Source organism: Silurus meridionalis, chromosome 2 (assembly GCF_014805685.1).
Source record: "Silurus meridionalis isolate SWU-2019-XX chromosome 2, ASM1480568v1, whole genome shotgun sequence".
Classification (NCBI taxonomy): Eukaryota; Metazoa; Chordata; class Actinopteri; order Siluriformes; family Siluridae; genus Silurus; species Silurus meridionalis.
Window position 1 is genome coordinate 29,980,598 of NC_060885.1, and position 72,089 is coordinate 30,052,686.

The 72,089-nt window shown below is 37.7% G+C and overlaps 2 protein-coding genes, 1 long non-coding RNA gene and 1 other non-coding gene across 5 annotated transcripts; 3 read left to right on the top strand and 1 right to left on the bottom strand.

Annotated features, from left to right (window-relative positions):
- Window positions 1–8,850: 8,850 nt before the first annotated feature.
- Window positions 8,851–11,862, bottom strand: LOC124402977. Of its 2 annotated transcripts, XR_006928814.1 has the most exons (4): window positions 11,667–11,862; window positions 11,526–11,578; window positions 10,800–11,283; window positions 8,851–9,272 (listed from the first exon to the last, which is right to left on the bottom strand). It is a non-coding gene; the product is annotated as an uncharacterized LOC124402977 (long non-coding RNA). The 2 variants fall into 2 exon arrangements; XR_006928813.1 differs by lacking the exon at window positions 8,851–9,272 and having other exon boundaries at window positions 10,534–11,283; window positions 11,667–11,858.
- Window positions 11,863–12,621: 759 nt separating this feature from the next.
- Window positions 12,622–12,692, top strand: trnag-gcc. The gene has a single exon. It is a non-coding gene; the product is annotated as a tRNA-Gly (tRNA).
- A 1,329-nt stretch (window positions 12,693–14,021) lies between these two features.
- Window positions 14,022–21,561, top strand: LOC124401038 (hyaluronan-binding protein 2-like). The gene is made up of 14 exons (XM_046872947.1): window positions 14,022–14,025; window positions 14,371–14,591; window positions 14,688–14,793; window positions 15,152–15,244; window positions 15,533–15,640; window positions 15,743–15,859; window positions 16,395–16,532; window positions 16,631–16,802; window positions 16,906–16,997; window positions 17,427–18,282; window positions 18,782–18,924; window positions 19,112–19,246; window positions 19,363–19,508; window positions 21,176–21,561. Exons 2-14 carry the CDS (start codon window positions 14,529–14,531, stop codon window positions 21,341–21,343), a joined length of 2,337 nt encoding a protein of 778 aa, XP_046728903.1. The 5' UTR covers window positions 14,022–14,025; window positions 14,371–14,528; the 3' UTR covers window positions 21,344–21,561.
- A 28,022-nt stretch (window positions 21,562–49,583) lies between these two features.
- Window positions 49,584–65,947, top strand: fam204a (family with sequence similarity 204 member A). The gene is made up of 7 exons (XM_046836053.1): window positions 49,584–50,003; window positions 51,223–51,310; window positions 53,882–53,921; window positions 54,557–54,659; window positions 55,250–55,339; window positions 65,303–65,412; window positions 65,697–65,947. Exons 1-7 carry the CDS (start codon window positions 49,788–49,790, stop codon window positions 65,746–65,748), a joined length of 699 nt encoding a protein of 232 aa, XP_046692009.1. The 5' UTR covers window positions 49,584–49,787; the 3' UTR covers window positions 65,749–65,947.
- The last annotated feature ends 6,142 nt before the right edge of the window (window positions 65,948–72,089 follow it).

The following is a 72,089-nucleotide window of genomic DNA, read 5'->3' on the forward strand; positions in this document are numbered from 1 at the left end:
TTACAAATGTCTTTAAATATATTTAAATACGAATCAATGTGAATGTAATGTACAGTTTAAAACAGTAGAAGAGGTTTGGGTTATTTGGGTTCAGGGATAAAGCTTTACATTAAGTCATTCATTTACATGAATGTACAGTATAATCACTATATAGACAAAAGTAAATCTTAATTATGAAACTTGTGTTTAATCAGGACAATTGCCACAGGTGTAAATTCAATTTATTTTATTTGTATATCACTTTTAACAATGAACATTGTCTCAAAGCAGCTTTACACAGATAATGTGGTGATTAAAAGTGAATATGTTCTTTATGAGTAAGTTTGTCCCTGATGAGTGAGCCGGTGGCGACTGTGGCAAGAAAAAACTCCTCGAGACGGCATAAGGAAGAAACCTTGAGAAGAACCAGACTCAAGAGGGAACCCATCCTCATCTGGGTTGCACAGAATGTCCATTTGTAGCAGATATACAATGTTGCGGGGTACAGTGATGATGATCAGAAGCGAAAAGTAGTCCTAAGTCAGTGTAGGAGACTGTTGACATTAACTACAGTCTAATCCATCCTCAAAGCGCCCGTTCTTACTCCGGAATTTTATGGAACCACCCAAGGCGTTGATGAGAAACCGTCCCATGCTGCACAGAGTGACCTCCAGTCGAAGAGAACACAAATTCAAGCCATGCAGTTTACATTCCAGTCTGCAGTCAATGAAGTCAAGTGTGGTACTGTTAAAGATGCCAAGTCAGTTTGTGAAATTTCATCACTGCTAGATATTCCGTGGTCAACTGTAAGTGATATTACTGGAAAGTGGAAGCGTTTGTAAAAAAGCAGCAACTCAAAACACACAAAGCAGAAGACCATGTAAAGCACAATGCAGGGTTACCATGCTGGGATGCTACCAAGACACCAGCACGCTCCTTCTAAAGGAGATTGTTCTAAATGTCCACTTGCATTAATTCCAGCACAAAAATTACATAACGGAAGCTTCATGGAAAGCTTGCAACTAAAGTGGTGAAAACATCTTCTGTGGTGTGACAAATGATGTTTGTCAGTCTGGGTTTGAACAACATTACTTTTCTGACTGTATTGTGCCAGCTATAAGGTTTGGTAAAAAAAAAAAAAAAAAGAGAGAGATGATAATACTGGGCTGAATATTCAGAGTTGTTTTAGGCCTCTTACTTTAGGATGACTGAAAACCTTCAACACACCGAGACATGGATAATACTATGGTTCAAACTTTATGTTTTTGGGAAGGCCATTCAAGCATGACTGTGCCCCAGTGTGCAAAAATAGGCAAATAAGCGCATGGTTGGATTGTTATGGAAGAACTTCACTGGCCTGCACGGAGCTTGACCTCAACCCCTTCAAACACTTTTGGGATGAACTGGAACAGAGATTGAGAGCCAGACTTTCTTGGCCTGACCTCATGAATGCTCTATGAATAGGCAGAAAATCCAACAGAAACACTCCAGAACGTTGTGGAAAACCTTCAAAGAAGAACTGAAGCTGCTATAGCTGTAAAGGAGGGGGGGACCAACTGCTATATTATTGTTTATGTATTTAGGATATGATGTCAGTACAGACCCTGTTAGGGTAAATCCCAATAACTCTTTTTACAAAATCTTTTGTAAATATAATGTATATTAATAAAAATTGTTCATGTTGGTCATTGCAAGATTTTTTGCTAATTTATGGTATAAGCTGCATAATACATGTTTTTATTCTCACTTGGCTTATTTCGTAAACTAAAAAGAAAAACACCAATTAATACACCTCTATTTGAATGTTATTGGTGATGTATTCATGCTGAAATCAAGTTAAAAGTTTGTCCACAGGCTCATAATTGCACACCTTTCCTATTAGTAACAGTATATTTACCGATAAATTCATCATGTTACTAAATAAATTGCTTGAAGAGGATTTAATTAATATGTCAGCAGGTTAAGGCTAATAAATCCTCGTACCGGAAATCCGAACTGTACTGAAAAAAATGTCTAATGTGAAGAAAATAATCCACCCTAGGCTTTAAGCAGGTGCTTGTATAAATGAGCAGAGCTGAAAGTTAACTGTGGCAATAAAACTGTAATTGCACTCTACAATGGTGCAATACGAAGTTTTCGTCATGCTACAGCGCACCACCGGCCTTTCTAATGAGGTGCAAGGTACCAATTAATAGAGTTGCATGGTAAGCCTTGCTTTTATATATCAAATCACAGTGAGTGTTTTTCGAAGGTTTAACCTGGATTACGGGTCTGCACTCAGATATTCTGGGGGACTGTGACTATAAAAGCGCAATTCACAAACGCCACTGCGAAGTACACAATGTAAATTACCTCCTTTACCTTCAATGTAGTTAATTTTCCGAGGCATGTTCAGCGTTTATAATTGTTATGAGCAAATGACAATATTTTATCCATACATCTTACCAGTAGTTAATAGTATATATGAGGTGGTATTAAGAACTTTTGAGATCTGTAACACACCAACAGATGGCAGCACGAAGCTGCTTGCACAGTCACAGGGAGCACCTACCTTCATAAGTCAGTGTGCTAAAAGACATCAGTGCAACTGGCGCTATTCTATCCTGTCATCTCGCTCTCCACACGTGAGTTTCTCGCCGGAAACAACATGATCTCACTTCCACAGACACCCTACTTGCCGGATTTGGCTCCTGCGGACTTTGCGCTCCTCCCGAACATGAAGATCCGGCTCGTCGTTTTTGACACATTAAGGAGATCCAGCGCGAAGAGCAGAAGGCTTTCAGGACAAACCAAAACCCTGAGAGCGCTGTATTGCTGTAAAAGGGGATTATTTTGAAGGCAATAGGTTCCCTAGTGGTCTAGTGGTTAGGATGCGGCGCTCTCAACACTGCGGCCCGGGTTCGATCCCCGGTCAGCGAACCGACCCCAGCCATTAAGGTTGCACAAGCCTTAGTGCCGGTCCGAAGCCCAGATAATTGGGGAGGGTTGCGTAAGGAAGGGCATCCAGCGTAAAAACGTGCCAAATCAAACATGCAGATGATCCGCTGTGGCGACCCCTAATGGGAGAAGCTGAAAGAAAGTTAGTTTTTTAATTAGTGTGCAAACGCAGATAAATAAAGTGCTTTCTTGTAAGCAGAGCTAGTCTTAAAACTTTTCGATACCACATCCTATCGTTTACACGATCTGACCCATTAGATGAGCTTATAGGGGCGGCGGGGGATTTAGGTTTTGGCGTGTCTTAGTTGGCTAAGCTGCATAACTGGGTACCTGATTAAGAGCAATATCCAGGTCGTATAAAACAATCTTTTTAAGTAACGGTTTGATTCAGCCGATAACAATATCTATCCAATATTTTTTTCTTTACCAAGCGCTCAGCTTTAAAGCGATTTTAAACTGACAGTCAGGGAAAAATATATATAAAGCACATAAAACACGATTTATACCAAAATGCAGCTTTTACACAAAAAATAAAGCAGAAAGAATAAAAATCGATCCCGACAAAGACATTCTAGTAAGCTCTTTATTTGTAAGCGCAACAAAAAATATTTCCGGATCCAATCTGCTACGAGATAGAATCGTGCTTTTTCCACTCGGATGTCTGAAAAATGGTGTGTAATTTTAGACTAGAGACAGCTTTTTTTTTTTTTTTTAAGGACAAACACAAATCAGTGTGTACTCAGACGTGTAATGACTGTTTTATACGGGTCGCTGTGGTCGGGCTGAATATTAACGAGACCGTTGTCGAACTTTTCAACAAACAAATATTTAGAGCTTTGAAGTTTATGATCACATTTTCACAGTAATGAGGACTTCAGTTTTATGGCGTTTAAACGTTCTGTGGGCACATTCTGTGATTTCAGTGTGTACACTTGACACATTTCCACCTTTAATGGCTTGAAAAATGCTCTCAGGTAAAGAACTAACGGCGCTATTTCGAGCTCTGCGTTCATTTCTACAGATCACACAGCGAGTTCAGAGCGAGTAGTGATATATATATAAAGCAGCTCTCTGTTCCTACACTGCGAATCACGCTGTGACAGGCGGAAAACGCGAAAACACGCCTGACTTTGCCGCGTGCTTTTTTCTTCCTTTGAAAGCATTTTTAGACACAATAAGAAGGCAAAGTTGGGGAATGAGAAAGAGAGAGCAGGAAGAAAGAGTGCTGGGGATGAGAGCAGGGGTTTTTTATGTTTAAGCGCAAAGCTAAGACACGCCAAAGAACAAGGCGTGTGTGCGACTCACAGAGAGAAGAAGAATGAGATAAAGAGGAAGGGAAACAGAAAGGAGTCGCAGATCATTATCGACAAAGGTTTAGAGCATCTCGGCTTTAGGAGCGCCATTTTGAAATCTGATCCTGTAGTACACAGAGATTAGAGTCTAAGCTTCTTTAAGCTGGAGCAAACGATTGTGTCGGAGAGCTGATTACTGCGCGAGCTATCAAATCAATGTATTACATTTGTTTTAGTTTAAATCAAATCAAATTTTACTTGTCACATACACATTCACACAGTAGTGAAATGCTTTTGAAAAACAACATGTAAATAGAGAAAGAAAAGAAAATATGACTCCCTGGTGGTCTAGTGGTTAGGATGCGGCGCTCTCACCTCTGCGGCCCGGGTTCGATCCCCGGTCAGGGAACCAACCCCAGCCACTCTCAGTGTCGGTCCCAAGCCAGGATAAATGTGGAGGGTTACGTTAGGAAGGGCATCCAGCGTAAAAACATGTGCCAAATCAAACATGCAGAGGATCCGCTGTGGCGACCCCTAACGGGAGAAGCCGAAAGACAGTTTATTCAATAAAAAATTATGAAGTACAAGTACAAATAAATATAAGGATAAAAATAATATATATATATATATATACACCATTATTTATTAATATATATATATATATATATATACACACACACATACAAGAATAAGACAAAAGGTTATGACCGAGATACTGACAGTAGTCCAGATTTAATGTGTCCCTGTGTGATTGTGCTTTTAGGCGTCTACTCTTATAGAGCTTGGACAAGAAAGTTTGAACTTTTCAAAGCTCACGGTAATATTTTTCCTAGCGATTTTTATTTCATATCCTGTTCCCAGAGACATATCCAATTGCTCGGATACTAATAAACCTCTGTTCATTTGTTAATGGTAGTAATCTTTGGTGAATAATGTGTTTTAAATGTGTTTTTAAAGTGAAGGGTCAGAAAAGTGGGCTGCTGTCAGGTAGAGCTGCTGTCGTGTGTGTGTGTGTGCGTGTGCAAGAAGATACTTCTAGATTTGAACCCACGTGAACCATAACAGGAAATAGCTTAATTACTAACTCCTGTTGTATTAATGTTCATTCATTTCCAATAGCCAATGACACACACACACACACACACACACACACACACACACACACGCGCAAGCATACACACGTTGACCCTGTCTGTGACATTACCTCTAAACACACATCACACAGTATACATGCAAGAACAACTTCTTACATGAAAGAAAGAAAGAAGAAAGAAAGAAAGAAAGAAAGAAAGAAAGAAAGAAAGAAAGATTGACAAGAGTATATTGTAATATTATTGACTGGTAGAAAGAGAATTAGGAACACCTGAGGGACAGAGAAAAAGAGAAGAAGGAGTGAATATACAAAGAATGAAGAGAATGGTAAATTAAATGAGGGACTATTATTGGAAAACGAGAAAAGGAAAGGAAAGGGGGAAGATGGAGAGAATGACAAGACAAAAGAGACCGAGAGTGAGAGAGTAAAATACGGTGGTAAAATAAGGTTTAAAAGTATAAAGAATGTGAGAAAAAAAAAAAAACGAGAAAGAAAGGAAAGGAGAAAGCAAGGAGAAATGAAAACTGAGTAACGGGAAGTGAGGGTGATGTAAGAAGCAGAAAGGCAGAGAGAAAGAGGGAGAAAAGACGATTTTCAGAGTAAGGGAGCAAAAGAGAGAGAAACATAGAAAAAGAAACCCAGGGAAAGAAGGGGGGACACACAGTAAATCATAAATCATAGCTTTAGCCCCACTGCATTGTTTTTTTTTTTTTATTGTCACATCTTTTTAACGACCACAAAGACAGAGAGTGTGTGTGTGTGTGTGTGTTTACAGGAAGGAGAGCTCAAAAAGTAAGATCAGAAAGTAAAAAAAATATGAATCAATCCTGTAAAAGCAGGTGAGCAAACCATTGGGTCTGGCTGAAAAGAGCAGAGCTGCTGGAATGTGATCCTGCAGTGCCATCTACTGCTCCGCGCACACACACTGCACACACACACACACACACACACACACACACACACACGCACATTTCTTTTCACTGAAATCAGTGTTTATTGCTTGACGCATGAAGTATTACTAGTTATTGATCTTTTCTAGGAAATTAACAACTGCCTCCCCATCCCGCTTGTCCCCCTAGTGGATTATTTCGCTATAACAGCCTTACCCAATGTGTTCTATTAGTCCAATTCCTACAATACCACATACATTTGCCAATAACTAAATCTGGAGTTATTTATTAGACAATAATAAATCAAAACAATAAATATTATACCACATATTGTATCAATCTGTAATTTGCCCATTTGCAGCAAATCTTATTTTTATGATACATTAATTTTGTTAAGCAGGATGTACGATTCTTTTCTTTTGTTCATATATTGGATAAATGTGATGCTTCTAGTGGTCCAAAAAATATTCACCGATCAGGTATAACATTTTGACCACCTGGCTATATTGTGTTGGTTCTGACCCATCAAGCATTATCAGCATTAACAACTTCAGCAGTTTGAGCTACAGGAGCTCGTCTGTTGGATAGAACCACATGGACCAGCTTTCGATCCACACGACCCTGTCGCCGGTTCACCACTGTTCCTTCCTTGGAGCACTTTTGATAGATACTGACCACTGCAGACCAGGAACATTCCTAAAGAGCTACAGTTTAGGAGATGCTCTGATCCAGTCGTCTAGCCATCATAATTTGCTTCTTGTCAAACTCGAACAGATCCTTACGCCTGTTTTTCTAACACATTGACTTTGAAGAATGTGTTAGAGGTCAAAGGAAATTCTCCCCTATGTTCACCAGGTTTCCTTCAGTCCTTCAGTTTAATCACACTCCCCAAATACATTTTTGAAGATGAACGGTTCCTAGGTATAAACGAGTGTGGGAATATGTCCCTGTATTGCCCTGTGATGCATCGGCACCCAATACGGGTTGCATTCTCACCTCACACAGAACCTTCTCCAGATCTACCACGGCCTTGACCAAGATAAAGAGGTCGCTAAAGCCAAATGAATGAGTCACAATATAAATTGCCTGAACCACTCACCCAAAACTAGATCCGTTCTCAAAGCAATTTCTACACGAGGGTTCGTCAATAGTGTTATTACGGGAAAACAAGACAACATATTGATGTGGACGTTCCCACACAGTGTCCCATCACTACTCCCGAGCGCTTCGATTCGATTCGGCCGAGTATAGATTAATTATTTATTGGCGTTCGAGCAATATGCAAGTGCACAGCAGGACAAAATTGGTTTGTTCCCAGCCTTATCATTTATCCCCCAGACAAGCCACTTCACTTCTTAAACTCATATACTGGAAATCAAATTCATGTGCAATGTATTTTAAAGCATTCAGGTGCAATCAGCTGATTACTTGCCCATATTCTGTATATCACATCTGTATCACCTCACTTTTTGATTGGCATCATTACTGTAAATTGTGTATATATCTTTATTTCTTCCATTTCATTTATATTCATTGTACCGAGAAATCTCAGAAACTCATGTGAGAGCAATAACTTTCTGATTCTATATGACAATATTATAGTGCTAACATTCAAACACATACTGGTCCATTTACAGCTCTTTTTTTAATGCACCTAATACATATACCCTCGGCCTGTCATATACCCCCAGCAGATATACCCCTAGCCTGTCATATAAATTCAGGAAATATATCACCCCAGCCTGTCATATACACCCAGCCTGGCATATAACCCCAGCACATATACCCCCACCCTGACACATAACCCCAGCACATATACCCCAAACCTGTCATATACCCCCAGCTTGATAAAAACACCCAGCACATATACCCCCCAGCCTGAAATATAAACCTAGCACATATACCCCCAGCCTGTCATATAACCCCAGCACATATACCCCAGAACATATAACCCCAGCACATATACCCCACCCTGACACATAATCCCAGCACATATACCCCAACCTGTCAAATAAACGCAGCACATATACCCCAAACCTGTCATATACCCCAGCTTGATAAAACACCCAGCACATATACCCCAGAACATATAACCCCAGCACATATACCCCAAGCCTTTCATATACCCCCAGCCTGTCATATAACCCCAGCACATATACCCCCAGCCTGAAATATAAACCTAGCACATATACCCCCAGCCTGTCATATAACCCCAGCACATATAACCCCAGCACATATACCCCCAGCCTGTCATATAACCCCAGCACATATAACCCCAGCACATATAACCCCAGCCTGTCATATAACCCCAGCACATATAACCCCACCCTGACACATAACCCCAGCACATATACCCCAACCTGTCAAATAAACGCAGCACATATACCCCCAGCCTGGCAGAAAGAATAAGTAAACCATATTTACCTTAAAGGTGGAACTCATGAAAGAAACGCTGATGCTGAACTTTGTCAAACAATGGGGAAAGGAACTTGTGTTAAGCAACCAAATTTTATTATATTTATTAAAATAAAATGTTGCAAGAAAAGAGTTATTGTTTTGACATGCTGTTTTTTCTCTTTATGTTTGAACCACAAATAAACTAACTTTGCTGGTCTCATTGACCTCACTGTAGAGACTCACTGCAAGATGTTTATAGATTTGTCTCTAAAAAAATCCCCCAAATTTTAGATTTTTATTCTACAGATATATTATTATTATTAATAATACAATTATATTATCTTTTTTTTAAATAGGTTTAATCATTTTTAATTCTTGGCAGTAGACCTTAATTCATCTTTACAATGATAGATGCATGCATATAAACATATAAATCGAGAGATGCAAGTAAAAAACAAACATGAAGAAAGAATCATTGTCCCCCTCCAAAGCAAACTCCTCTGCTGCACTCCACTTTGTCCTTTGACACTGCTGACAGTTTGTGCAATGCTATCAGCATCTTAATTTCTCTGTCCTTCAGCTCATTACGATGTGTACAGAAAAATCTACCTTCTCCGTACGTGCTCTCATTTACATGCTAATTAAGGCAGTGTTCATTGAGCATGCACCACTGACAGATTCCACCTTTACACAAAGTGACACATGGAGGAAAAGAAAAAGAAATAAATCAATACATGTACAATGCTTAACATACACACATATACATACATATATATATATATATATATATATATATATATATATATATATATATACACACATACATATACACACACTACATACATACACACACATATATATATATATATATATATATATATAGTGCGTGCGTGCTTTGGAAGGTAAGCCCTGGTATTGCCAAGCTTCTTGGGCCAATCCAAAGCCCTTAAATCAAACAGATATGCAAGTAATGTATATAAAACAAGCCAGTGGTGTCATAGTTGATGGTACACACACACACACACACACACACACACACATATATATATATATATATATCCCGAATTATGGCTATAGTAACCTTCAATATTATACAGAAACAAAGTATAGCATTGCGTAGCATCACAGACAGCCGTTTCAGGCAGTGAGATTGATATGCAAACACAATGCAATTAGAATTCAATTCTAATGCATCAATATTAACCTTAATAAAAGGACATAAAAAAATAAGATTAATCTTGGCCATCGAAAGCCTAGGGTTACGGAAATTAAAACTAATTTTATGTTTTCGTGCAAAATCTACAGGAAATAAAATTCTAAATTGTACTGTAATTGGTTAATAAAAAAAGCTTAAAGCTTATTAACTTTTTGGCTGAACTCTTGCTTTCCAGCTTTTCTTGAAAAGCTCATCTTGAAAATGGCCTTGTAAGGGTATCTGCATCCAAATCAATTCTTTCTTCTCTGGCAGCCATTGTGGAATAAAAAAAAAACAGCTATTAAAACTACACGAATTTGTAATAAGTGTAAGAGTGTTGTTAGAACAGAAGACGCCTCTAGAACAGATTCAATGCAAGTCTGTTGAAGTGTAGATTAATGGATCATGTTAATGTTTTAATGGTGCTTGAAAGTACTATTTAATACATCAATCTTACACGTTTAATATGTGCACCTTTGGGCCACCTATGGGCTTTGAGTTTCAGTGTAACAAACTATTTTAGGTAATGGACATAGAGGAGTTGAGTGATACAAACAGTGAAATGTACCACTTCTTTTACACTGAATATAATTGTCAGTTTTGTGGACTGGAACACTTTTATGAAGATTTATCATCATTTAATATATAGTGTAAATTTATTAAAATCATTAAACCGAAGAGCAGCACAAGCTCAGTCTACCCTGAACATTTATAATATTGTAAAAAAGAAAATCTGTAGCAACATGGAGATCCCTCTCACTCTTTAATTGGCTTATAATAATTTAATATATGCATAACACCATCACTAAAATGACATTTAACATTTTTAGAATGAAATATGCACATGTAGCAACTACCACCCCTTCGAAACGAATTTGAAGGAGAAAGAAGCCTGTTTAGAGCACGGGCCCCAAAAACGAAACCCTTCAGATGGCTAAAGGTACAAAAATGTATTGCAATAATAACATAACAGAAAATAATAACAAACAAACACCTAAACATAAAATAATTGATACCAGTAGCTCATCCAGAATTAGTCCCAGCTCTCAAAGAGGTTAACAGCCAGCTCAACTCTCTCGCTATGATAACTGCTTTCGTTGCGTGCGGCAAACCTTTAGGCATAGGGGGGACATCCCTCTTACATTAAACACCTCAAAAGGCAATAACCACAATTCAAATAATAATACACAACTTACAACATAATCCTTCACTCATAACTACAAAAGAAACCACAGCAAACTTAAATCCCATAGACAACGGGATGCACACACGCACACAAAAGACAAGCACCATGAGTTAACCTGGGGACATAAGGCTGAGAAGATATCAATACAAATAAAAAAAGAATACAAAAAAAAAAAAAAAAAAAAAAAAGAAAGACCAGACTCATACACAAACAATTCACACAATACACGTGCTGCCACCATGCAGCACACTCCTGAGACCGGCCAACCGGGGGACCAAACAAAAACAACACGGGAGAAACAGCTATTGACAAACCTAAAACAGAAAAACAAAAATTAACAATACATCATATGCTTTAAAACAACATTTAAAACCATGGTTACCATTTTTATTATTTTATTAAATAAATTTACCTTCATTGACAGATAGCAGATATAATCAGTTGATGTTCAAGCATTTATCCAGATCCGAATCAAAACAAATTCCCAAAGAGAGATACAAATAAAACCTTTCATGCCATCTTATTTAAACAAATAAGACAAAGCCCATATACTTACCTACACCAGCAGCTGTCAACATACACAGTCAGCATTGCTCAATTTATCTGCATCTAAATAAATAAAAAATTTTCCATGCAATAAAAATAAATCCCTTTAAATAAACAAATTAAACAAATTAAAGTAACAAACCTGGCCTACCTCCTCTGGGGCGACTTCAAACTCAACCAAACAAAGCAGCACTATATCCCATGTGCTTTTAAAACAGGGCCCACAGTTCAAGGCCTCTTGCCCAGTACCTGCTTAAAAAGTCTTGGGATAATTAGCCAACCACACCCCTACTAGTAGGTGCTTGCCTGGCTACACACACATTGTTAGCCACACATCAAACCAATTTTCAACTTCTTCAGTATCAAACACCAACTTGCATAAAATGGATTTTGCAGTTTTACTACACTTTATAATGCTAAATAATATTCAATAATATCTAAGAATCTGAGTTGTCTTTTAAAATAAACAATGCACATATCTTGCACTAATAATCTAAACTTTTAGGATGTGTATAATTCATAATTGTAAACTGCATGTATTTATTTTTGACCCTTTTGGCTATCCATAGCTTTAGCTACACTTCTACACTGTCACTAAGGACAGCCAAAAAGGTAATTTAAAAAGATTTACTTTTCGATTTCGAGACGCAGATTATGACAACAATTATGATGACAGCGCAAGGTTGGAAAGAAAGACCGAGTTTGTCAAAGTATCGAAAATCACTGTTTATTTTAAATGTTTTATGGTTCGAATATGATTCGTGAAGGAATTTGGGGGTTATAGCTCTGGTGTGCCATCTAGCGGATGTCGCTTTATGTGTAGATTTCAATAATACAGTGCTAATTCTTAATAATTCTGGTAATTGTTTTTTTTTTTATTCTTATTAAATACACGCAATTGATTATTCTATTGCGTAAGCTATATTCACTGTTTATAGATTAATAATGCATTAATGCAAGCATTAATACCTATATTACAAATCACAAGTCTTATGCTACTTGCTTATAAAGTGTAAAAACATGTATAACGTACATTTTATTAAATTTACATCCTGTGAACAATCCTTATGAAAAAACTCTGTGGAAGCGCGGCCTCTATCAGTACAGCATTGGTGGTTCAGTGGTAGAATTCTCGCCTGCCACGCGGGAGGCCCGGGTTCGATTCCCGGCCAATGCAGTAACATTTTTATTCTTCTTCTTCTTTCAGCATCTTCCATTAGGGGTCGCCACAGCGGATCATCCATCTTCATACCCTCTGTCCTCTACATCTCTTTTAAACCAACCCCTTGCACTACCTGCTTCCCTCACCACATCTCTAAACCTCCTCCTTGACCTTCCTCTTTCCCTCCATCCTGGTAGCTCCATCCTCAGCATTCTCCTACCGATATACATTAATTATTTGTAAAATAATTGTATTCATTTATATTATTGTAAATGTTCTGCCACCTTTTCAAAATGTCTCTCTTTTAGTAAAGCCTGGTTAAACCATACCAAGGTACCTGATGTGCTATTATTCCTATAGCTCTCTATAACAGCTTTTTAGGCATTAACACACATTCTATTTTACATATTCTATATACATATATTACTCAATTATATTGATGGTTTCTATAGCAGTGGCATCATAATGATGGTATGGTACACACACACATATGTGTGTATGTATATATATATATATATATATATATATATATATATATATATATATATATATATATATATATATATATGTGTGTGTGTGTGTGTGTGTGTGTGTGTGTGTGTGTGTGTGTGTGTGTGTGTGTGTGTGTGTCTGTGTGTACAGTACATGTGTCTTTTGGTGTATTTCTCTTTTGACATATAACCAATCTACCTCTTAATACCATCATTATGATGCCACTGCTATAAAACATCTCTCTCTCTCTCTCTCTCTCTCTCTCTCTCTCTCTCTCTCTATATATATATATATATATATATATATATATATATATATATATATATATACCAAAAGAACACTCAAAAGACACAAGTGGTTCAACAACATGCACTTGAAGGCTGCACTGACATACAGAAACTTCAACTTGCAGTTCACGGGTTCAACTTGAGAGTTAACCTAATCCACCATCTAGTTGTCATCAGGAATGTATTGCAAGTCTGAAAATCTGAATTGTTCTATTTCACACTGTCCTGATCACATCAGCTGAAAAAAACCTCCTCTTTAGGGTAAAACAATTCACAGTATACTAAAATCCAGCACTGTGTTAATGATAGTAGTCCAGGCATTAAAGACCACTTCAAATTCTGATTTACTAAAATAAGGTGTCTGATTTTAACAGTGTAAATTCCTCCAGGATTCTACACCACCACACCACTGCTGTAAACACATTACAGAGCAGATGGTCTGTGTAGAAATCATGGCACTATCCTTGGACATCCTTGATACATGTGGAAACCTAGTAGCGCGGTGGCATGCAGACAACATCTGTGCAATTCCGCAGCGTGACAGATGTTGCCAGCTGTTCTCCAATATGGTAACGATGACTTAGATCAAATTCAGGGAAGCACGGTGTGAAATAATGTCACATTCACAGTACAAGCTGATGGAGTCAACACATTATATGTCTTAGTTTACACTTAATTGAATTAAGTGAACATCTTTCATCATGTGACTTCATCAAAAACCTAATGTCATGGTAACTGATCTTATAATAAGGTTCCATAAACAATCAGAAACTGCAAAAAGCAAACAAACAAAAAAACAAGCAAATTAGGAATAACTCTTTTTGTTAAAAACTGTTCAACATTTGTATCTTTTTTCATTGCATATGCATTTTAATTGTATACTTTTAACATTTTGAATTTCAATCGTCACACAGGCTTTACTTTAGGTACATTCAGGGGGCAAAGTGTGGACCAGAACAAACACTGTCCTGCTTTGTCAGCATGGCCCACACACACAAACATTCTGAGGACCCTGACCTTACTCAGATTCAGCGACAGAGCATTGCTCAAAACACTCAGACCAGCAGCCACCATGAAGCTCACACTGCTACTGCTGCTCCTGGTCTTCCTTTGTACCTTCATTGTACCTGCACAGGTGAGCTTTAAACCATTTACAGGCCTTTATATACAGTAGGATGCTTTTTTTATGCAACACTTGAATGAATTAATGAATTTTCATATATTAAATTAGTTGTCAAAACATGAGCACCATTCAAAGCATGACAAAAAGGATCACAAGGAGAAACCAGGAGACAGACATGGAAATAAACATGGAAGGCGACGAGGCAGAGTGGAGGGTAGGGTGCTTAAAGTCTTTTTATGCTGTGTTGATGGAAAACTGCACGAAAACTCATGCGGTTTTATGTAAAAAAATATTGGAATTATGGAAACATTTATCGTGTAAAAAATATTTGAATCATTATATGTGACTAAAATAACAAAAAAGTGGAAAAAAAATACATGTGCAATTGTTAATTAAGATATAGAAATCAATAAAATCACACATGAACTTAAAGACATTTTTTTAAATAAAGCAAAAATCACCTATAAAAACACTTGCATTCAAGTATTGTCAGTATTGTCCTTTGGAGAAAAAGATGCTTCATCCTTGGCATTAAAAAAGCATTTATGAGATAATTAACTACATATTCATAGATCTGATGGCTGAATACGATGATGACAGCAGTGATGATGATGATGATGATGAAGAGAGAGGAGAATGGCTGTTTCAGCTGCAAGATGTCAGAGGTACGAGCCAGTTCTCGGGGGCCATTTTCTTCAGCATGACTCGGAGGGACTGTAATAGGTGTCTCAGTTATTGCAAGAGCTACAAAGTGCAAATCAGTGTTTTAGTATGTTGTGAAATATTTGGGCTTTCTCAGGGTAAAACTTACAATTCTTTTGCTTATAACTGCAGCATTGAGATACAACAAGAAATACTCCTAGTACAGTAATTGATTGTGACTTGTATTCAGTACGTTTCAAGAAATTTGGGTATATATTTTAGTAAATATTTATGCATCCCGTCACTTTTAGGGAGTTGCAAACCAAATCCATGCCTCAACAACGGAGTGTGTGAAGAAAAGCGAGGCAAATTTAAGTGCAAGTGCCCCAAAGCTTTCAAAGGCAGGAAATGTGAAAAAGGTAACAGATCAGGTGACATGACCCCCAACATAAAAGTTGAAAAAATAAGCACAAGTAAAATATGTAATTCATTTTTTGTAATTGAGGATATTTATTTTCCAGGTAAAAGGGCCTGCAGGAGAGATACATGTGGATATGGTCAGTGTGTTCTAACATCAAGTCCTCCTTTCTTTGAGTGCAAGTGTATAGCACCTTTCAAACCCCCCAACTGCAAAAAAAGTAAGATTTTTCCCAGCACTGGTTTTCCTTGCACAAGTTACACATTAATTCACAACATCGGTGTAAACCTTAATTAAAAACATTATCGATCCTCTACAAGGTCTTTTAGATAATATAAATAATTCTTATAATTAAGAACAACTTTTAATCCAATTATAGTCCGATTTAATGATGTAGAACATCCAGGAGACAAGTTCTTGCTTCCAAATCAATTATAAACTTTTGACATATGTTCTTATATTTTCACTTTTTTGTCTCATAATTTCTTTTATTGTTCTTATATTTTCTCTTATTTTCTTTTATTTGCTGATATTTCCTCTTATGTTACATTTATACTGTAGTTCTTTTTATGCAATGCACAATTTTATGAGCAACCGATCAGGTTTACATTTTAATGCAAGTTGAATTCTGTATAACTATGTTTGTGACCAATAAAAATAATCTTGAATCGTATTTTTTTCTCTCTCTGAACATTAATGCACTTATATTTGAAGACACAATTTGACTACTGTTTCATTTTATATAAACTAAATAGTTTCAACTGTGCTTTTGTTTTACGCTAGTTGCCCGTGTGAATTGAACCCATGTGTAAATGGAGGTACCTGTGAGAAAGATGGTCAAGACTTTGATTGTATTTGCAAAACAGGGTTTTCAGGAAAATTCTGTCAGGTAGGTAAGTACTTCAATAATATTTAGATTTTTCAACCTTCAGATTCTGGCGTACACTGCAACAATCAGTCAATGTGTGAACTGGTTACTGTTTTTGTTGAGGGCCAAATGACTGCTATGTGGGAAACGGGGAGTCCTACAGAGGGAAGGTGTCAGAGACAGAGGAGGGAATTGAATGCCTTTTCTGGAATTCCTACTTCCTACTGGGAAAGGGAATAAACCCTTTCCGTACAATCAATGACCTTCAGGGTCTGGGTCCCCACAACTACTGCAGGTATTCAGCTATAAATGTCTTTTAAGGTTTTTAGTCTTTAATCATGAGAGGCAGATCAACAGATTGCATCGTTTGGGGCTAAAATGTATCCCTTAAATAACAGAAATCCAGATGGTGATTCAAAGCCATGGTGCTTTATACGATCAGGAAAGAAGATTAGATGGGATCACTGCAATGTGAGAAAATGTCCCACTGGTAATTATGTTCTTCCATTCACACACTTTCGTGCTACTAGACACTTGTGTAACAATACTAAATGAAGGTTCAGTCAAGGTTCATGAAGGTCTTGCCTTCTTAAGATCCCTTCTACTATTGTGTTAAGCACTTGGACAGTAGCCTTTTTGAACTTTGAGGCACACCAATCGCATTGTTTAGTTTAATTCATCTTTATTTGTATATCACGTTTTAAAATGGGCATTGTCTCAAAGCAGTTGTGTTATGGCAAAACATCTGGTTTTAGTGCCCACATTATGAAAGCCTAGGGATCTATCATGGTTTACTGACTGTAGTTGAGACTTTAACAATTGTAATTGAAACCTTATGTCCTACTTTACTGTTTAAATGACTTTAGAGAAATCAGAAACCATCCTTTTGTTGCTTTTTTACAACTGACATTTTTTTTAGATGCCAAGCCTACTGCCCATCCAGTACCAATGCAAACTACAGCACATCCTGCTGTCATTCACCCAACCATAAGACCTACCACATCAGGAACTTTAGAAAGTCAGATACCTGGTAGCACCACACATGAAAGTGACACTGCTGGACACCCCATACCAGGAAGTGACGCTGCTGGACACCCTATTCCAGGTACCGACACTGCTGGACACCCCATTCCAGGTACCGACACTGCTGGACACCCCATACCAGGAAGTGACGCTGCTGGACACCCCATTCCAGGTACCGACACTGCTGGACACCTCATACCAGGAAGTGACGCTGCTGGACACCCCATTCCAGGTACCGACACTGCTGGACACCTCATACCAGGAATTGACGCTGCTGGACACCCCATTCCAGGTACCGACACTGCTGGACACCCCATACCAGGAAGTGACGCTGCTGGACACCCTATTCCAGGTACCGACACTGCTGGACAACCCATACCAGGAAGTGACACTGCTGGACACCCCATTCCAGGTACCGACACTGCTGGGCATCCCACACCAGACAGTGACACTACTGAAGCTACCACATCAGGAAGTGCTGTGTCAGAAACCCACAGCCCAGAAATACTTAAACCAGGAGTTCCAGTCATACCCACGATCCTGCCTGTGGAGAGAGAGTTTGCAACTTGTGGCAAACCCCAACCGATAAGACCAATGAATCGAATTTATGGGGGTATAAAGGCACTCCCTGGTGGCCACCCATGGCAGGCTTCTATTCAGATTAGACCCAAAGGTACATTTCTGCCCTTCAGACATGTATGTGGAGGCACCCTCATTAAATCATGCTGGGTTTTGACTGCAGGACATTGTATGTGAGTACTCTTTACTCTGTACTGACACCAAGTTTATTTTTAGAGATTTAGGAGTATAATATGCCATTATTACAAGACAGAAGTCAAAACAAGTTCTATTTGTAATTACACTTACTGTATGCAAGCAGAACTAAGTAAACAAATGCAATGTAGCTGTACATTGGCCTCTGCATAATGTAGTTTTCACTGATCATGTGTGTATGGCCTTTATGTCCACAAAAATTCAAACAAGCTGTGTAGACATGGATGAATTGAGGACCAAAGGGTATTTTAATGACCTTGGGTGTGCATTAATCATTCTCTAAGTATTGATTCTTCTTATCCAAGTTTTAGTCAATTATATTTATGCAGATGCCACATTAACTAGTAGACACATAATAGTAAATAAATAGGAAATTCCATCTTTTGTTACTATACTGTAGAATCTTGCACTGATATAGAAAATGTGTTTGTTTTTTTGCGATTTGCATTAAAGTTTTAAAACTGATTGTTTCCACAGTGATAAAACCAAAGATTACCAGGTGATTTTAGGCAGTATTAATTTGGGAAAGTCTGATGAATCAAAGCAAACGCTGGAGGTTGTAGAAACCATAATCCACGAACAATACATGGAGACATCTGATTCGGTCTACAATGACATCGGTGATCACTGTTTACTTTACACATATTGGTTCCTGGTTTTAGAGCTGATATTTATATCAGTAATATTTGTTATATTGTTCTGCTCTAAACAAAATGAAATATCTGATATCCTCCCATCCGCCAACATCTCTTTTTCATGATGAAATTATGATCATATTTCCTCTGTATCTTAATTTGATATCTGCAGCTCTGTTAAGGCTAAAAGATAAAAATGGGAAGTGCGCAGTGGAGAGCCGGTTTGTAAAGACAGCCTGCTTGCCCAGTGTAGATTTTCCTGATGGAACCGAGTGCAGTATCTCTGGATGGGGAGCCACTCCAGAATGTAAGCCAGAGAGACTGTTGTGACTTTGATAAGTATAGTAGAAAGATGAAAACTTGTGAGAAACAATCTAGCATTGGGTTTATTAAGCAGACTGTCCTTTTGCTTGCTTTTTTTAGTACAAAACGGCTCCAATCAGTTGCTGGATGCTGATGTGTTGCTGATTTCTCAAGAAACCTGCTCCAGTACTCAAGTATATGGGAAACTCATAGATGGCACAATGTTCTGCGCTGGTTACCTGGAGGGTGAAGTGGATTCATGTCAGGTGAGATATTTGTTTCAATTTTTTTTTACAATTTATAGCACATATGATTAGCCATAAAATGCCTATGGTTATTTTTTAGCACCAACAAGAAGGTACTGACCTTTAAAAATTATTTTGCAAAAATATTAAAACAATGTATTGCTGAAATTTGAACTTTCATCATTTAGCAATATGTGGCTAGACTTAGCAATATTTACATTAGCTTAGCAACAGCAACATTTTTATTAAAGAATTATAAGCAAGTATAATATAAAGAGTTCAATTATATTAACCATGTTTAGAAAAATAAAGCAGTTTATTAAATTATTATAAAACAATTATGAAATAATAGTTTCCGTAGTTTTGGTGAACAGGGAGACTTAGGCTGATCAGAAGAAGGAGGTGAAGTATTAGTTGTAGATATTAGAAATATCATAAGTGAAAAGTTGAGACATGAAAAGAGTGACTGCTATGTGGGAAACGGGGAGTCCTACACATAGCAGTCCTACTCTTTCAATGAAAGAGTTGTCATGAAACCTGGGTCTGCACAAGTGGTAGAAGTTGCACACAACTATATTCAAGAGAAGAGTGAAGAGAAATGTAGGTTATACCAACATTAATGATATCATGATAAAATAATTACTATATTATTTAGTATAAGTAATATACCATAACATGCCATAGAACCCTGAGGGGAATTTGAAGAATAGAAAGAGAGAGTTTGGTGAACTGCTCAACAGGAGATTTATCGGATGAGGGTCAGTCTGAGTGAAAGCACCACGAGTACAAGGCTGAGGAGTGAAGCGGGGTGGAATATATGGATACTCAGGCAGCCTACAGACATTCCAGGTAATGAGTGGTCTCTGCGGTGCAGTGCTACTGAAAAGACGCTGACTGGAAGTGTGTCAAAGACACTGAGCTGGAACAGAGGCAAAGAAATAGAGAAGGACTTTGTTAGCTTAATTAAACCAATAACCAATCAGAACATTCAAGTTATAATATTCAAATTATGCAAATTAGGAAAAAGAGGAGTTAACCAAGATCTGTAGGAAATGTGGGAAAATCATAGAACGATGTATGGATACATATATAAATAAGTTCAACGAATCGTCTAAGAGACCAAGGAAAACTTCTGAGAAGTATGCAAAGCAGGAGGAGCTCTTAAATAAATTAAGGGGACTTTTAGGTGGAACTTTTGCACTTGCTTGCAACTTCTGTTGTCTCACCTCCTAAGAGCTCTTTTGAAAAGTGCCGATTGACTGCAATAAAGTTAAAGTTTGTTCCTTTTCCTTTATGTCAAAAAAACAACCTTAATTTAGTCAAATATAATAAATAAATAAATAAATAAATAAATAAATAAATAAATAAAGCAGCATTTTATGAATGCATGTTTTCATGTATTTAACTGCTTTTTCTGCTGTCTTTCAATGTATTTACAGTTTCAAAAACCATTGCTTGGTAATTTCATTTGTTCCATATACTTTACAACAAAAAATATTTCAAATGATAGCACTTACAAATGACAACCATGATTTTCTAAAATAAAAAAAATAAATAAATAAAAAAAAAGATTTATTGATTTATACACACCCTTAAATATGTTAGGAATGTTAAGTATGAAAACTAAACGAAAAAATAATAAATTTACCTGATTTTATTCTACTCTGAATGTCTTCTCGTTCTGATAGGGTGACTCTGGAGGGCCTTTGTCCTGCGTGGAAAAAGAGAAACACTATATCTACGGCATAGTTAGCTGGGGAGACAACTGTGGATTGAAGAACAAACCCGGGGTATATACTCGGGTCACACATTTTGTGGACTGGATCAACAGGAGAACAGCTAGGGCGAGTGTGTAAACTCTCCTACAGTTAGAATACAGCTGAAAAAAACAGTGGGTTATTAATTATGTAAAAATGATTTTGAGGTAAAGATGGTGGACAATGTCACGTTACGTCATAGCAAATTCAGTGTTAACAGAACGTGTTCATTCAGATTGAGAAACTGAATATGACTGCCAGGAAGTGTTTAAAAGAGACAAGAAAAAAATCTAATAAAAGTGATTTTACAAATGTTACTTTGTTAGCTCAGTTTTTTTCACAGGAAGTGTTGCTGGGACCAGTGATGAATTCAAACTGTTTCTCCAAACTGAAGAGCTTCCAAAATAAAACACCTTCAGTGTTCACAAAGAATCAGAAAATCCATAGACAACGTCTGCCAGATCTGGTAGAAGCTTTTGTCAATATTTGCTGTATGAAAGCAGTATATTTTATGTGTCCTACTGCTGTCATACAGTGAACTTTGACTAGAAGCTTCTACCAGATCTGACAAAGGTTGTCTGCATTCTCTTTGCTATTCTAATGTCACTACACAAGATGGCAGCAGAGTGCAGGGAGTCTTTTGTATACTGGTTACTCTAGAAAGCTAATAAAAGCTTTAATTCCTGGTCAAAAATGTTACTGGATGGACAAGTGTGCACGACTTGTCAATTATATTATATAACTTACCAAATTGTCCTCTCCTGACCTTGAAGTGCCCTTTTGTCCGTGCCTTGCTCCCTGAAAAACAACATAGCTGGCTATAATCAGTACAAGCCCGATCACATTTTTGGATTTCCAGGGAGTTAGGGAAAGACCTCTGATCCATTATCTGTCTTGAAGGATAATTTCCTGTAGAAGAAGCCACTTAATTCCTCTCAGTCCACAACCAAGGCATCAGGTGCATGACCGCATATTTACCTTTCTGCCAGACTCCCAGTGAACTGACTTTTATAATGAAGTATTTCTTATTTTGTACAGAAATATCTTTCTCCGTAGTCTGCAGTCAATGTTCAGTGTTCAGATTAAATGCAGTTACCAGACCCTTCAGCTGTAAAACTCGTAGTTCCTAAGACATATATAAGCTTTTTCGATTCAAAGCCAGACGTTTTACACGTGTCACGTGTCATTCGCAACATTAACCATTAACATCCTCCTGAGCATCACATTAGGCATGTCACCTGTCTGTGCCAGGCTAAAAGACTACCACTTCATTAAATATGTATAGACAGTGTGTAATAGTACAGGCCAGGGCTAAATGGGAATGAACCTTTGGAGGCATCCCAGAACATGGCTGTTAGTGTAACAAGAGAAAAGGATAGTGTCATTCTAGGCAGAAATGCAAAAGTAAACACATCCTTCACTCAAGTGGAAGTACAAATGTTCATGTTTTAAAAGACTCTGGTAAAAGTTCTGGCTACACTTTTTCACTTAAGTTAAAGAAAAGAAGTTTGGGCTCTGACTTGTACTTAAGTCAAAAGTAGCCATTACTACTACCTGTTTTAGTGTCACGCTGGTAACTGGACCCCACATCATATTAATATGTTAATACAAAAGAATTAAACATTTTCTGATCTAATGAATGTATCCAGGCTGAACATCCACCAAATAGACCACGAGCAAAGAAAAGATGATGATGATCAGGTGATCAGGAATGTCTCTGTTCTCAGTCATGTTTACATTACTGACTCCCTCTGTCTCATCTACGTTAACCACATACATCTTGTTGCCTTCTGCCACGCTCGTTGTTAGTTATGTAGGCTAGCCTGACGTCTGTGGTGTGGTCGCCAGGAAATGATGCACCAGCGGTAGGTTGAAAAAGCTGTGCAATGACAAGAAATAGGTAGATGATCTGAAAATGGCACGCAATAAGAAGAAAAAGATATTGATCATGTCTAGATAAAAACTAAAGTCAAGTGTATTTAAAATGTAAGAAGTAGAAAGTACAGATATTTGTGTAAAAAATGTAATAAGTGAAGGTAAAAAATAAATAGTAAAGTAAACTATTTGTACTTCATTACTTCCCATCTCTGATTCTAGGTTTCATTAAACACCTCTTTAAAAAAAATGTTCCCACTATTTAATTATTTTAAGCTCAATGCCCAAATACATAAAATACATAAATTCTACACAAAGTATGTGTATGTGTATGTGACGAATAAAATGATTTGATTTTTATAAGTTCCTGAGTAGAGAAAATGCTTGGCCTCATGGCAGAACATACAGTGCTAAACTGTAGAATTTGATTAAGCAGGGACATTGGATTCCCTGAACCTGGGTAACTCATTTTGATTGATCAAACCAGTGTTGATTTATTCCTTGATAGAGACTTAAGGCACTTTTGTACTTTGCTCTGGGTAAGGACAATTGTAAATGTAAATGTAAATGTTTTCCCCTAGTTACAGTATGGATGTGGATCATGCAGTAGCTGATGAGGCTACTTTTTAGCCAGTTATCACAAACTTAGCAACAAGCATGTCAACTTGTTATCGTTGATCCAAACAAGTCAGTTCAGTTCAATTCAGTTTATTATTCCCGTAGGGAAATTACTTTTACAGCATACTCGCACAGATCTTTGACAATTCACATTTGGCATGTGTAAAAATAATAAAATAATAAAAGTTTATTTAACACTGATTAATGTAATTTTAAAATAACCATCTTACTGATCATTAGTTACCACTAAAGAAAAAGGATTTAAAAAAGAAGTTGGCATTAGTCAAGTCAAGTTTATTCCTATAGCACTTTTCACTACAGACATTGTCTCAGAGCAGCTTTACAGAATTTTAAGAGTTAAGGTGAGCGCTGTGTATTTATCCCTGATGAGCAGCCGTGGCGACTGTGGCAAGGAAAAATTCCCTTAAATGTTATGAGGAAGAAACCATGAGAGAAACCAGACTCAAAAGGGGAACCCATCCTCATTTGGGTGACATCAAGAGTTTGATCATAAATCTTTAAAACAATACAGAACGCATGAGCGCCGGAATGTAAAATTATGAGTAATGTCCTTTCTACAGTCTTATACAGTCATTTGAGATTATGGAACCAGGAGCTACTGAGCAACTCATAAAATAGCTCAACATTTGAGATCATCACAGATCCAACACAAGCTTCTCCATGCCAGAGCCTTTAAACACTCAAAGAGGTCCAATGTCCAAACTCCACATGAAGTGAAATTCAAATGGCACTGGTCAACATTCTTTCTTTATATATACTCTCCCTGATAGTTTATTTCCAGGAATTACTGGAATAATACCAAAACAGTTATAATCTAGTTTAAAAAGAATTTCCTAGATTTTCCAAGATATGGAGATACGGTATTTGGTTTTAAAATATAAAAAAAATTGAGTGCATTTTTTAGTGGTTTGCCTCTTGTGGGTATGACAGACAAAGAATTGTTTAATCGAAATAAAAATTAATTTTATTCCAAAAAAGGAGAACAATACAAATGTTGACTGATTCAATGTTTACAAGAGAATTAAAGGTAAATGAAGATACACTCACTAGCTTCAAGCTATTAGCTTGAACATGTGCTGCACCTGCACCTAATTACCAGCTTGCTCAGAGGAGATCACTTGTCTCTCAGCCTATGAATGTACTATTCAGTCATCTTCTAATAAAAAAACACACATTTTTGTTTTAATGTTACCATGTATGTAGCCATATTTGGCAAACAAGCAGCGTGGGCCTAGATGCATGAAACAGTAAACGGCCAGTAGACAAAACAATTGTCACAGCTAGTACGCTGCCTATGTGCACGACCAAGGAGCTCATTTCAGCTGAAATAATCATGACTGTGCTCTGGCTCCTGTTGCTCGCAGTGCTTGAACAAAAGGCTGCAGCCGTCTGGGCCACTTGAATGAAAAAAAAGGGGCAGGAGGCCACTGTACGGGCTGCTCGCATTTCACCCATTCACTTAGGTTACCATCTTGCATACTGTACTTCCCTCTGGATGGGGAATGCTATCCGCTTATATCTCCGTGCCTAATGGCTGCTGCCTTTTCGGGAGTTTTCAAGCAGAAGGAACGGGCAGACAAGCAGAAATCGCTTAGGTAAACGCTGAGCACAATCTTGAAATAGAAAACTGGAATGGGGAGGGGATTGCCTGGATGAGCTAAAATGTTATTTGGATGACACCCCGTGCATTAAAGCGAGGGAAAGGCTGTGTTGAGTTTCTCATTGAGAAAGCAGCAGCAGGACTCGTTGCGATAAGGAAATAAGGCTAATGTTACCTGATCTGGTATAATGTGAACCAATTACCAGTCCATTGCACTTCATTACAGAACTGTAATAGGGAGCGGGGTCACTGCTGCTACTGGAGCAGGCGAGGGAGAAATTTAGTGGTCATTGATAATATGATAAAAAGTGACAGGAAAAGAAGCCAGTCAAACAAATTATTGAAATTTACAGTGGCTAAAGGGAAACAGAATCAGCCCATTTAGGCAGCAGTGGGCCAGCGCTTCTCCAAAGCAACTCGGGCAAACACAAAGAGGCGTTTATTGGCGGGGGAAATCTAAAACGATCAACGAATTGCTTGAGACGATGAACTTTAGACGCCTGAAACAGACACTGAAATAATTTGGGGAAGCAATGTTCTTTTGTGCAAAACACAACTGATCTAGTCATACCTTTGAATTCTTAATGGTGTAACAAAAATCCATACTGTGTGGTGAATCAGACAAGAAGAGTGAAAAGTGGAACTTTCTCAGCTATTTTGTCTACAAATTACTGGACTGAAATGTCTGAATGAATAACAAAATGTCATGTCTCATGTCACAGGCAGGGCTGTAAAGTACGGAGCCTCGTTGTTCTGAATTGACGGTGAAAACAATCACAATTGCTTATGAGTTTCAGATTTAACTTAACTTTTAAATATACTCAATTAAAAATTATAGTATAAAAATCTGTTACATCATTTAACCTATCGTGAATTATCCATTATCAGTTTTTGAAAAAAACATTTCAGGCATACATTCTCTCGGCCCTGTCACTTGTACATACAGTGGCAGGCCATGTATTTCACACCTATAACTTCAGTGATGTCTTACCTGGATTAATCCACCTCTGTGCTAGAAACCATCAATATTAGAGAGAAACGCAGTATAACAGAGTGCTGCATCACAGACAGAAAAATGAGACAGAGAACGAATGCCATTACTAAAGCAAGAAACTCAATGAACACGATTCAAACATTCTCATTTCACTGTAGCCACAGCTGCATTATCTGTAGCAAAAACATTAAATAACCATCATAAAATGACCCTGTGTTTTCACAGGAAAATATTTGACCTTGTGCAATTTGCTATTGATTCTGGTTGTGAGCTCTGACAAGTTTGTTCTCTGACCATCCAATTAAAGTTTGTAAAAATGGTGACGTGATTGTGCCCCCACTAGATGGTTCTGATGTTGCCAACTCAAAACTTTGATTGGGAAAAAGCAACAGGTTCCTTCTCACGTATTTGAAGCTACAGATGCCCGCACTGTTGATTCTGAAGGTCTTGAGGCAGATTTCTTACCTGGCAACACATGGTGGCTGAAATCTGATTGTATAGAAAGTCTAACATGAACATCCACTCCTGGAAGCAGCGCAACTGAGAGAAAAGCTATGAAATAAAGAGAATAGGCTACTGGGATTCATTGATTACAGATTCATGTAAGCAGAGAAAGACTTGCTGGTCCTGATGCCCTGCCACTGCTAGACACACTCACCCCATAATATATTTGTTCTCTTGCTCGTCATTTTCACTCAAATTGTTTGGTTTAAATGACTGATTAAGACATATTATTTAAAAAAAGACAGTCAGCATCACTGTCTCACAAATTATAGATCAAATAATACAATTTAAACTACATCCTTGATATCATCGTGCTATTAGCATGGACGCTACTCAACGTCATGTTAATGTGTTGGCTTTAAGAGAAAGTATTTTTAAACAAGTATTTGTTTAAAAACTGGGGAGACATATGTCCTCACACCGCCAAAACTCTCAGATATTCCTATTCTTGGTTCCTATTGAGATATAGAAAAATGCCCCCCTCCACACACACAGAGGACTAAAAATGTGTAACATGTAACAAAACGATTCTTCTGTTCCCCAGTCCTTAAAGAAATAAAAAACATCAAACCAATTGCTGTTAGCCCTGCATTTTTCAATTCCTCTAGGTAATCAGATTGTGTTTACCCGGATGTGGACCATCATAAAATGTTATTAAAAACTTAAATGGAGTTTAGGCTTGGGAAAGACGGCACACGTGAAATAACGTGCAAACAGCACAGGGAGATTCCTATCGTTATTTGGACAGGCGCTGGACTGCCTGGTAAACGGAAAATTAGCATTGAGACTGTCTTGTGATGATAAGGGGTCCTGGTGGAGGGGAATGGCAAGAGGTGTGTATGTGCGTATGTGTGCAGATACAAGAGCGCTCAAGTGCTTGGTAAACTGACGAAATGGGGTACTTACGGGAGTCTAATGTCAGGTTGATACCGAAAGCTTTAGGGCTTTTTCTTGCTTTCTTGCTTTCTATCTTGCTTTCCTTTTTTTTTCCTAAGATAAATAAATAAATAAATAAAAATATAGAACGATATTGTCACAAGAGGAAATATAAGTAGGGGATAGATTACTTCACGTGCACCCCTCTATTCTTCCTATTCTACCTATATGTATTCTGATCTTTCATTTCCTCTCCAGTTTTATGTGGTCCATTATAAACCTGTCCCACTTCCGTCAGACAGATTAATAATTCAGGAAAAAAAAATAGATGTGCTGTTATAATTTAAATGGCTTTTAAATGTCCAGTTCTAATCGGCGTGATCTAAATAGGCAATATGACGAATGCATGCTTCATTGATCAAACCTGTTGTGGCATGGCTTATCAAAAGTCATAATCTTAAGCCACTATTTAAAGATGATTTTGCTTTCATCGGCCGTGTGCGTGCTGCTGAAATCGCATGATAAGAGGCGAGTGTCGAGATTATTCACTTATTTATCTTTGCGTGGACTGTGTGTGGTTTGAGGTAATCGTACCACACTCAATAGAATACACTGGCACATTGTTTTTCCACTTAAAATGCCATTTCTTTCAGGCCAAACCAATCAGCAGACATAAACATTGTCGGATACAAACATCGCCAAATCAGCATTATTGTCTTTTCTAGCTATCGAAAGCTAACAAACCAAATATAAGCGTGAAACTGTCTGAAAATGCCATAGGTAGCTCCCAGAACAAGACTCGCTACCTGCTAGTCATACAGGTTTATCACGCAAAGCTAATCAGCTATTACTAAAAAGTGTTCAAAACAAATATAAAAAATTATAGAGACAATTACATATATAGTAACTTTTCTCTATTAAATTATCACTCATGCCCTCACAGTCAGTTTCTACGTACAAGCCATCATAATCCTCAATAAGACCCTGGACTTATACACACACATGCTCACACACGCTCAAAAACAGTGGCAATTTTTTGCACAAATAATTGCTGCTAAATCATCAACAAATGGTCAGATGTACAGTATTTATTACTGTATGGAAACTGTGTACTGTTCGATGCTGCATTTTTAGTGTTATTGTGTTGTTTTTTTGCATTAACGGTCATTTACATGTGTGTACTGTGTCTTTTTGTTTTACTTAGTTTTGTGTTCTTTTGTTTTATACTATTTGTGTAGCATCTTGACTTGTCTGAAAATGTTCTTACATTACATTATATCACAGTTTACAGTTTTATAGCTTTGTGTGGTTAATTTTCCATTGTATTGTGTTTATCAGACACTTAAACCCTGCTAAATTGGTTTGTTAGCTAGCTAATATTAGAAAAGTACCCAAACACAACTAGCTAGCATTTCAGTAGACATTAATAGGAATTTGGGGCATTTTTAAACTGTGAATTGTCTTTATCGTTAGTTTTAAAAGAACCAACTAGCTTTTTTTCTCTTCTAGCTTTTTTTGTGAAGGTTGTTCAACAATAGCTAAACAGTTTTTAGCTAGTTATCATGCCTTAATTAGGCCCCAAAAACATAATCAAACTAGCGAAGCTAATATTGGAAAATTTCCCAAGCACTGTTGGTTACATTTTGTCTTTTATGACTTAGTTTATGATGTCCTTTAATATGTTTTGATGAAGCTTCTCCTTTCTATCTAGAAATACTACCCAAACCGTTCTAACTAGCATTTGTTTGAATTTCAAGTTTTGGCTTGTGTTTGAGAACAGTGTTTAACATTAGCTAAGTAATTTTATTAGCTCAACGGTTCTAATGGATTTGTTAGTTAGATAATATTATTAAAAATAATATTCAAACACAACAAACAAGCTCTTTAATGCTGGCTGGATTCTATTAGCTAGGTTGAAAGCTTTTTAACATTAGCTAGAATGCTTTGTTTGGTTATCTCCTTATATGACTAGCTGGATATTTAATGTTATTGTGTGCTTTTATATAGCTTACTATATGCCTGTGATTAGTTCAGAGAAATTAATTTGTAATGTGTTAAGTGATTCTTATGATTCTTTTGTGCTTGTTGCACTTACTGTACAACTGATTATACCTCGAATTCTGACAACATCACAGAACCAGGGCCTTTGAAAGCATTGTTTCACTTTAAAAAGAACCATTAAAGATATAGCTTGTTTCATCTTATATGATCATATCTCAGGATTTTTATACCAGTCCCTGCCCTTGTTTAGTAGATTGTATAAACCACCTGATGCTTACCCATTGTGAATGGCTTTCTTATTAGTGCAAATAGATTGCAGATATTCCATAATATCAGAAAGCAGATATTCACGAGGTCAAGTGCCACTCAGTATCACTTAAACCCAATCTCAACATAGCTCCACATAGACGTGCACTTTCATTATTTTAGCTAGTTTAATTATAATTTTACGCCACACACACACACTGCAAAATGTGCTTCTTTGACAAAGCCTGCAAAAAAATAAAAAAAAGTCTTATCATTAGAAGAAAAAAGGTTGAGGCCTAGCGAGAATTAAGCTACAGAAAGTGTATAACCCTCACTGTAAGTCTGCTATCACATTTTTTTTAGGTTAATCATACTCTCATTTACAATGATAATGAACAGTAATGTGATTATACCGATGTCCAATAAGTAATTACCTCATTTTAGAGTACAGGCAGCAGTAAGATTGAACAGATCCCTTGAAACGCTACCAGCACCAGTGGATTCATATAGCTTTCTTTTTTTTATGTTCTCCGGTCCTGAGCGGAATCCTCGATCCCGTACGAACGCTTAAGAGCCCGAACAAACAGCGTCTTTGTATCGGGACTAACATGACACCCAACATGGAGGAGGTAAGCTTCCTAAAGTTAAACGCATCGCTTAGCTCATTTTAAAGGGCTTTGAGCGGACGGTCGTTTGCCTGAAATATAGGCGGCCTGCTTCCTTCTACTTAATCCAGTATTTAATTAGAGTGGGTCAAGGGCCGGGGTCGCGTGCCTGCCTGATCGGAGGCTGGTTGCACAAAGACAGCACTGATCACTTGGACATATTGCAGGTATTTTTACAGAGAGAGAGAGAGAGAGAGAGAGAGAAAAAAAGAGGGAGTGAGTGAGTGGAGAACAGAGCAAACAGCTTGTAGTCAGAGCTTATGCTCTTTAAATTAACCCACCATATTGTTCCAAAATATTCTTTCATACGGCAATAGAAACTATCAATAAGAACAGATTCAACATTTCTTGTGATAAAGTAACAAAAATGGTGTTTTTATTCATTTAAGAGTAAACAAATGACAAGCACATTTATGTTTACTATTTATCAACATATTATACGTTTTTCATTCGCAGCATGTAAGTGGTTTTATTCTTTTTTTTTTTTTTTTTTTTCATAAGCCAGCAAATTTCCCTTTAGTAACATTTCATTGTTCATTAATACAAGTCCCTGAATTACTATAAAATTGATGACCAAAAGAGCTTAATCTCTGCAGCTGGAACTCCCAGTGAAATAATAAGATAATAAGTTCAAATCAGATATATACATAGTGCATATGTGATTATATAATGTATAATAGGTACACTAGGTGCTCAGTCAACCTACGTTTTAACTGCTTCAACTTTTGAAAAAATCATCTGTACACTAATCCTCCTTTTCTACCTTTTATTCACTTGTAATTCTGGACAGCGACCACTAAAGGGCAGAACTCGACTACAAATATGCATGAAGTCATTCTCATGGATGCATGTCAGGTTTTTTTTTAATATAGCAATTTATCAGGAGCAGCAAAGCCAGGCCAAAGTTACAAAGAAATAAGTTTGCTTTAAAAACCCATTATAAAATCCCACGAAACTAAATATCTAGATAGCCAGATTGGTGATAAGACAATACAGTGTTAATTATTTCCAAACAGCTTCAAAATGCATCACCTATTATACCAAAGGTGATGTTTTTAGTCATTTAATTGATACATGCCACAGCCACGTTAGAGGAGGAAGAATTACATATGCAACTTACTTGATTACAAGTTAGTTTTCAGATGCAGAATAATGGGTCTAAACAGAAATATCAACATATATCAACATATGTTGCACAATAATCATTGAATCCTCTAAACTAAACACATTCATGTCTATAAAATAAAACACGTTTTTAATATAATGGCAACAAGAAAAGTTTATTTTTAATGACAGTGGGATACAGACGGGGGCACAAACTTATTGTCCTAAATATTAAATATTGAAATAAAAAAATAAAAAATTAAAAAAGGTCATCATCAAAAAGTTCATTATGTTGGTTAGACTTTGTCTTTGCAGACTGAATTAAGTTGTGTTTGTTAGCAAAGAAATTTCTTTGTGTGTGTGTGTGTGTGTGTGTGTGTGTGTGTGTGTGTGTGTGTGTGTGTGTGTGTGTATTTCATATATAGATAAATGGATATATAAATATAAAGATTTGTAAAGATATATGGATGTATATATTCTATATTATTATATGATATAAAGATATATAGATCAGTTTTATTGTTTCATCGAGGTACAAGGTTTAACCGTAAAAAAAAAAAAAGAATAATAATGAGGTAAATGGTTGAGTATTAGAGGTCAAGAACAACCCTCTAGAGAAATGTTTATTTGTTTCCAGGATAAGGGGAAAAAACAAGTTTACATCTTGTATCATTAGCTTCCTGTGTGCTGTCTGTCGATGGAGTGGTTTTTAGAAAGTGTGCGAATGTGAGCAGCCTCAGGATTAGCTCAGAGTCATCGATATAGCAGGGTGAGAGTAATGTGGTTCATGCTCTCAGAAGATTCTATTTAAATATTATATGCATTCTTATGTATACATTAATCTTTTATTCTTGTGTTGGATTTGCACTAAAACGGCTAACACAGTAATGTTTACAATTTTAAATAAAGACTTAAATAAAGCTTGCAATTTCCTTTAAATATTCAATTCAATTCATTTTTATTTGTATAGCGCTTTTAACAATGAACATTGTCTCAAAGCAGCTTTACACTTTAAAATGATTGATGAATTTTCATTTTAGGGTTTAGTTATTGATGTAGACATAGATGTATGTCAAGAGATTTCGATAAAACCATCTCAGGTGTAAAAATCTTGTAGGAATGGATTTCGAGGTTTGATCTTTAAAAGGATTTAGTATACAGCTAATAACGCTTTCAGATTTTGATTTGTTTGAAATTTAGCCAGATATGAGTTGTGCATGTTGGTCTCAACAACGTTTATTTAATGCTAATGTGCATTTTATGTACATGTACGTGGTCATTTGGTTATTCATTTAAAACTATGCATTGATGGATCTGATTGTGCTTTGAGATTTTTAACTTCATGTTGAAATAAAAACACACAAGCTCAAACACAGATGTTGAAAAGAAAATTACAGATGGACAAACTTGACCAGTGGTTGACTTATAGGTGATTTTACTTCAACTTGGCTGTCCAGTTCTTATTTTTTCTGAGAAATGGGAAAAAATTGGAGACAGGGACTCGTTCCACTGGCAGCTCCTAACAAGCATAGCAATACATCAGTCAAAAGCAATAATTTTACAATTAATGGAAATCCAATTTGCCTTCAGAGCATCCCGCGTTGACATTTTCCACATTGCAATGGCGCTTTGATAAAGTTTATTTTAAATGCAAAAAAAAGAGCGTTCGGCGGTTCGAGAGCGGCCCGGGTGTCACTGTGCCAGGCAAGAGGAGCACGGTACTTAATTTTTTATCTACGGCCGCCCCAGGGGCCACGAAAAGCCTGAATGTTAACGTCGGCTCCATTTTCATTATCACCGCGTGATTATGGATTTTACTGCGTTTAGGTGATAATACAGCTAGCAGCTCACCTTAAAAAAAGAATTTCCGCTGGCAGCTTCCATTTCCGCAGCCAAATGAAATTTTTCATTTGACAAACAAGCACAATTAGGCCGCGCTCCTCGCGCCTGCTTTTTCTTGATTGAACTTAGGCCAATTTGCCGGCGCTAAATGAGTTTGAATAATTTACATTCCCAATGGCTCGGGGACATTAGCTTGCTGAGTGCTAAGTGGCAGCGTGCTTTTTGAAGTTGCTGATGATGAGATGTCACTCCTCGACGCCCAACAACCCCCATCCCCAACACGGGCATCAGCACCACAAGCACACACACACTCATGGGTCTTCCAATCTTTGTGAGGACCTTCCACTGACAGTTATTAATGCATTAAAGGAATGCTATGCCTAAACACAACATTACTTACCTAAACCTAAACTTTACTTCAACTTCAACCGCAAATAGAATTAAACCTTTCTGAACTTTATTAAAACCAGTCTCTAAATGTCCCCACAAGGTCAGCACTGTCAAAAACTCCAAGTCATCTAGTCCCTACAAAGATAATAAAACATGCGGAACCCCACACAATGCCATCTACACTTTTTTTTTACTTCAAAGTTAAGCTGTGAAAGGAGCCTATATACCTGAAACCACAATAAGAAGTTCAAATTGATTTTCTTTTTTTTTCTCCTGCCGAGGCCAATTCTGGCAGGCAAAGCGAAAATGACTTTAATATGTGTGTAATGCACTTGGCTGGCTTCAATGCACTTTGCTTCTTCTTCCTTTTCTTTTTTTTTTCCTTTAACGACAGCACTTTTCACATTAGACACATTTCATATCGAGTTGAACGACTGGATTTGTTTCTTTATAATAATAAAACGAGCACGGGCATCATTAAGGGGACGCATTTACTAATTGGGATTTAATAAATGAAACAGGGACAAGGTGCACCGCAAGTAGTCTTAACTAAGCTTGAAGTTAATGAAATTAACACACACTTTCCATCGCTTCACTAATTAGCTTTGACTGGGTAGTGTCACAGTGGCAGAGAACCTTAAATGTGAAAAAAAAAAACAGTATTAGTGACAATGATCAGCATTTAGACAGGATTTACGTAAAAGGATACAAATGTATGTGAGGCCAGTATAGGCAATGTTCAAAGAAAACACATGGGTGCATGCAGTTACAGGAAATTAAGCAAGAACCAATAAACTATTTGATTCCTAACACCTCAGAGTGTAAACTCCATTCCCACATTGGAAAACGTAACTGGTGTCTGTGTGACTGATATTGGAGAAAACTGAACAAGAACGAGTGAGATGAGACTTTGAGTCGCAGCTAGCACAGAGACTGTACTAACAAATGGTGTCAAAAAGTAGTACCACGGATCCGGTAAGACTGTTTTGTCTTTCTTTTGGTTTGTGGTATTGCCCAGTATTCGAGCTGTACATTAGCTGTAGTATATCGACATTCTGAATTGCGGTTTCAAGAAGGACTTTTCTCTGTGGATTTTTGTTGTCGACACCTACTACTTTTCTCTCTATTGGTATTTTTTTTCCTTGCTGTGTGTTCATTTTGTACCCTCCTGGTCTGCTACGAAACTATAATGGGGGATCACAATAATTTTTGTGGTTCTGTTCTGTGCAACTCTCAGGATGTCTGGACAAGCGCAATCATAAAAACCTTCTTACGTGAACTATCATCAGAGCTTTAGACCAATACAGTTATTAACACAATTCAAATTTATTAAAAAATATAAATAAATATAAAAAGGGGCTTAGTTAAAACGTTCAACGCAACACACATTTATTCACGACATCGTCTTTACTCAGAGATGTAAAATAAAATAAACTCCACCGAATAATTTTTTTAATCAATAAACATATGTTTAACTGATGCACCAAGTCTCAAATCAAGCACCAAAATCCACCATGATGCACACATCCGGCAGTTGAAACCGTCCGTGTGGAAACATCGCAAAAGTTCCGTTTGGTGTCGATTTACATAACGCCATAATTACTTTAAAACATTTACGAGAGTATTTTAATGAGGTGCCCTGTCATTTGAACATGTAAATAGACTTATCTGTTTACTTACTTGTCTGTTTTGTTGTCTCAATGCAAAGAAAGAGAAGTAATGAAAACCAGGTATTGCTATGTTCTTTTTTTATGGTTTCACTAATAATAAACATACATTTGCATATAGCATACATATTAGTCCATGCCCAGATTAGAGTATTAAGAAGTTTTTAAGGTACATTTAGAACAGATAAAAATGAGCAATAAAGCTGTGAATTAAATATTGAAATATTTTAATCGATTGACCTGATTATATATATTTATTTATTATTTTTATTTTTATTATTATTATTTTTGGATATGTCTATGGTTCCTTTTGTAATGCAAAATAAGATGAGCAAAATGTCATATACAATACATATTGCATGTCAGAAAAAATGTTTTATGTTAAATATTTTTCATAAATGAAGAAACTTTGGAATTCAGACTACTGTGTTACTTTCATATGTATCTGAATCATCGTGAGGTTTTACATTCGCCCCGACTAATCTAGCGAAAGCCACGAACACTTAATATAGCTTTAAATGATCATTGTGTACAGCAAAGATAGAACACACAAACACACACACACACACACACACACACACACACGTTCAGAGGTCCTCTCTTCTCAATGACATCCAGTTGTTGTGTGCATTTGCCAAGTCACTTTACGCTTTCCCTTCCCGAGGATCTGGTTTCCCCTGCTACAAACGTAGCTATTGTGCGGTGCCTCCTGGCCGGAGCGGCCATTCTTACTTTAATATTTGCGAGACAGGATAACCTGCCGATACACATGAGGTCAGTTTGCCTCTCCGCTTGCCTCATTTTCCAGATTATAACTCGTTTCCATGGTGGCAGGCAAGCTGAGAGCGGCTTTACCACCGGCCGTGACTAAATTACAGCACACATTTGCTCACACACACACATACACACACACACACACACACACACACACACACACACACACGATCCATCTTTGTAGAACAAAGAATGAAATTGAAGTAAGGTTTCAGCATCTCTTAGTGCTGTTGAGGCCCTTCATTAAATTTGGATGAAGTGATCAATTGAGTCATAATTATTAACAAACAAACAAACACAAATAAATGTTTTTGCTTTTCTGGGTCATCTGACATCCTTTTCCTTCTCTTTTCATTCATGTTTTACAGCAGAAATTGTGCCTTCCATCAATGTGGAACTAAAAATCAGCTCCAATAATAAAGCTAAAGAGGAACTGCTGAAAAGCAGGTCACTACAGCTGGAGTATAGCAATGCTGTTTTTACCCTCTCTCTTCCTCACACACACACACACACACACACACACACACACACACACACACACACACACATTCACAAATGGATTTGGGAGAGTTGACCTCAAATTTGAGTAACAGCTATTTCGCCGTAATCCATTCACAGTCGGAGAATGCGAACACCGACGCAGAGTGGAGCAGGCGAGAGCAAAAAAGAAGGAGGTTGGGATGCATGAAAGGCGGTGAGGATTTTTTACAATGTGATTAGGAAAGTAATGGGCTCAAAGTAATGCTTCGGCAGCTCGTGTGAAGTGTGCGAGGATAAGAAAAAAAAGAAAGAGAGAGGGAAAGAAAATGGGGAATTTCCACTCTCATCCCTGAAGGTCAGTGGCTCGAGTCGGTCTGTCGGCCTGATTTGGTGCTCACCACCTTCTGTAACAATGAGAGCTCTGTTTTTGGCCTACGATAAGTTGCACATACGCACACTCATACGCACACTTATACACACACACACACACACACACACACACACACACTCTGGCTCCATCAGGCCCAGGTGGAAACGCTTCACCCAGTAATGGCTTGGTGGAATGTAGAAGAGTGACCCCTGTTGGTTTTTCCCTCTCGCTGTGCCACCGAGCAATCAGGAGAGCATTACTCCCCACTCGGCCTTAATGAGAGAGGGGTTTAAGTTTACACGGGGGTTATTAAAGAAACTTAACGAGGGGTTTCTTGGAGACCAATTGAAGGCCTCATGTTGCTAATACAGCCTTCTGTTATCTTAAAAAAAAAAGGGCTGGCTTTACACGCATCACCACTGAGAAAAAAGAATGATGAGAATCGACAGGAAATATATTACTGTCGCAACAGTTGAATCTCCATTTGGATTGAGGAGAAGTTGATTCATTTCTGATTCATTTTCAAACAATAGCTTCTCTGTATCTAATTTCAGCTGTAAATCTGACGGTCATTGATGCACTCGATTGAATCATTTTTACCTTCTGCAATTTCAGCCAGTCAGGAGTCACGAAATGACCGGACGGCCTGCAGTGAACTTTAGTGCGATTACTTTAAAATGAAACGATGATTACATTCAAAAGATGAAGCATATCATTAATTATGGCAACTATTTATAGCTGCTGTAACATATGCAATCATTTGGATCTTTCTGACGTTTATTTTGCAGCCATTCCACATTGTACATGGATAATAATGAATGCATAAAAGTAGATTAAAAAATGTTGTAATAAATCAGCTTTGGTGACACTGTTCTTGTAATTTTGCTATAAAAATGTATTTAACATGCTGAGATATGAGCTTCATCTTGACTGATCTAACAAAACAAACAGGATTAAGCGGTTTTTTTTTTTTGTTTTTTTGTCTGTTAGTCTTTCGGCCTGAGCTGCTACAGGAGCGGACTGTTCAAGAGGCTAACACATGACCAGCTTGTTTCCCTTGAGCCATCCACAGGTTCAGATCCCGTATCTAGCTGACTTATCCTCATTTTGTACACTCAGGCTTCACTTTCCTCCACCAAACTTAATCCAGAGTACCCCACACACCTGCACCACACTGTCAGCATGCTTTGTTCTTAATGTACACATCAAACAAAAGGAAAACCCCAATCCAATTTTCTGTTTTTTGCTTCGAAGCACTGCTTTCAGATAATCAAGAGAGGCCTGAAAAATAAACTTCGTTGCACAAGCTGAGTGATGCGTCTTTCATGTCCAAATCCTCTTATTCTCAGGCTCAGGGTCTTCAAAACATGAAAAAAAAGGAAAAAGAAAAGATGAGTCAAAATAAGATGCTCATGGGAGGAGGTGGGGAAAAAAACAAACAAGTGCTTTAAGCAGCCAATCATTTACTCAGTCACCCAGGAGAGGGAAGAAGTCTTTAAGTGCTTTCGCAAGTGTTTGCTTTGTGTTCTTACCTCTCTGCACACTTCAGCAGGTTTTATAGAGAAAAACGCAAAAAAGCAGCAATAAATCAGGAAGCGATGCATATATGTTAACGCTACGGATATGAATTTTTGTTACGTTTTATCTTTTTATTTCATTATTTTACAGATATGAACGTGAAATACGAATGACATGAAACGATCTGACAAACAATATGAACATCCTCATATAATACATCTAGCGCTGTTGTTCTTTCGATAGATAGAAACTGGGCAAATCTGCCACAGAGACTTTTGTCATGACATACATTTGACATAAAGAGATGCTGCAATGAGTCGTTCAGGGCGTTTCGAGCGGCACGCGCGCTTGAAGAGCAGAAGAACATCACTGAAAGACGACGAGAGATCAGGAAGCCCTTCAAAGAGCTCAACCCCTGAAAATATCGAAAGCGTTCGGCTACTTGTGCATGATGATCATCGGACAACAATCCACATGATCTCACTTCAGCACCCACCCTACTCACCAGATTTGGCTTCTGCAAACTTCCCAAAGATAAATATCCTGCTCAAAGGTCTCCGTTTTGAGATCTGGCTTCGAAAAGAAGACTTCCAGGACACATTCCGGAAGTAGCAATGCTGAGAGCGTGGTATTGCTGTGCGAGAGGACTATTTTAAAGGTGATAGTGTGTAAACATTGATAAATAAAGCAACTGCCTTGTATTAATATGCACATATAGAGAGCAATAGCAATTGTAGCAGCACACATGTTCAGGATTAAAGACACTATTAGTTTATAGACTCTAAGCTAAACACATATCTCATGAAGTTGAGGCTGTTTTTTTTTTTTGCTGTCCCTTAAATCCCACGTCACAGTTGTCAAATCTCAGTATTATGCTTGTCCTGCTTGTCAAAAAATGTGACTTTTACATTGACGTCTAAATTTTCTGCAGCAAATCGTTCACTTCCTCCTTGGAAGCTGTAAAGCTCTGTGAGTGGAGCAAAGTTTAGAAACTCATTAAAGCGTCTCGAATTTCTAGATTCTACATGCGTCGTATCTTGACAGGAAGATCTGAAGCGCCTAAATCTCTCCCAAACCACCAGGCAAACAAAAGGAAACCAGGATAAATCCTACATCTGATTCTGGTATCTGCAGTGAGCAGGGCGCTTTCACTATTGTGTCTTGCTATCTGTCCGGATAGAAGAACTAAAGCACACTCAGAGTGGCTTAATTTCTCCTAAGCGTTAATGATTAGTGCTGACACAAATAGTGTAAAAGGTTAGAGCATTTTGTGTGGAAATTCTATTTGGTGAAACCTGCAGTAGTTTAGAGGTAGGCTAAAATGACTAGCTTTGATATAAGGTTGAGAATCAGGAAAATTCGAAGTGAGTTAAGAAAGATTTTGAACGCATTTTGAGGAAAGATGATTGAGGAAAGTTTGACACCATGATGTAGTATTGGGGAAGCAAAACCAGAATAAAATCTTGACAGGAAAGGGTAAAGAGTAAGATAGGAAAGTGGGGAAAAAGGATCTAAGATTTAGGATGAATGGATAAAAAAAACAAGATTAAAGATAAGCTAATAAATAAAAGCAACAATGAGTACATATACAGTTATATAGCACTAGAATCTGGACAATCTAAAACTGGATTCCTGGAGTGGCAATAGAAACAAATGTGTAGAAAAAATTTATAAATAACAAAATCCAGCAAAGGTGTATAAACATACTTGATGAAAAGTAAAGTGGCATCTGACAGTGTGACTGAGAGTCCTGCTATAACGGTGCTCTAAACACTAAACACACTCTAGTTTCTGAATATAAAATACCTATCTGTGCAACCTGAGGAAAAAAAAGAGGGAAGGAAAGAGAGAGAGAGAGAGAGAGAGAGAGAGAGAGAGAGAGAGAGAGAGAAGCATTGCAGGCAGAGCAAGTTTGCATTGCCCTATCTCATTAACACACCGCTGAAATAAAAGAGGGCTTCTTTGGCTCACAGCTATGGCAAAAAAAAAGAAAATTATCATAGTGATGATGTTCCTCGGCCGTCAACAGAGCGGCGATAACGTTGTTTGATGATGACTTTCCTATGAATGTTAAGCAGCTGGCGCGGCGGAGGGAAGGAGCTTATCGGCGCCTAATGCCCATCTCTAATTCCTGCCCTTCTTGAACTAGCCATTTTCTAACAGCGCTAACTGTCAAATTTACATCCCATCTTAATGCCGCTAAAGAGGACGAGGGATGAAGAGTAAATGACAGGAGTGTAATGAGGAAGGCTTCTCTCTCTCTCTCTCTCTCTCTCTCTCTCTCTCTCTCTCTCTCTAGGCAGGAGATTTTCCACAATTTGGAAGACTCTCCTTTTTCTTTTCTCTCCACTCCTGAACCATGATGGTGGGCTTACCTTGGTCTTTTAAAGCAGACGAGTTCAATTAGCTGATGAATCTTTCATAAGTTTTATAAGAGTATTTGACTAATGGGAGTTAAGGCCATGAAAAATGGCTTTCAGTTTTTTTACACTGTGGAAAATGAAGTTAGGCTTCAATGCGTTTCCATTTTATTAATGAGAAACAGCAAACAGTGTGATTTCAAACAGGTCGAATCCACAGTAATGATGACATACCAATGCATTAAACCTGCTTATACCTCAGCACATTGAATTCTCCATTCTGTTTGGTCAGAGGGTGGCGATTAATTTCTTATAATAGCAGCTCTGACAGTACTTAAAGCTGCAAAACACTTGTAATACAGTATTGTTTTATAGCCCTGGCCTAAACACTACCAGAATCGATGGCTTTTAAATATATTATTTTCCATAAATTTGTATTAAACAGTTCTCAATAGTTTATCCACTTCATTCAGCTTTTCTCTCAGTTGTGCTGCTTCTAGGAGTGTATGTCTATTTTAGAGTTTCAATCTATCAGATTTCAGCTATTCCATGTTGCCAGGGTCAAAGAAATCTGTCTTCATTTTCTATAGCTTCAAATAAATGACAATGAACTGCTGCTTAACCAATCGGATTTCGACTTGGTGACACCAGGGCCATCTAGCAGGCGTCTAAAAACATCGTCCTTTGATTGGATGGTAAAAGAGTGTACTAGTCAGCTTTTACAAACCGCATCTCTAGCAAACTGAACACCCTCAAATATATTCTTGTGGATTTAATAGATGTTACAAGAAAATTTTCAAGAGGGACTTTTCAAGAAAAACTGGACATTGTGAGGAAAGGTCAGCCAAAACAGTTGTTAAGCTTTTTGATGAACTACTTATACAATTGCATCTTCTTTACCGTGGAATTTGCTCAAAACCCCACAATTTGCCTTCATTTCAAATCTTCAGGAAAGCCGTACAATGTTCTTATTAAGAGGTGGATTGGTTCACGTAGCACACCACTAAAGACTTAGGTGTGAAATGTGTGGATCACCATTGTTCTAAAATAACATATTTTCCACAGGGACTTGTACACACTACACATCATTGGTATGGTAAAATGTTTTTATTTATTTTATTTATTTTACATTTTGCCCCGCAATAATTTGATTTGTTAGCTGATTTTTTTCTTACTAAAATAGGCTAAAACTAGCCTGTTGAAGGGATGCTAGTTTACAGATAGTACAACAAGTGATAAGACGTTATAACTTCATTTCTCGACAATGTAAATTTGGACAATTGTGTATAAAACAGATTTATTTAGTTTAAAAGGTAAGACTTTGTTCTTTAATTGGTAAAATTGCAATTTGGAAACTTGGAAAAAAGTTATATGGTTATATGAAATAAGCGTATTCTGACAAGATGTTATTGGGATGTCAACTTTAAAACAGTAGGAGTAACCGGAAATGGGAGATTCTATAATACACACTTGGGTCTTATTGTTTGTTAACTTTGTCTTGTAAAACCCGTATCTCTGTGTTTAAAAGTTTGGTGCTTGGGTTTTTCACTTGTCTCTTCGGACAAACGCTTTCACCAAACGAATGAATGGAAATGGAAATTACATCTGGCTTCGTGTGTCGAGCAGCATTTTGGTGCTTGACATTCATCAGAAGCAGTGTGTGCAAAGCGGCGTGTTAGCCAATTCATTTCTGTTTCCTGACACTAATTACTGGACTGGCCATTGAATCTAATTAAAACATTTAAATGAATGACAGCCCATTATTGCAGCCTGTTCGTTTGACTCTTTAAAAAAAAGTTACATCCTTTGATTTATTTATTTATTTTACCACATCTTAATTGCTAAAGCATTGAAAACAGCTTTCAATTGGATTCACCAAAGACAATCAAGGTGACAGTAAGTCCATGTCTAAAAGATTCTGAGGCTTTGAAGGTACCTTTAGACAATTCCTGATAAATGCTACTAATAAAATAAAGACCAACCATTATAATATAGGACATATCAGTTTATGTGTAAAATTTTAACATTAAATGAAAATGCTACAGTCAAAACAAAACTAATGGTCAAAAATTAAATATATTAAACCAGTGTTCCTATTTGCATTTACAAAAAAAGTAACTGGTTTCTATGGAGAAGATTTACAAGAGTAAAAACATGTGTTGTGAACATCATCTAGTCTTCAGGCTCAAAGATCTAATCATTTCCATGTCCCAGCAACCACAATTTGAGTATAGCTACGGGCTATGACTGGACAGTGATTGCATTTCAGTGTGTCATGTTCACACTAATAAGAAGCACTGAGTTTTGCTTAAAAGTCACAGACAGCAACATTTCTTCAGGTGCAAACGTCTTCTAGTTGCACAATTTGCCAAGTATAACATTTTCTGAACATCTTCATCGAATCGACTGAGGGACGGTGTGTGACTCTCAAACAGAGGACAACCCAACGCTTGGCTAATGCAAATGAGACGAGCTGAAAGTTTCCTGAAACCTGCATGTAATTTAAGATGGCATTTAAGCCCCTTACCCCTGATCTTATCTCCTAAATGAATTCATCAGGTAATATTTCCCATTATTCAAAGGCATCGTTTTATGCCAGAGAAGGTAATGGAATGATTACAGGACCGTGCACACAAATTAACAGCCAGATGCGAAGTGTTCCCTCTGTGAAAATGAGAAATTTAAGGTGAGGAAGACTTAAAAACTCATTTTAAAGTTGGTGTGGACTTCAGCACGTCATGTATTAAGCAGAGTCTCGGAGGCCAATTCAATTTGCGATCCTCTTTCATCTTTAATGATACCTATTTCCTGCTGTCATATTTTCATTTAAGGCGGGGCCATGCTATTAATATTTTTTTAAAAATTCCTCAGATGAACGGTGTGGAGGGCTTGAAAAAAATTGTGTAAAAGTTGACTAAAAGAATGGCTACCTGCTGTCACCTGGTTTAAAATACCGTTTCTGGAAGTGGAGCTGGAAGTGTGAGGTGTGTTTCATCTCCATTGGCCATCAAGCAATTAAAACCTGCTTCTGACTGATCGGAATTGAGCTCAATCCGGGCTGAGCTCAATTTTTCACACTCATCCACAAGCCTCCAGGAAGAGGGTCCAAAAGGCGAAACTAACAAGATTAAAATAAAGGAGCAAAAACAGATAATTGGGGACAGAACGTGTTGGAGTCCTGAGTCTGAAAGAGAATTTTATAGGTATTATTAATTATAATATCAATCCAGCTGTGAAGAACTTGTGAGAACTTCGCCAATTTGAAAAAGAGATAAAGTCTGGCACATAATGACTTTATTATAATATTTTATACTATATTTATTCAAATAATATTTCATAATATTGATATCAGTTGGTTATGGAACTAAACTAAGCTGTTATAGAAAAAAATCAACATTGGTGCCGAAAAACCCGTAATATTTTGCCTTGAAGACTTTGCTGTACATTGTGTTATAAATCCTAATGTCTAATCCAAAGATCTAACACTGGAGACTCCTTCCATTAATGTTGAATAAACAAATATCTTCATCATGATTTATCATCATGCCATATGACAGCATGATAATCCTGTGGGTTGTATTGAAAGGTACCTTCTAATCAAAACTGTTGTATAATAAACACTTTATATATATATATATATATATATATATATATATATATATATATATATATATATGAGCACATGTAACATTTTTGTTATCAGCATAATTTTCTGTTGGGATCTCAAGCTAAATTTGCTTAAGTGCTTTAAATCCTAACCGTACAGCAACATTACGTGACCTGATACCACTCCCCACTACGGTTAATACCAATTTAATTACACGTGTGACATCTGGACAACCGGATGAACAGCATGCGTGAATATGTACGGTTCAGAGATGACACTGTGCATGCTACATTGGCTCCTTTGCCTTTTATAGAAAATTATTTTTTCCTTATTGATTACCAGCCGCTGCGTTTCTATTTCACAGTTGAATTACTGTTGTCTCGCGGTGGCTCTTTTCTTTGGCTCAGGCTCCAGTTCATTATTTCCTGCCATTTCTTGGTCATTTCCGAGTTTAAAACTCAGAGCCGCTTATTAAGTTTTTGGGGCCTTGGCGGATAAGAGGCAGTACGTGCGGCGCGATAAACTAATCATCTTAAACCCCTAATTATGAGTATCTCAGTGTGACAGGCGGTGGAGTGGAGCCTCAAAATGAGGGGGAAAAAAAAAAACGGCACATCCGAGGGAAGGGTAATAATTTTTTAAGTCATCTGGATCTGGCTCGGGGTGGCAGAATTCATTAGAGCAGATTAGCCAAGTGTGTACAAAGTAAATGAGATATCTAATGGCCAACTCGGAGGGCGATGGACTCCTCGTTTGACTTCGGAATATGATGAACCGCATTACAAGGCCATTGTGGTTTGACTCTGCAGGACTTCTGGTGTGCTACATCGTTTAATAACCCTTGACCTTTTGGCCCTTTGAGCCGTGCACTACAGCGTCAGAGAAAGGAGAACAACACAAATCAGATTAGGCAGCCAATGCCGATCCAGACGGTTGGATTGTTTTTGAAGCGGAAAGCGCATGACGCTAATTATGAGCATAAGGAGAAGGTTGGGGCAAGAAATAATAAGATTACAAAGAATAATTTGCAGATATAATTACACCAAAATTGGGTACACACAATTGTCAAACGCGTGTCTTGCTTGACCCGGGCGCGTGAGTGAAATAAATCCTCGTTCTATAGCCTCTGTTAATTTGTTTTTATCATCTGCAAAGTGGTGTTTGTGCAGGCAGCGCAATTTGCATGTGTAATTCCGCTGTGCAAATTGACAACAAGTTGATAATTCCAGTGAAATGGTCTCGTCGCGATGGCCCCCGCTATCTTCCCGAGCCGATTCATTTTGAGGAACTGCTGAGGCATGAAACTCATACATCAACACGCTGTCTTTTTTTTCCTGACAACGCTCAGACTTATTGTCCGTTAAAATGTCATTACAGGCATTATTTATGGAGATAATTCATTTATTAGACCATATTTACTCTGACAGAGTGTCACATTGTGGCCGGGGTTCAGAGCTTTTTCTTTTTTTTTCTTTTTTTTTTTTTTACATTCGACAAAAATGCAAAAGCCTTTATGCCTCTGCATAAACCTCAAAGGTGACATAAATATGTTGTTGTATTCTTTACATTAACTGGTTGCTGCTGCCAATAGGAATACAATGTATGATTTATGGCCTCCAGTCTAGTATTTTCATGCTACTAATTTTCGTGCAAAATCAAAACACAAAGAAACGCAAATTCCAAGAAACCTGCACATGATACTTTTCAGGCTTGTGTATCGTTATCGTGTGTGAAATCCATATGTGCCTGTAAGTAAGTCTGGAAAATAACGAGACAAAAACAAGACAAATGACCCAAGTGTCTTATATAAAAACGTTTAAATGTCCTTGTCTCAATTTCTATTTGGGAAAAATCGCTAGCTTCAGCAATTTAACTCGCTATTTAGCTAATTAAACAATAAAGATAATGAGCATGTCTAAAAAGTCTGCATAGTTAATATTTTAATGGTGTACAGTCTCATATTTAATGACATACAGTCTCTTTTGTTCTCTTTTAAAATCAGAATCAGGTTTGTTGGAAAAGGAATTTGGTTCCAGCGGTTGGTGACAGACACAAAATTTCGCTTGTACACAAGACTATACATGGCAATATAGACTATACAGACAATGTAGATTAAATCAGACCACAATAAACAGAGTATATGGCAGATCAGTAATGCACATAATGTGTGAGAGTGCACGGTAGTGCAAATAGCTGTTGTGTGCATCATATAAGAGAAAGACGTTACTTTAAAGAAGTGCCTTGTGTACCATATACAGCAGCAAAAGAGTGTAATATATGTGGTAAAGCATTGAGAGACAAAATGAGTGATGTATAACACTTCGATCAGTAACTTACACACAGATATCAAGGTACAGGTAATATTTATACACCCCTAGTGATAGAAATGTACCTTTGTGGTATGTGGTATGGTTTAAAAATATGTGTTAAGCAGAACATCAGTGAAATTCGATGGAAAAATATCAGTGCAATTAATACCTTGTCATGTAAAAACCATGATGTTCTTTTACAAACAAGAAGATACAAAAATGTGCCTATGTTTAGAGGTACTTTGCATTACAGCATTTGTACTCTTTTAGGTACATTCCTGCACCTAGATTTTTCTGTGTGTGTTGAACCTGCTTGCAGAATGAAAAACTATCAGACCAGAAACACAGTCTGCTGGTTTTGGACTCCTTTTGCTTTGTCCACTTCTGTCTATGTCCAACCCCAGCTGAAATATCAGCAGTTCTATTATTTAAAGCTGATATATCTTACTTTGGCATGAGAACACTGACTTGCGCTATAAACGGATCAGTTGGAATTCTGTGAGACGAGGCGTCTTATATACATATAATATATTATAATAATGACATTAAGATTCAAATCATACACACCTTTTGAAGGCTATTAGATAAAACGGGGCAAACTCAGTAGTGCTCACTTTAATGTATGATATAATACTATAATATAGGACATATCAGTCTTGTTTTCTACCAAAAGAAATCTGCTTTGTCTGTTTCCTGCATGAACAAAAATAATCCTAACACCATGGATGATGAAAGAGAAAGCGAGAGAGAGAGAGAGAGAGAGAGAGAGAGAGAGAGAGAGAGAGAGAGGTACATTTGCGACACTCCATTGAGCAGCAATAAGCTTTGTAGGCTTAGTGGGCATAAACACATTAAATAGATGAGATTCATCAGCACTCTAGTGTCAAATCCACAGTGTCCATGGGCAGCCAACCAGCTCTAAAGCAAAACAGTGCATCGCTGCAGCTCGTCTCTGGTGCAGGTGATGTTTTACCTCCTAAAAACAAGCATCATTTAGAAAAATGTATACACAGGTCATAGATATAACATGTGCTTCCAGCTAGCTGTGTGTTGCATAACATTTCTGCATATAAACTGTAATATATTAGGGTGTACAGTTTAATCATATGATTAATGTGCAATAAGTGCAGCTGATGCATGACATCTCCTTGCCTAGATTCCCTATAAACGGTCTGCATCACGACAAAACAATACACGCGGGTATTTTCTTCCTGTATCAGCGCAGGGTAAACAAATCGTTTAAGTCAATAGGTTTTGCAATTAGGCACAAAGCCCGTAACCCATTTAGCGAAGGGGAGAAAAAAACAACAACACTGATGTCATTCGATATAAATAAGCAATTTAAGCAGCTGTTTTCAGCTTGCAGTGCCACAGGCCATACAAGATTAACATGCTAATCATGGAAATGATAATGAGCGACGCTCAGATGGGGGAATAAACTCAACCTGTCAACACACACAGACACACAGACACACACACACACACACACACAGGGATGGATGATTTTTACTTCAGCATATGTTTTAATTGTGAAGGGCTAGTAAAGTCTGACACGTACTATTATACAATTATAATATTATATTACAATATACAAATGAATAAATGAATAAATAAATAAATAAATACATACATTTGGCATATAATACATATGTCATTATTTGTTGCTAAAGGTGTTTTATTATTATTATTATTATTATTATTATTATTATGTTTAATTATTGTATCTTTTCTCATAATAATGTTTCATGTACATGCTATGCAGACCTTTTATTTAGGAAATAATCATCTACTAATTATTTAGGGGGATTAATTTAGCTTTTTAATTATTATTTCATTTTATTTCATGTTTTATTTTTAATCTCGTTGCTCTTTACTGTGAAGGTCTGTATTTATTATATATTTTTATTTATTTTCTAATTTACAGGCAACTGAAATGAATTGAGTGCATAGTACATACATGAAACATAATTGTAATAAAAATACAATAAATATTATTCATAATAATAATAATAATAATAATAATAATAATAATAATAATAATAATAATATTTCATATACATACTATGCATTCCATTGATTTTTTTTTTTTTTCATTTTATTCCATGTTTTTTTTTGTTATTATTCTTATTTACTGTGCAGGTTTGTGTTGATTCTTTATTTTTATTTTACTTTTTAATTTCATGCAAAGGTTGTATACACATTTCAGATGCCTGTTACTAAACGAATACAATTTTGAATTGATGTCAGTTTATGAACTTATCGTTTTAAATGTATTGTATTTATAATTCACATAAATATTGGGTAAGATCCAATTTTCTGCTTACGTCCTAGAAAAGTCCCCTACACAGCACATGAATCACAGGCTCCTTCTCCCTACCTAATGCACTACATGTCCAATAAGAGGTCAGTTGAGCTTCCGCCGTTAAGGAGGGGCATGCCGTTCTGTCCAATCAGCTCTCTTGGTGCTGAACCTAGCTTAGCTAGTCAGCCAATCAACGTCAAGCTCTTTCACCAAACGCGGAAGTGCGAACCATAACAATGGCTCTATCCAAAGCCGCTTCGAAACTAGGCTAAATAATAACTATTTGTGGATAAATGTTGAAAAAATGGATGGTGTTATTCGATTCATCTCAAACCGGGTATATTTTTAAACCTGAAAATAATCTAATGCGTAGCGAAAATAATCGAAACAAGTGAAAATAAGGCTTAGACAAAAAGCGGTATGTATAGCGGTCTCCTTCCGAATGGACTCAGTGAGGATGACCTCAGTCCTGATGAGGACGAGGAGACGCAAAACACACAAACTGAACCTGGAACCGAGGAATGTCCTGCTGAAAGCGAGCAGAAACTGCAGAATGACCCAGCATCAGCATCAGCATCATCTCCATCATCTCCTCTTAACAGCTGCTTGCCTGGAGTCTCTCAAGATATGTGGAAAGTGAGTCTATATAACTCGCATCAATCATATTCTGTTTAATAATGTAGAAAATACATTTTTTATTATGCAGTCATTTCTTATTTATTTAATCTTTTTAAGCTCTAACATTGTCACTACTAGTTGCAAATGAACAAGTGACATTTATTACATCATAAAACCTTGGAGCCAATCAGGTGCGTTATGCAAATTGATTGCTGATTACGTACCAGTTTAGCAGGAGGACAACTTATACTAGAGGTTGGTTAAGATGTTACATGTTTTATGTGCAAAGGTTTTGCTTTTATTTATTTATATATATATATATATATATATATATATATATATATATATATATACATACACACACACACACACACACACACACACACACACACACATATAGACTTAGGCATGTATGTTTTAATAGTTTGATAAGTAAGTGAACAGAAGAGAAATCCAGATGAAACCAGTATTTGGTGTGACCACTTCAAGCTTTTAGGTCTTTACTTTTGCACACTTGCAAAAAGTCAGGGATTTCACAGGATCAGAGTCAGGTGTATGATTAATACCAAGCAGGTGGTAATGATCATCTGTTTCATATGAAGGTTGCAACACAGTCGTTTACTAAAACAGAATCAACTGCGTAGTTTTACTGGGTGAGGAACAGCCAAATTCTGCTTTTTATGTGAGGTTGTGGAAGACAGTTTTATGTCACAGGTCATAAACCATGGCAAGACTGAGAACACAGCAACAAGACAAGATAGTTATACTGCATCAACAAAGTTTCTCCCAGGCAAATATCTCAAACCACACTGTGCTGTTAAAAAAAAAAAAAAAAGTCCAGCAATGTTAAAGACTGTAGATGCAGCGGGGACATCATGCTCACTTTTCTTCAACATCGGAAGATGTCCAACAGTGCCGTCCTCAAATAACTTCTGGAAACCAGTGAGACCCAGGTACACTCATGTACAGTCTGGAGAAATCTGGCCAGAAGTGGTGTTGATGGAAGAATTGTGGCTAAAAAGTGATTGAACTACACACATATACATAGGAACTGAGGTGCAGAACATGAGATTATATAAATATATATGAAGCGTTTACCCATTTCTTTACACTAAGTATTATTGATTAATTTTTAGTAGCAATTTAAAATATCTGACATTACTTGCTTTAACATTATTGCGAGCTAATTCAACTGATTGATATGTTTCTGAATCTCAACACTGTTTTTCTTTTGAAGAAATTTAAAGACCTGCAAAATGAAAGAGAGACTCAGAAGACAGATCAACCCCCAGTAAGAAAACGAGGGAAGAAACGGCACAGGAAAGGTAATGCTCATTTTTCTTTTAGATTTTCTTTGTAGATTAGGTAGAATATATATACTGTGTGTGTGTGTGTGTGTGTGTGTGTGTGTGTGTATGATGGAGAATAATGTACAGAAGGTGCAGTAATGTAATAATTAATATATATATATTAATATACAATATACTCTGCAAAGATTGTGCATAGATGTCCAGAAATAACATGCTCAAATGATGCGATATAGTTATGTACTAGTATGAATGTTGTATGATGCAGTATTTACAGAATAAATCTGGCTGGAATATACAGTAGTGTGGTGATAAACAAGTTATGGATGGTGAAACAATGCATAGTTGATAAGCAGCGCAAAAACAAAAAGAAACCAGTGACAATGCAGTCGTGTGTTTTGACATTGTATGTGATCAGCTGTTCAGTGCAGTAACAGCCACAGGAAATAAGTCTATTCCTCAGTCAGTCTGTGCAGCTCTGAGGCACCTGTAGCATCTGCCCAATGGGAGAAGGGTGAATAGTTCATGATTAGGGTGAGAGGTATCTTTGATGATGCCCCTCTCCCTCTACAGACAGCGTTTATTGTGAATATCCCCCATGGTGGGAAGATGAGTGGTGATGATTTCTTGGGCAGTTTTCACCACCCTCTGAAGGGCTTTACGGTCTAAAGCTGTGCAGCTGCTGTACCTCATTGAGATGCAGTTAATGAGGATGCTCTCAATGATACAGCAGTAATAGTTCTCCAGTATCCTGTAGCACAGATGTGACTTTTTAAGTCTCCTCAGAAAAAAACGTCACTGTTGTGCCTTTCTGATCAGGATAGAAGAGTTCAGAGACCAGGGATGTGGACTCCAAGGAACTTAAAGCTGGGTACACCCTCAACATCAGCTCCGGAGGAGTGTGAGTGTGATTGCCGGCTCGTCTAATCTCCTTTGTCGTCTTGGTGTTGATTTCCAGGTTATTGTCCTCTCACAATGCTACTAGGTTCTGGATCTCCTCCCTCTTAGCCGCTTCATTGTTATCTCTGATCAGGCCTACCACCGTGGTGTCATCTGCGAACTTAAGGCTGCTGTTTGAGGCATATGCAGGTACGCAGTCATCAGCGAAAAGAGAGTATATAAGAGGAGACAATACACATCCCTGAGGAACCCCGGTGCTGAGGGTGAGACTGGAGGAGGTGACAGAGTTCAGTCGGATAGACTGTGGTCTGTTTGTAAGAAAGTCCAGGGTCAATTTGCTGAGATGTTTGCTGATGCCAAGCTGTTTCAGCTTCACAATTAGCTTGGAAGGGCTAGTTGTGTTAAATGGTGAGCTGAAATTAACAAACAACATCCTGGCATAAGTGTCAGGGTTGTCAAGGTGAATCAGGGCAGAATGAAGCACTGTGGGAATGGCGTCCTCGTTTGACCTATTCGGGCGCTTGGTATGGGTCCAGATTGGGTGGAAGACAGGCTTTAAGGTGGGTACGGACCAGTCTTTTGAAGCACTTTGCAATGGCAGGGGTGAGTTAGATGGGACAAAAGTCACCCAGTGCTGTTGCAGTGGAGTGCTCATGGTAGCACACACTTCAAAGGGTGGAGAGTGTGAGTGGCTGCTCACCAGGTAATAGCTCTGCCTTGAGCATGGGCTCTATGTTCCCTTTTTCAAAACAAGCATATAAGAGGTTTAGATAGTCGGGGAGTAATGCAGAACTGGTTGGTGGTGCCCCGCTGGGGGGTTTAAGGTCATTGATTGCCCTAATCCCTTGCCACATGCGTCAGGGGTCAGCAAAATTAAAGTGCTCCTTGGTCTGCTGTTTGTATGCATGTTTGGCTTCGCAGATTCAGAGTTTGGCTCTGGCGATGCTGTAGGCCTCCCAGTCTCCAGACCTGAAGGATGTGTTGCGTGCTTTGAGCAGAAGATGGACCTCCTGGTTCATCCAGGGCTTCTGTTCGAGGAGGATGTGCTTTTGTGTGGTCACCCGATCCACACACCTGTTGATGTGATCAAGAACAGAGTTGATGTAGGTGTTGATGTTGGTGGCCGAGTCAGTGGTGGCCTGTGCAGCAAAATCACTCCAGTCTGTATGTGAGAACTGCTCCTGGAGAGCGGCATCAGCCCCATCCAGCCAGACTTTAACAGTCCTGATTGCAGGTCTCACACGTTTGATGACTGGGGAGTACTTGGGCAGCAGGAACAAAGAGAGATGGTCCGATTGTCCGAAGTGGGGGAGAGGTGTGACCCTGTAACCATCAGCCACACTTGTATATACATGATCCAGGGTTTTATGTTCTTTAGTAAAACAAGACACATAGGTCCCCTGGTGGTCTAGTGGTAAGGATGCGGCGCTCTCACCGCTGTGGCCCGGGTTCGATCCCCGAGGTTTTTTTTTTTTTTTAGAGGACAGTAAATCTGGTCAGGGCTGTTTTGGCAGCGGAAGGGGAACACAATATTAGGCAGGTGGTCATAAAGTTATGCCGGATCAGTGTATATATATGTGTGTGTGTGTGTGTGTGTGTGTGTGTGTGTGTGTGTGTGTGTGTGTGTGTGTAGACAGAGAATATGTGAATATGCATATGAATTGTTTTATTTCTCCATCATGTAAACAGGTGGAACTCTGAAGCAGGCGGATGATGCAGAACAGAAAAGGTTGAGTAAACGCACATCTGCGCCACATAAACATTGACATTTTGAACGACATCATATCCTGTCTAATCTGTTTTCCATGTTTGATTATGTTTTGGCAAAACGGCTGTAAAACTGTCTCTCCGACAAGCACACTGAACCGAACATGAACGTGATCTAGCGGTCACATCTTTTCTCCACTTCTGAGAAACGCACCAACCGAGTGCTAACGAAGAGCTACAACACCAGGATGTAGCTACAGTGGCGAACTTGAGCATCACGCTGACGTGATATGTGTGTGAACTGCTCGTCCCGCACCTCCTGGTGGAGGTGTAAGATCACGGGCCGGTTCAGTGTCCTATTAAAGAGTTTGCCCTGACTTTCAGATATATATATACAGCTGATTATTAACTACATGTAAACTGAGATGTAAAGCTTATGATAGTGTTTTTTCTGCCTTTCACTGTTGAGGAATCCACCATATAAATCACTATATGTGAAAGTTGCTACTATGAAAAGGGTTTCATGGAATTTAAGCATTAAAATAAAGTAGTACAGTGTGGTTAAAAATAGGCGAATATTGAAATAAAAAATGTTTTTAATCAATAACGGAAAAAGAAAGTAAAAACCATTATGTTGTCAACTTGGTGTTTGTTTAGGGATGGTAAAGAGGTTCGAGTGAAGCCATGGGAAGAACTGACACAGTATTTCGGCACCAATGATAGATTTCTGCCTCCTGCTAGTAGTCGTCCTCTGCCTAAGGTAATATTGGCAAATGCTTTTGGGCAACTATAGAATTATTTTTTTTTTTTTTTTTTTTTTATTATTTAATTTTTTTATTGATTTAATAAATGAAATTATAGTTAAAAAATTTTAAGAAATATGTCCTTAAATGTTTCCATTCTTAAAACAATATGTATTTGGTTTATTATTTAAATTGCAGTATGGATTTCTCAGGTTTTGTTGCAGATCTTTAGCTTATTTACTGCTTTTCTTTTTTTTTTTTTTTTTTTTTTTTTTTTTTTTTGTCCATTTTTATTCTTTTTAACCATCAAATATGTGTTTGATCTGAAATTGAAATGCGTAATTAAAGACCAGTGTATTCCGCTGATAATCTGCAGCGTTTCTGACGGATTCCGCTTTTAATCGAGTAACAATTTTCATTTGTGAGACTGAAAATCTCCATATTTGTTGTAATGGAAGTCCTATTAAAAAAAAAGAGCCGGAGGCGCTTTTTAAGTTAGTCTTTGATATATTTTTTTTCCCCCCTTCCACTCTTTCTCCTTTTCTATTTCTATTTGAAAATAACTTCATTTTCCTCTCGCCCCCCTCCATCCTTTTCTCATCTCCAGTCAGGCCTGGAAAAGAGCATGGAGCGAGCCATCGCCGAAGGGGATTATGGGAAGGCGGAGGAGCTGAGCGACCGGCTGGCTACTCGTGAGGTACGTCACGGCGATAACGCATCGCTCTGAGCGCGACGAATCAAGCTAATGGGTCGGCGGCCGTTTTGCCCGCAAAAGACACAGAAAAATACAACCTCCTACACACACACTATACACTCCCTTTTGTACGTGGGCTGGACGTCCTGAAGCCCTTTTCTATTGGAGTTAATAGAAAGCCCTCCCTTACCTTTTTTTTTTACTATATATTTTTTGAAGTCTACAGCACTTTCGGCTTGTCTTTTTCCCAGCAGTAACAATGCTTCCTTAGATATATATTTTTTTATATTTGAGGCGCGAGTTTGCACCTTTGAAGTGCGCTCAGAACTTAACACACCGCCTGCAGTTTAAAAAAACGATAGCTCTTAGGGAAGGTGAGCAGGATCATGCGGTTCGGAGATAATTTGGCAGAAAATGTAACGCTCGCGCACGTGTAATTGCAGTTAAAAAGATGTTCGTCGCTCTTGGACTCTGCTCTCGTAGCAAGTAGTTTTATGTCTCAGAACTTTCGATTCAGAGGCGTCTCAGTAAGCAGCGTGCCGTTTTATAGGTTAAGGCTTTGATTCTGCCGCGGATGTAGGATTCAAAATAAAATAAAAGCGTATAGATATGCACCGACTCGCAGTAGCTGTGCGGAGGTTGAACTTTTAGAGATGTACAACTTTTAGGGCCGACTATTAGGACCTTAAACGGCGAGTTGGTATCAGTGTTGGTTTTTTTTTGTTTGTTTTTGGTTTTTTTGTGCACCGGTGCTACACTGCAGCCCAATGTTTCTCCAGGAGGACACTTTCCTGACTCGGTCACGTTTGCTCCAGTTTTTGGCTGCGAAAATCTCAGATCACGTTCTCGCATACTAATCATTTCGAATTGGGTGGAGCAGCGTTAATCTTGTTAACCTTGAATAGGAAGTTCACCCATAATCAATTACAGCTCGCGTTTCCTCCAGGAAGAGTGTGAATAAATTTCCATTACGCTTTATTTTTGTTCAAAGCGACGTGATAAATATGCCCCTAACAGCCGTGCTATCGTCAGAACAGGCATTAAATAACTCCAGAATGCAGACAACATGTTCACGATCCGGGCGATTTTTCCTCTCAGGTGCTGTTTATGTGAATAAATCCCTACCCGTTACTGCCGAAGCTTATCTCCGGAGTATCACAGAGGCTCTTATCTATTCTTTTCGAACGGGATCTAGACAAGGCTAGTGTTTACACGGATCGCGTCACAAGTGCGGAGTAATCACCTAGAGAATGGCGGCGGGTTTGTAATCCTGTTGCTGAAATACCGAAGCGCAGAAGCTATTGAAAGCTATTTCTCTGGCTTGTGCTTTAGGCACGATACATTCCAATCTTGTTTCTGAGGAATTGCGGGTGAAGGGTTTTGATCAAGGAGTCGGCACTGGCTCTCGGGCAGTCCTGGGATTTGAACACACAACCTTAACGCCAGAGCAATTTCCTCATCAAAGCTTATCAGTTTGAAATAGGAGTCTATGTGTGTATATGTGTATATGTATGTATGTATGTATGTATGTATGTATGTATGTATGTATGTATATGTATATATATATATATATATATATATATATATATATATATATATATATATATATATATATATATATATGTATGTATATGTATGTGTGTGTGTGTGTGTGTGTGTATATATATATATATATATATATATATATATATATATATATATATATATATATATATATATATATATAATTTTTTTTTATTACAATCCTCATACAGAATATACTGTGTATCAAATATACTTTTGGGTAGTTAACAGTAGCATAGCTCTTCAATAACACAAAAAAGTTTTATTAAATAGTTCATTGGTATTATGCTCATCAGCATCAATCCAAGAATTGTATTCATTTATTTATTTATTATTAATATTATTATTATTATTTAATATTATGAAAATAATATTGCCGTAAATGTACAAGAAATTATTTAAATGTCAAGAGAAAACTCGCATTTTATTGTAAATTATTATAAATAAAATATATTGACTGTGTTCGGACACTTAGGAACCATTGAGGGTTCTTTAGTTCTTCAAAGGTTCCAACAAGTTTCTGTATCATTAAAAAGAAGTGAGGAGCTCTTACTGATCCCAGGAGTCCTTAAATTATTTATAAGCCATTTGAATATTAGTCTGAAATGTCTTCAATTTTTAGGTCAAAGTTGGCATGTATTCTAACCTGCTGTTTAAGAGGATATTCACTAAACCTTTGTGGATTCTCCTACCCCTTTTGTTAATGATGGTTGAACCCAGCCATGAGCCGGAGATAAACAATGAGAACATGTGTGGTTCTCAGGGGCCGGTGTGGGCGCCAGTGCGGCGTTTTACGTCTTAATTTCTAATCCGGCTAACGTCGATTACCACAGCTGTCTGTCGTCGGTCCTCCAAACGCTTCCGCGTCACGAAATTATCACTAATACCATCTGTGGCGAGGCTCCGTTTCGAGCTCTTAATAACGTATGTATCCGAGGTATCATGCATTCTGTATTATATTCCTATACCATGACAACGAGGTGCTTAGCCGTGAGCAAAAACGCGGAGATAGCTGAAGTCTCGTGGTGTTGGATTATATATTTATATATGGATTATTCCTGGTGCAATTTCAAACCCAACCTGTTCCTCCTCAGACGAGCCTGTATATCTCAGTACACTTTGAAGAGATGATTGAAATTTCCCAACTCTTGTGTAGCCTCTTTAGTCAATTAATAACGTTTTTGTGTCTTTAATCCGTCTGCACGAAGGCGTTTTCGAATTTCGCATGCTTCTTTTTCATCTTTGTCTATGTATTAAAAACGCAGGACGTAAGGAAGGATCCTTTGAGACTGTTCATGGAAGAGCTTTCACTCTTAAAGTCTTGTTTGCTTTTGAACGCACACTGGCTCAGGGAACGCACAAAACACTTACTACTTGCGATTATAATATACAATTTTACTCCGTGAATGCTTCATTCTGATTGACCAAGAGATATACATATTAATATGCTCATACACTGTCATACAAGGACAGAGGTTTTTATGTAGGGATTCTTCTTTAACATTTATGGAAGGTGTCTTTGGTGTTCGTGGATCTGCTTTGTGACAGTCGGAGAAAAAGCTTCGAGTCACATAATTATTTTTTTTTTCGCTTTCAATAATAATAATAATTCGTTTATTTGACTCAGTTTTCCATCATTTTGCCTGGAATTATAAATGTATCAAAGGCTGTAAAAAGAAAGGAAATCCAAATTGCAATAACTACAAGCAAATTCAAAGTATGTGTAAGAATAAATTGATTAAATAATTTGATCAATTTTATAAGAGGAATGAAAGACACCACCCAGCTGTTGATTATTTTTCCCATATCTTCGCTCCCTGTAGTGTTTTGTTTCCTACATATCCTGCAGCACAGCCTAATGTTCCATCAGGAAGTTGTTCCGTTGTTGATGTTTTTCCCCTTCATGCGAACCCTCCTGAGTGGTGGCGTTGTGAGACTAGCTCCCAGCCCTTAATGCTGTATTAGTTCGCTAGATTAAGCGCGGCACTCGTTCCAATTAACAAACACACGTGTCTCCATTCTTTCATTATTGCACATTCTGTGACACAGCTTTAAGTTTCATAAAGAGCAATTAATTTCACTAATTAGCATAACATTAAAGTGGCTGCTAAATATAACTAGCTCACCCGTTGTCAAGAGACTTCATGTGATGCAGCTTCAAAAAAAAATGAAGAAGAAGCTGCTTTTTCAGGCTAAGGCACGCTCGTGTTTTTAATATCTTTTTCAAGTGTATTGACGTAAAAACCGGTTCATGTACTGACACCGGGTGAAATCGGTCTTATGCAGACATGATCATGACGCATTCCTTTCCTGAGGTTTAACCGTATTGTATGAAGTAGGATCCGAACTTCCAGTTCCAGCTCTACTCAGATGGCAGATCAAGGGTCCACAAACTTATGGAATATTTTTTTTTGCTTTTTTTTTTTTTTATATATATTTGCCTTACTTTTATCTTTCTTATGAAAGAACATATCACTCATTTTCAGCAATTATAGTTCCATTTAATATGGGGTTGTAAGTTGTAGCTCCGTAGTTATGGCTCTGGGTGAGGGCCCTTGAGCAAGGCCCTTAATCCTCTGAACTCCATGGGCGTTGTATCATGGCTGACCCTGCACCCTGACCCCAGCTTTCTACATCACCAGGATATGTGAAGAAAGAAATTGACATTGCTGTTAGATACCAGAAATGTTTCCCTTCACCTTTATTATGGAACATCAAAGAGATTGTAGGAAAATTGGGACTGGGGACTCCTTCCTTTTGATCTTTCTAGTAATTACACAATGATTAAGCATGACATTATGGCATTATGACAGGTGAAGTGAATAACACTGATGATCTCGTCATCATGGCACCTGATAGTGGGTGGGATATAGTAGGCAGCAAGTGAGCATTTTGTCAAATTTGGGTCAGAACATCTTCGTGTGGGAGAGAAGGTGTGGTCCGATCTATATAATATATATTATAGATATAATTACGTATACACAATGCTCGATTAAATGGAGCATCCGGCTCCTGTCAAGGGGCTGTTACCATAGAAACAATATCATCATATAAGTGAATTAATATACGCTTTTTTTATGGTACACAGTGTTCATTTATTATTATTATTTTTTTAAGAACTTCAGTGATTTTATTTAACATAATCCTTCAAATCAAATCCTTCACCACTGGCAGCCTCATTTAGAGCATCAGATAATTACTTGCGTAATCATCTCCATCATCACACAGCTGCTGTGGGCATTTATTATTTGGTCAACCAGCATTGTGTTGAAGTTCTAAAAAAAAGTCTACACTCGTTCTATGGAGGTATCGCAATATTTTCGAAAAACCCCTCTCATGGTTTTTGGCCATGTAGACAGATCCACAGCCCTGGAGGAGAAGCCGATGAGGAATTCACGTAACCTTAACCCCGACTTGACAAATAGTGATACAATAAAAGATCTGGTGGAGGAAGGGGGTGGTGGGGTGGGGCGGGGGCATCGTTCTAACACTCTTGTCTGTGTTTCAGGCTCAATAATCTGATTCCAGATACACAAGGCTGTCATCTGCAGGGAACTGGTGAGAACAAAAAACAAAAAAAAAACAAAAGAAAATTCTGAAAGTTCCTCGGCTTCATACACGCCCCATTATCTTCCCTCTTCTGACTAGGCGAGGCTTATTAGCGGGCTTTGAACTCACACTTAGAATAATGTGCCATCAACAGTTTTTTAAGCTAATTAGGGAAAAAAAAAACAGTTTAATTAATGACTGACTGGCAATAAAATGGCACGTCAGGAAAGAAGGAAGGGGGGAAAAAAAGGAAAGAAAGAAACCAAGGGTGCTAAGCTTCCACTACCACCAATTAAGGGCTAATTACAAACAAATTATATATGTGTTTTGCTGTGGGCTTTAATTTAAAAAAGAAAGAAAGAAAAAAAAAGAAGAAGCTTTAATTAGAAGAGAAAACATGCTAATTAATTAAACAGCAGAGGAAAAAAAATCTACATAGAAAAGTATGCTTTGTCTATGGGGTAATTAATAAGATACAATAATCCAAATGAGATTCCGTAGCAATTCGATAAAAGCTTAGGGCCGGGGTTCTTTAAACCTGCTTTTGGAAATTAATGGGCTGAAATGGAAGACGAGTCGTCCCGAGATATTATAAAAGTTCATTTGATGATAAACTGAGAACAAAGATGAGACTTTTTAGCCGTTTGATCGTCGCCGGAGGGGTCGATTTGGAGTCTTAGGATTCGGCAGAGGAACGCAAGCTAAGACAGAAAAATGGCGTGTTGAGAAAGATGAGGTTTCGACCCGTGATTTTTGCCTCCTGGTTTGCAAATCTATTTGCTAGGGTTTGTAACGGCACACGCGTTCGTACCGAACCGCTTCAGTGCAGGGCTTTCGATGTGGCGCACATGTGTACCGAACGCAACCGTTTTTACGTAAAGAGTTCCTTCGCAAACATATTAAGTGGCGAACTGCAAGATTGTTACGTCTCCGCCTCGCATTTCGAGCACAGTGTCGGAAAAACGATTTGTTTTGCACATTTGCGGAATCGCTTCCACTTCCTGTCTCCACCAACGTTTTTTACAAAAGTCTATCGATATGGATTCCTTAGCGTTTGATGTACAGCTTCGAGAATGTTTGTTTTTTAAATGGAGAAAATCCGGACAATTTCCCATATCGATGGAAGGATGGAAGAAATGAACATTTGTAAAATATATATATATATATATATATATATATATATATATATATATATATATATATAATCATAATGATAAATATTTAATGACATTTGTTTATGCTGAAATAAGTAGAACAGTTAAGTAGATTGTAAGTAGATCTTTAGAAAATTTTATATTAAATGTAACACACACTGTGAACTGTAATGTTAATTGATAACTGTAACATTTTTCCATTTATTTATCAGTATAATAAAAAAAGTGTATTGCATTCATTTATTTTATTTTATTTATTTAAACCAAACAGGTATCTTACTTGAAATTGTAAAAAAAAAAAAAATTATAATTAATAATAAACGTCAAGCAATTTTAGGTTTCGCATTTCATCCCCCTAACGGACACAAATTGAACCGAACCGTGAGTTAAAAACCGTGAATTGTGTGTATCGTTACACCCCTAATATTTACTGGACAAACTGTGATACAAGGTAGTGAGAGGCACAGCTGAATTCTGGCTTCTGGTTGGTCGGAAGGCATTCATTACATCATGGTGTACTGGTTATGTATTTCTTATATACTCTTGCTTTTCCCTAAAACAACTTTTCATCCTAATCTTGGTCTGGAAATGGAAGAGCAAGCAGGCTGATCTGATATTCGTGCCGCTTCCGAACGCTCCTGTTTTCCCCGAGTTGACTGAAGTCATATTATTTCGGCATTAAGGTGGCGGGATAAGGGAATTAGTCCGGTCATTAATCGCCCACACGTCAAGCTCAGCCGAGCGGCTCAGCGCCGCCAATTCAGCCACCTGGAGCCATGCTAGTCTCGCTAATCCACCTCTCACACGCGTTAATTGGAAGGTGCTTCACTGAGGGGAGTAAATTTATGAATGGATTTTCGATCATTCTGCTCCAGAAACATACATTTTAGAAGATTTGTGCAGAGTTTAACACTTGCTTTATAAGCAAGTAAGTGTGTGTGTGTGTGTGTGTGTGTGTGTGTGTGTGTGTTTGCCAGCATTTCCACACAGTCAAGCATTTTTATTTGCATTATAATGCTCCACTAAGGTTGCATTGCAGTGTTTTAAGCTTTGTCTGGGCATCTTTAGCATACAGCAGTTTCGAAAAAATGGTGCGCAATGAATGGAGGAATTTATTTATTTATTTGTTTGTTTGTTTTTTTCCGTCTCAAGGATAAATGAATCGCAGGAATGCATAAACACTTGAGAGAAATCTATTAGAAAATTATTTACAATTCGAACGTCATGCAGTACTTCAAACTTTATCCAATTCTACCTTTATTTATTCCTGTATTTTATCATTTAAAATCAAAATCATAAAAATGGATTTCTTTTTTTTTTTTTTTTTTTTTTTTCATAAAACCACCTAGTGGTGTGTGTTAGACTGCAGCTGCCTGGCAGAAGCACAGAAACCCGCTCTTCTCAGGCCTTTCAAAGGTCACGTCACTAATCCCTCTAAATAAACCCGGCAGCGAATAAAGGCGGCTGGCGGCGGCGGCGGGTTTCGCTGCTCACAGGGCACAATGTCTTAAAGACGGCGGGGAGAAGAAAGGAACGAGACAAGAAGCGCCCCCGCCCCCCGAAACGCCATTCGCACCGAAACGAAGGCTAGAACGAACAGCCCGAGCGGTTGTGTCATGTATATTATTCGTTTTCCTTTTTTTTTTCCACCCCACTCTTATTTATTTAATTATTTACATTTCTGGCACTGGCGTTCTCCCTGATGTGAAAGGATTTGGTGCTCTGAGACGGCGGGAAATCCTCAAAAGTGGATCAGAAATAATGTCGCATTATGGCTAATACGAGAGGCTAATTTGAGGCGACTTTTTTTTTTTTTTTTTTTTCCCACTTTTTTTTTTCCCCTTTCTGCTAATTTCGTTTGCGAGAGGAGGCGACACCTGCTCCAGCGATCCATGAAATAAGCCGCCGCCGGCTTTGTCCCGATAAGAATGAACAAATCTGCACAATGCGCCGCTCGCCCAATCTCATTTTTGCGACGTGCACGCGGGGCTAAAAAGAAATAAGCTGTTTGCGAGGCTTGATTAATCAGACATTTGGAGGCCTTTTTTTTTTTTCCCTGTGTGTCTTTGATCAGCTTTGTCTTCTTAGTTATCCTAGTGCCTTAAATGTAGTCACTAGTGTGATTGAATGTGTAAAATAGGACACGTCCGGAGGAATTGGTGGTTTGTTTTTGTTTTTTTCTTTTCTTCCATCACAACCCTTGTCCCATTTCTATCTTTTACCCTACAGCTTGATTTTTTTTCCCGCCAATTTGAAAGCTAGACAATTTAATACCGTCCAGATCACACTCACCCTGGTGTTAGTTATCTCCTGTTGGATCTCTCGTACACGTTAGCCCGATCGCCCGTTATGGCTTAGCATGACTAGAAAACATGATTTATGCCTCTTAAAACCTCGAGGAGGGGAAAAAAAAAGATGGCAAAGGAATTAAAAAACTGTCATAGTGTGTTAGCTTCAGGTTCTGCGGGTACGTTTTTTTTTTTTTTTTAACAAATCTTCCAAGCGACTGTATAGATGAATGGCTCAAGGGCCCGGCTAGAGCGGCACTCTTTTAGCCCGCTAAAGGCCTTATCTTAAATCCGAGCAAAGTAGCATTAATCTTTTTGAAAGACCTTTATGGCTTTTAATGTATCCCAAATTAGAACATTTTACACCCTTGGTTCCTGAAATGTGGCGATAAAAAGCCTTTAGAGTTTAATTTCTCCTGCCTGCTCGCTCTGACCTTCCTAATCCCGGCATGCATTAGGCGATATTTTACTTTCAGGCTTTCTAATAAAGTTTATCCCACTTAATTATAATTAAAACATTTCTCTCTCTCTCTCTCTCTCTCTCTCTCTCTCTCTCTCTCTCTCTCTCTCTTTTCTCGCGTCCTCTCTCCAGGTTTTTCAACTCTAGAAATTCATTTTATTTTTTTTCCCCCTTCTCGCTGATTGTGTTCAGCATTATTAGAAGGAATTACCTCCCTCCCGTCTCACACACATGCTCTCCATCCTCTCCAAGAAAAAAGAGAAATAAAGAGAAAAGGGGAAAAGGTTCTCTGATTTATTCAGCGTGTTTATCAAAGTTCCTCAGGGTTCAATATTGAGCCCATTTTTTTCCCCTCAATGTCTCTTTAGTAACTCTATACTCCCCTGTCACTTTAATTTATCTAATTTCACACCCTGCTCACTTGTAGATGAGGTCAATATAGGGACAGGATTGGCTAAACTTTATTTCCTGAACCTAAAGTTGTGTAAACCATTCATAAGGATAGTTTTATGCTTCCCAAATCTTCCCTAACTTCCTAATTTGTTATGTTTATCGAGGTGGCTGGTGGGGGTTTTTTAGTGTTAAGAGGAATGTGGGGTTTATGGATGTGGTGAGGGAAGACATGCAGGTAGTTGGGTTGAAAGAGGCAGATGTAGAGGACGGGGGTATGGAGATGGATGATTTGCTGTGGCGCCCCCTAATGGGAGCAGCTGAAAGAAGAAGAAGAGGAATGTCGTTCAAGTGTTTTTTTATTATTTATTAGGAAAACCTTTCAGTTTAATATAAGAATGAAAACTAATATCCGATACTATATTATGCCATTTCGAGCGCAATTGTGTTCTAAACGTTTGGCATTTGCCATATGAGCCATGTCTGTAACGATGGACCCAGTATGGTTTGCAGGAAGAGGACAGAGGCGCTAACGGGGTCCGTCTTCCATCTCGTTCAACAGCTGGCTGTCAAAATCACCCAAGCTGCCGACTGCCGCGACTTCGCCCAAGCCAGACGTGAAGAGGAGGATTCACGGGCGGCACGGAAAAAGAGGAAACAGATCGCATGGGGGTCTGTCGCTTTATTTCTATCCTGCTTTGCATGGTTTATATATCCGGTGTTTGAGGCTAAACTGTTTCTCCCAAACTTAAAGTTGTGTAAACCAATTATAAGAATAGTTTTATGCTTCCCTTGTCTTCCCAAACCTCCTAATTTGTCATTATGTTCATCGAGGTGGCTGGTGGGGGTTTTCAGTGTCAAGAGGAATGTCAATCAAATGTTTTTCATATATATATCGTTCAAAAATGTTTTATTTAGCCAAAATATTAATAAGTATTTCCTATTTTCCTTTTCAGCTTTGAAGCAAAGAAAAGGTGGGAAACTAAAAGCAACATGGGCTTCATGTGACGCTTTCAGAGAAATGTAATCTATATATATATATATATATATATATATATATATATATATATATATATATATATATATATATTGTTTTTTCCTCTTTTCTCAATGAATTTGCTTTTCTATGGTATTTCCAATGGCAGCAAAAAAAAAAAAAAAACTGTACATGGTGAGTTAAATAAACGACTTAACCTTTACAATCAAATTGTGGTTTAAATGTTCATTTTCAGTTCGGTTATGCTGTTTTCCTCCTAATTAAATCTGTGTGCCGTGTATAGTTACCCGAATAAGTGGGTTAATCAGAAGCTCTCTGTTCTTTCATGGCGGTATGGAGCAGCAAAAGAGTGGGGAAAGAAGAGGAGATTAGGGCCCTAATGCAATGTAGTGGATAATGTGCAATAGGATTTGCCTGAGCAAAATGAAATTTGTTGGCTGTAAAAGAGGTTCGAGCGAGAGGAAACGCGATGGTTATGTAGCGGGAGAGTGTGCGCAAAGCGTGTGTGCAAGGTGAACGTGTGTATGTGTGTGAGAAGAGATATCGCATATACAGACCTTTCCTTTGCCCATGATGCAATGGATACCCAAGATACAATTTGGAAGAAGGAATGGTTGAGGAATAGGGAGGTGCATCGCCTTAACTGAGGCTGATGCGCTTCGCATATCGAGAAATAGCTATGCAATTCAATATGGTGCAGATAGTTTGCATGTATTTCGTTGGTTCAGACAGACAGCAAATCATAAATGTACTTAAGTACCTTCTGACTTCGAACGCATGGCCCTTTCACAAATGGACCTTTTGTAAAAAAATAAATAATAATAATACATTTTTTTTTTTAATCCTGTTCTGCCTTGAGGAAGATGCAGCTCTACCTCTGCCATGTTAATCTATAATCTATGTGACTCTCAGGACACGCCTCGGCCATAGTATTGTAATACGTCATATTCACGTAGCAGCAGCAGGGCTGAGAGAACGCGCTCGAGAAACAGATTAGCGAGGAGGAATCAGTCTGCATAGAAAATATTGGTCCATTTTATTGGTCACTTTGGAAATAATAAAAGTGTACTAATCTACCAATAATTATATATGAATAAAATATTGTTTTACCGCTGCAGATATGTTCAAAACGATGCATCATGATCTAAAAGCCAACTTGTTTCCGATGCACACTTTTTTCACTTTGTTCACTTTGATGGCGATGCGCAGATGCAATTTGCTGAATCTTACCATCCGTACTGAGGGAAATTGTGTGAACTTGAATGGGGGCAACATTGAAGAAATTCTTGAACAAAATATTTGCGATCTCGGGGTGAACATTTGTACATTCCGTCAGAAGAGGTTTATGTCGCAGTCTATGTTAAGTCTCTAGTGGCAGTGTTTTACTGGTATCAGTAAATTTTTTAAAAGGGAAAGTGTGACTTTAAGATAAATTGTTTATATAACGCGTAGACCTCTTGTGTCTGCAATATAGTAACTGTAAATGGATATAAAACTCAATAATACAATTATAATTATCTAGAATAAATAAAAATTGTAATAGTTGGGCAATTAGTGTGAAAACAATTGATATAAACGTGATGTGATGTGACGTGTTCACTTGCTGATTTATTTTTGTATAAGAACTCACCCCAGGTGTTTTATTACATTGCAAAACTGACCAGAATCTGTATGGAAAAGGTATAAACATCCTAATACCTACAACAAGGTATGTTTGTACCCCAAGGTATGTTTTGTTTATTTCTCCAAGACATGACTACTAGTTTTCAATTCAATTTTATTGTTGGAGCACTTTTACCGATGGCCATTGTCTCAAAGCTGCTTTACAGTATGTACGAATTATAGAACACTTTTACAGTGAACTCTATTGATTCCCTTATATTTAAATTGATGTGTATTTATCCCCGATGAGCAAGACTGGCAACTGTGTCAAGGAAAAGCTCCTTTGGATGGCATGAGGAAGAAATCTTGAGAGGAACCAGACTCAAAAGGGAACCCGTCCTCACCGGGGTGAAGATAAGAAACACTGAAGAGTGAGACATATCACATCATGAGTTCGAGTTCGGAGTTTCTTCCCCAATGTATTCCTCTCTAAATGTTCTGCTTGCTGTTGAACTGATGCTGAACTGTATGTTGGTGGGCAAAACAAGTTCAAAACAGAGCGCAAGCTCTACCCTGATTGGTTGCTTGCTGTGTGCGCGACCAGTTACGTTTTTATCCACTCAAATAAAAACGACTGATTTTGAAATGTAGTCGAATAAAAAAACGATATTTGACTTTGAAATGTAGTGAAGTCAAAGTAAAAGTCTCCCCCAATGCAGATACTTGGAATGGAAAAAGCCTAATTAGAGTAAAGCACATTTATTTTCGTACTGTGTGTCACTGGATTTATACATACTCTTTTTCAGCTTAACAAAATGAGAGGGTAAATAAGGCCATCTTGAAAACTAATCCAATTATACTCTTTGGGATATGTGGAAGTCCGAATGCCACTGTGTCTCAAATAGCACTTCGCACAGCATTTTTCGACTCCTCATGCTGAGAGATTCGTTTGACAACTGTGGAAAGAAAAAAAACGAAAAAAAAACAACATTCGGTTTAGCCTGAAGCCATATGCACCAACCATTCTGTCAGGTCCAGAGACAGCTTGTTAAAGAAGCGTGAGAAAGAATGTGAGAGAAAAAACGCGTTCCTTGTCAGACAGATCATCTTGTATAACATAATTGGTGTCCTGTTGGGATGACTTGTCCCGTTTGCTCCTTTAATGTGTCTTGGGAAGTGATCATATGAGGACGTGCCGCTGATGGTCTGTTTTGATTGCGACTAATATGGATCCACGCCAGCACTTTAGAAAATCTGTCAGTGCGCCAGTGTAAACGGGTTAATTAAGCTTCGTTAGCGTTTGTTAATACGAGGGTAACTTGGCAGCGCTGCTTTATATGTTCACGCCACGTCTTTGTTGTGTTGCCACAACACATAAATCACTGTTTATTTTTTGCTCAGCAAAGGTGTCAGACGCTTGCGTTAGGCAACGTGTTCTCTTTAACTGTTTGTTGAAGTCTGCACTTGGGTTCCTCAAGGGCAGGGCTTTTTGAATGACATATTTCACACTTCTGAGGAACCTCTGAGGAACTTTTATCTTTATAAAGTGTATGGGGGTCATAGTATGTTCATGTAGAAATTGTCAAAAGGTGAAACCCTTTGTTGTCAGGTTTTCATCAAATGTTGTTCCAGATGGACAGAACGATGAACTCTTCTGAATGAAAAAAATAATATTTGTGTCCGCAATGTCAGGATGAACATTTGCACCACTTTGAAATATCTCTGCAGTCTAGAATCTGGCTTCAATTCAAACTGTTCGCACACAAGCTGTACTGTTCCCAGCATCCCCAAGGAGCTACTCCTGGGCCCTTGAGCAAGGCCCTTAGCGTAGTCTATGAATGAGAGAAATGTAAGTTGCTTTGGATAAGTGTGTCTGCCAAATGGAAAGAAATTGAAAAGATGGTGAATTACTGAGCTACTGTATATGGAAGGAATTAATGTTTACAAAACGTCCGTTTGCATCGGCACTCATTAATCATTTCACATCACTGGAACATTCCAGAAAAGTCAGATTGATTCAGATGTCTCGATATAATTTGTTTAAATGAGACGTAACTTCGAACCGAGTGGCATTAATGAGTTTTTTTGTAATGTCCAATACCTTTTTTTTATGGCTTCATTCCATGCAACTCCTTTCCAGACTGCTTCATCCCTAATACAGTATCAAACTTAAAACACATGGCATTTAAGTTCTAAATTCAAATTCTGGAAGTTTCCATATCTGGCTGGAACAGTAATCACCTGTTTAACGAGGCGATTACGTTTCAAAACCGTCCGAGATAAAACAAAAAAACGTGAGAAATAGATGCTACCCCAAAAATGCTATTTAATGTATACAGTACTGTACTGTATTAAGATTTTACTTTATTTTATAGTTAATAATTATATTTTTATTACTGTATTTTTCGGACTATAAGCCGCTACTTTTTCCCCACGTTTTGAAACTTAAACAACGAAGCGGCTTATTTATGAATTTTTCCTGGGTTTTTCCCGCTTTCACAAACTTCAAGCCAAAAAACTGAACCCCATAACATTAGACCAATTAAATTTCCGAACAGAAACGAAAAAACGCACCTCACCTGTGTTCTGAGCTGCACGGCATCGGGAAAAAACTTTTTTAAACGCACCACGATGCCAAAAGATAACCCCCCGAGAGAAATAGTTGTGAAAGGAAGAAGGAAGACAGTGAACAATGACTTTCTTGGTCGGCTACTGTTTAGATACAAGCCGTTGTAACGCGTTGAGTCTGGGTGAAGGGAGAGCTCGCTAACTCCAGTTGCAACAGAAATCATATAAGCACAGACAGGTTTCCAAAACTCGTGCTTTTTTATTTTTCTTGGCAACAGCGTTACGGGTTAGTCAAAGAAACTTAGAAATGAGCATCAGAAAATAATAAGGACATAATCCTCGTCTTGAACACACGCAGTAACAGCGGAAAAATGCAGTGCCAGGCTATTCCCATAATACCGCTATGCTCCTAAAGGAAGCACAACATATTTCACCGTGTGTAACGTGTCTTTTGTTAAAGCCCGTGTAAAGTTCATTAGTGTAGACACCTGCAGCTTATAGACAGGTGCGGCTTATTTATGTTCAAAATAAAAATATTTGTAAAATTCAGTGGGTGCGGCTTATATATGGGTGCGCTTTATAGTCTGGAAATTACGGTAATACATTGAATTATTGCAAATGCAATTCCGCGCTAAACCAACCGGGGGCGTGAGATTCGGACCGCGGTAAAGAGGGTCCTGTACACTTTAACTGCTTGATGATAATGGGAACAAATGTTAGTGCCTGTACTGCAGACAAACTTGATTTGTTATTATAAAAAATGTAAAATAATGATTAGCATTAACATAATCGGGTGTGTTTGTGTTTTTAGCTTTTTGCGAGCGTCAGTTAGGTTTCTGTTCGCTTTTCTGTGAAGAGGATAAAAGCTGCACAAGACAGAGACATTTTTTTTTCATGGAAATAATCTTTGTCCCCGTGGAGAGAATAAAACGACTCGAAAGCGGGAGAAGACTGATAAATATCTGTTCCTCCAAATATCAATGTCTTTTTTTTTTTTTTTTTTTTTTACATTTGCACGATTTACATTTAGCTTCCTTTCCCTGAATACTTTGAACTTGGGAACTGTTAGTACTCTTGCTATGTCTTGATCAAACAGTTCACTCTCTTCTCAGCTCTTCATTCAGTAACTCTAGTATTTCTTCATTCAGCAAAAATGTCATGTATACATGTTATATATACAACCTGCTCTGGAAAATATTTTGAGGATTTTTTGGAATAATCAGATGACGTTCCAGTGCTAATGTAAGACCACTGTGTTCAGTATCCGAGTCATTTTTATATATATTGTTCATTTGTCCATTCTCAAATCACTTATACTGACAGACAGACAGACAGACTGACAGATAGATAGATAGATAGATAGATAGATAGATAGATAGATAGATAGATAGATAGATAGATAGATAGATAGATAGATAGATAGATAGACAGACAAACAGATAGATAGATAGATAGATAGATAGATAGATAGATAGATAGATAGACAGACAGACAGACAGACAGACAGACAGACAGACAGACAGACAGATAGATAGATAGATATAAATAATTTCTATTTAACATTTCAGTTTGCAATTTTCTGCACTTTGCTTTACTTAGTCTATGTAATCTATTCCCTATTATTTACACGATTATAAAAAATATCAGAATTATTATTATTTTATTTATATATTTCAATCTAGAAGAATTAAATAATTAGAAGTAAAAATAAAAAGTATATTAAAATAATTGCAATAATCTACTATATAAATATTCTATATTGCTGTAGAAAGTACAGTTCAATGATAGTACATGATATTACAGTAGGTTACTGTATTTTGGTAATAACTATTATACTCGAATAACACTATTATAAGTGTTGATTGCTATTATTTTAGTGTCAATTTACCTGAAAAAGTTTTAGTGAGTTACTGTGGAATGGAGAACTGTGGAAGTCTCCTAATATGAATTGATAAATTATACTTCCATATTTCCATATACTTCCATATACTTCTCTTACAGATTTTCATGGAATTTTGATCAAGTGTCAGGCGAATTACACAAATTACATTAAAACTCCCGCTGGAATGACATCATCCAAACTCTTTGCATTTCTAACAGCGAATTGCTCCTCTAATGTCAACTTCCTTCTTGACCAGACGTTTTGTCTGAGACGCTTCTTTTTATCCCAGCCAGCTTCTCT

Excerpts from the sequence above, each read along its gene's own strand:
- fam204a (XM_046836053.1), top strand. The coding sequence starts at position 49,788 with ATGTATAGCGGTCTCCTTCCGAATGGACTCAGTGAGGATGACCTCAGT. Across the intron at positions 50,004-51,222 it reads TCTCTCAAGATATGTGGAAA|AAATTTAAAGACCTGCAAAA; the intron begins GTGAGTCTATAT and ends TTTCTTTTGAAG. Across the intron at positions 55,340-65,302 it reads ACCGGCTGGCTACTCGTGAG|CTGGCTGTCAAAATCACCCA; the intron begins GTACGTCACGGC and ends CTCGTTCAACAG.
- LOC124401038 (XM_046872947.1), top strand. The coding sequence starts at position 14,529 with ATGAAGCTCACACTGCTACTGCTGCTCCTGGTCTTCCTTTGTACCTTC. Across the intron at positions 14,592-14,687 it reads CCTTCATTGTACCTGCACAG|TTGTCAAAACATGAGCACCA; the intron begins GTGAGCTTTAAA and ends ATATTAAATTAG. Across the intron at positions 15,860-16,394 it reads ACCCCCCAACTGCAAAAAAA|TTTCAACTGTGCTTTTGTTT; the intron begins GTAAGATTTTTC and ends TAAACTAAATAG.